Genomic DNA, 72,089 nt, shown 5'->3' on the forward strand with positions numbered 1-72,089 from the left:
CTACAATTTTTGTTGACTCATATTCAGTTTTTACAACTCAATAAAAACAAAGAAAATTCGGAACTATTACCACTAATGTAAATTTCAGATTAAAATCTTACTTAAAGCGCTTTGCTTGGCAAGTGTCTTTCTTCAGAGAGTTTGAATAATCTCTATAAAGACTGCCTTTTTTTTTAGGTAATTTGAAGTGTTATAATTGGTAACTAAGGTTGACAGAACAGAAAGAGAATAATGATGTGTCCCTTGGCAATAATTCCAATCTTAATATTAAAGGTCAAAGTGACATAGGATTTAATGATATTAATATATGTAATTTACATAGGGTTTAATGATATTAATATATGTAATTTACATTTATTATCATATTAATTAAGAGAGAGAGAAAATATCATATCCAGTTTCATTCTTATCTTGAAGATCAATATTAATCTATTTTTACATTCTTCCTTTCTTCTCAAAAAATCAAATGCTAATTTAGAAATGAAATGAAATGAATGGATTTTTATGTCCTACTTTTCTGCACCATGTGGTCTAATGAAGACGGGCAACGCCATGCAGGGTGCAATGAGGCAAATTTTTGCCAGGACAGCGGCATTAGCCTTTAACGTGCACAGTCTGTAGCACACAGGGCCTCGGTTTATTGTCCCATCAGAATGACTAGACGCTTTTCCGAAGGTATTATCTCGACCTATGCCGGGATTAAACCCTAGACCTTCAGGTTAGCGAGCAAGCGTCTAACTCACTGAGCCACAGCGGCTACCAAATGCTAAGTTAGAGGTATGGCAACTAACACAAGCCAATATATGATTATTTCCTTGCAAACTTTACACATATTGACCATAAGTACAGTAAGTTCACATCTCAAGCACCTTATATTTGACAGTTGAGCAATACCCTCATATGATTTCATTAATATTTCATTTCACCAACAGAAACTGTAAGATCTAATCTATTAAAATATTCATCAATATGTTATCTCTTTTAACTTTCTTTGTGAGGTTGATTACTTAAAATAAATCTTAATTCAAACCGGGATAGACTGAGGTTTTACATCTTTAGAGGCAAGACATATACGTTCAGATATAGAATTTATTATAGTTTTGGGAAGTAGTAATCTTTGTGCATGACTATTTTCCCTGGAGAGAATTTATGATGCAGAAGCCATTTCATAATGACATGTCTTATCACTTTTTACACATTGCTATCTACTGAAATCATTTCTTGCTTTAGGTATATTAGATAGTTGTAACATAATGTAATGATCCCTTTATTGCAAATCAAACGCCATACATGGTAATATTGAAATGTACAATATAAATAACACTTAAACAAACACTATACAAAATCTAACCATTCATTATGAACAGCAAAATTTGGTAAAATGAATTATATTAATTAATTAATCAGTTTATATTTTTTGAGATGTATTATACTAAGACAACCCATATTTTTTTAGTATTTTACCATCACTTTTAATCATCATATATCTGAATTCTTTCATATCATTGACTTAATGAAATGTGGACGTATATATTTAAGGTTATTTCATCAAGTAACTGTTGCCTCTCATTGTAAGATAGTTTAATGCAATAGATGATGAACCTCATGGTCTCATACATTGATCTTGTAACACAATCTGCCTTTTGAGGGAATTTTGGCATGTAACAGATCTTGTACTAACACCATAATCTCAAATTCTCCCAACAAAACGAGATCAATTTTGGATCAGGATATTGATATCAATATAAGCCAATAAAAATGTGACAATAACTGTTTGAACTTTGGGCGTAATTCAATAAATATTGACTTAAACTTGGACAACAAGTATCATTAACTCAGAAAATGTGTACTGTCAATGTATCTGATTTTCAACATTATTTTATCTATCAATATCCTTACAGCAAGTCTAAAATGTTTGTTTGATCCGATTAAATCGACCTTATATCCAAAAGATAATTATAATGTCACAATTTCCCCTGGCAATCTATGTACTTAAAGTGATTAATCAAACCATATGACTGCTGTATTATTACTTTTTACCTGCAATCTTTGACTTGAATAGTGTTATAAGACTTAAACAACATTAAGAAGTGAGGAATAGTGTTGTTTTATATCATGATGCAAAATAAATTTGATAACAAGCATTTGATAATGCAGTCTGTGCTGCCATTGAAACAACCATGTTTTTGTTGCACCTGATTGAAAGGAAAGCTAAATTACACTGTTTTTTTCCTGTTTGTTATAATTATGCTTATTGATACATGTGCTACTAAATACCATTCTAAGAGTATCTAACATAAGTCTTTAACAGATTTTTGTTATTGATAACTCCTTGCTCCTTAAAACACACTATGAAAAATTATCTTGCTAACACTAGTTCATCAAATTGACCTCACTTATAAGAATCAATGTATCTTGTAACAGAGCTTCAACAAAATTATAGATATATCAAAGAAAAGCTTTATCAAGATATGATTACATGTTTCTCTTCCAATCCAACCAGTATATAAAGAACATCCTGTCATTGACATTTATCTTCTTGCAAGCTGACCTTGACTTTCATGCATAGGAATTTTTATGTAAGTTTCTAGATTGTTTATGCACAGGTTATAAGCCACAAAGTTAAACCTTAAGCTAGCAAACAATCAAAGATAGCTTGCCAGACAAGGTAATATACACCCACAATAACAGTGACAATTACTAGTATGAAATATTCAACCTATAGTCATACACTTCTTCTGAACTTTTAGAGGCGATACTGAATGATATAACCAAGTTTCGTCAAAATCTGTTAAGAATTCGACCTTCTACAATGTTAACAGCCTAAAACTTGACCACGTTCTCAAGAACAGGGCAGTAACTCCTACTAAATATTTATTCAATTCTTCTAATTTTCGATAGGGTTCATCTCTGGTTGTTAACGATCACTCACACCAAGTTTCGTCAAAAATTCGTCAAGGATTGTGCCGTCGAGATAATTTACAAGCTAAAAATTGAACGCATTTTCAAGAACTCATACCAAATATTTTTCCAATCTTCTGATTTTCGATAGGGTTCATACTTTGTTGATAAAATAGACTCAGACCAAGTTTCATCAAAATCTCTTAAGAATTGTTCCTTTTAGAGTGTTAACCAGCTAAAAATTGAATGCGCTTTCAAGAACAAGGCAAATAACTCATATTAAATTTCTTTTTTTTTAATTTTTCTGATTTTCGATAAGGATCATCCTTGGGGATAACAACCACCAAGTTTCATCAAAATCTGTCAATAATTGAACCTTCTAGAGTGTTTACAAACTAAAATTGAACTTGTTTTCAAGAATAAGGTCAATAACTCATACTAAATATTTTTCTGATTTTCAATAGGGTTCATCCTTGGATGATAACAAACACTCACACCAAGTTTCATCAAAATCCGTCAAGAATTGCTCCTTCTAGAATGTCTACGAGCATTTCAAGAACAAGGGCAATGATTCATACAAAATATTTTTTGATTTTTCAGATTTTCAATAGGGTTCATTCTGGGTGATAACAAACAATAATACCAAGTTTCAAGAAAATCAGTCATGAGCAATTGTGGACGGACTGAAAGAAATTGTTGACGGCAAGTAAGAACACCATGCAAAGAAATAAACAATTTTTTTTTCTTCAAAATATCCATAATTGTAGTCTTTTTATCAGTTTGAGAAAAATTATGGCAAATTAAGGGAAATCATATATCTTTTATTGCCAGTCACAGTATATGGTATAGCAATGGACGAATTGAATTTTGTAATATATAGATCCTTTTTATTAAAATATGTTGGGGCTTTTGTCCGTAGGGGCTTTTGTATGTCTACCAATAAAACAATGTAGTTCAAAATCATGCCAATAAATATCTACGTGAGGGAATCAGGGCAGAGTCCTATTTAAAAATAGATTTAAATATTACCAACATCACATCACATTAAGACAGCTAATTAACTCTTTTTAGAGGGACTATGTATAATATAACAATAATTTTCATCTAAAATTGATCATATTCTTATTGGTGGAGCATATTAGTCATTCCAGGTAGATTGAATTAATATAGAATACAGCTATATATAGATTTATATTGTGATATACACTGTTATCAGGTAGAAAGTGTACAGTAGGATGTGATGGTACTAGCTATTGTTAGATCTGTCACCACCATCACTATAGTCAACATGTGTCACCAGAATCTTACTCTAATCAAAACACAATATTAATCTATTACACAGTTTATATAAATTATAGACTAAACCAACCTGGATTCTATTATCTTAACCAAGTCATTGAATAGAAATGGAATTCTGATACAGGTGATTTTTAATGTTCATTGGAGGGATTCTCATTATTCTGTATTCTTCACTAATAGGTAGGATAATTATTTCATTATAATTTATATATGTATTTATCATATATTATTTATCTATGTCTTACAACTTTAAACAGATGAAAGCATCTTTAAGAGCAACAATGAACCTTCAATTTGAATATGACAACGTGCAGTTATTGAAATAGTAACTGCTCATTGCTTACAAAGTGGTGACATTGTGGAAGAATGTATTGGAAGTGTTAACTATTCTAGGTAACTTAAATCCACTGGCATCTTTGTTTAAATTTGGGACATTTTGCCACCAGCCATAGCAAAATATATCAATTTTTATGTCATTATAATTTCTTAAGACTTCAATTTAAATTTCTGAGTTCTTTTATAAACATATCTACAAATGGTTTTCTCAGATTTAAACAATGTATGTCATAAATTGTGTATTTATGTATCCGCTACGTGGATTAGCAGTTTATACATAAGTGTACACAGGTTTTTTCTGTTTATACATCGATAAACTGAAAAATGTTCAGGTCATTCCTTATAATTAAATCAACTCGAATACATGTTTAAATATTTATTTAATATAACAACAACTTAAGGCACTAAATTGGCGCATAAATACATAACATTTTAACATAACGTTAATGAACTGATACTTACAATAGAGACAACCTAGAGAACAGCCAATCAAAAATAAGTAGGTCACCTCTTTATAGTCTACAGTCCACTTCATGAAAGTTGACAGAAAGTTCAATTATTGAAAGACGAGTTCTAATAAGTCGAGAATTCATGATATTGATGGAATTAGGCATGCGCATATTTGAGTGAATTTAAAAAATACCTTTATCATTCAGTGAGGTATCTATTTCGGCTCTGTTGACGTTCGAAGGAACGATATCGTCACCGTGTAGTGGTCACGTCAATCAAACTCAATGATAAAAGTAATCCGTTAAGGGGCAGAGCAGAGTGATTTAATTATTCCTGAATGTTTATTTACAATTGTGGAACGACTGACATTGAAGACCATAAAATCTGCTTCACATTTTAGATTGATATATCAAAAAGTGATTTTTTTTAATTACCCTAATTAATGACATCATTAACTTGCCTCTGTGTTAAATAAATGATCTCAATTAACACAACATATATAATTAATTACAATCTAGGCATGAAATGATGGTTGTTACAGTTAATTATTATCATCATGTGATAAGAAATTCCACAATACTTTTAAGATACTTACAACATGAAAGAAATTTACATTTTAATATTTATTAACAGTGAAAAGGACATCGAAAGCAAAGATATTTACAAATTTCAAAATTATCTCAAACTAGGAATTTTTAACATTCAAACACGAATACTTTTCTACACACATAGATTTGAATGCTAAAATTTTGATTGTGAGCTGTGAACACTATTATTGATTATGCTTAGTTTAGCTAAAAAATTCTCATCTCTGAGACTAAGGTATGATTGGTCAAACCAATGGGGAACCTGTCATTTCAGTGTAGTTTACATGTAAGAAACGGCATTTTAACTATAAAATATTCTATCTCAAGCAAAGTGTCATAACAGAGCCTTCTAAAATGTTAACAAATTCCATATTTTCAATTTTTAGCTTTCCAATAAGATTCTTGGTTAATTTTAACAGAAATCCAGAATTTATTCTAAATTGTTTATATATTACAGTATTTACAAGTTAACACTTGAGAGCATTTTGAAAACGAGTAACTTGGTTAATTACAAAAAAAATCAACCTTATTTGATGCCTACTGGAATGTTGACAAGTTAAAAGATAGCTTGCCAGGCAAGGTAATATACGCCCACTGGCAGCAGCTTTGATTTTAAATAAAAATATTTAGCAGTACAGTAACAATCACTAGTATGAAATATTCAACCTTCAGACATACACTTCTTTTTAACTTTTTGAGGTGATATTTAATAATATTACAATGTTGTCAAAATGTTTGTTTACAAGGTAAAAAGTGAATGAAATTTCAAGATTGAGTTCAATGATTCATATAAACTAGTTCTCAATTTTGTTATTTTTAAAAGGTTTATCCATTTCATGTGGACGTATAAAAATTAAGCCTGTTTCGAAAATCAAGGGCAATAACTTAATATTTACAAATATTACAAACATCAACAGTTTAATCTTGGTTAATAATTAAACAATTCCAGTTTTTGTCCAAATCCACATTATCATGTGGGCTTACAAATTGCATTTATGTGAACAATAAATATTGACTGTGAGACAGACACTATTTATAATCACAAGGTGTAGTAATTCTACTGACCGATTAAATAATGTATTACATTAACCTCTTACTGTAATCTCTTTTTATTATGTAATTCTGTTTCTGCAGGTGAATATTGTAATAACTTTCCCACATATTACTTCCTACATATTACATGTACATTTATTACCATACCGTCTGTCAATTGATTGGGCACTTTGGTCTAGCAAATTATTAGATTTCAAATAGGCTTGTTAATTGCTGCCATTAGCTCTCTCTCTTCTTGTCTTCTGGAGATTTATAAGCAAGCTAAAGTTTGAACACATTTCAAGAACAAGGGCAAGAACTCATCTTTAATATTTTTTAGGTTATTATTTTAATATATATAGGGTACTTCATTGGGAAATCTTTAACAATTTCACCACATTTTGTATAAAATTGTCAAGAATTGTGACTTCTAGACTTTTGACAAGTTTAAAATTGAACGAGTTTTCAAGAATAACTTATATCAAATATTTTTCAATTCGTCTGATTATAAATAGGGTTTGATAACAAACACTGACACCAAATTGTATCAAAACATCGAATATGATATCAAATATTTTGTCAATTTTTCTTATCTTTAATAGGAGACATCCTTAGGTGATAACAAGCATTGACACAAAATTTCATCAAAAAACCAGCTCTCTATTGTCACAACAATTAAAAATTGAACACGTTTTCAAGAACAAGGGCAATAACTCATAGTAAATATTTTCCGATTTGTCTGATTTCCAATAGGGCCCATCTTTAGGTGGTAACAAGCACTGACACCCAATTTTGTCAAAATCCATCAAGAAACCAGCTCTTTATCGTGTCTACAATAATTGAAGACGTTTTCAAAAACAAGATAGACAGTCCAAAAGACAGATAGGGAGATGGCTATATTCACGCACATTAATATGTTTCATTAAATTTAGAAGTTGATGATGAGATATTACTTTGTTTATATTTAAAGGGGCATTTTGGTTTTTGTTTGTAAAACATTCTTATTATCAAAAACATTGTAAATTATACCTGAAAATATTTCTAAAGTATGCTATTTATACCTATGTATCTACTTGATCAAACTGAATTTGTTTTAAAAGGTTTCATTAAAAACTGAGAGTACTAATTGTTAATTAACCAGTTTGACCAAGTTTTGGTGATGTGCTAAAAATGGCTTGTTATATTTAGTTCAAATTCCTACAGTATGCAAAAACCATAAAGAACTGTAAAAGCTTAAGTAAAGTTTTGGCATTAAAAAAACAACGGCTAGATTTATTAGTTAAAACTTTCAGATACGTTATGGGATATATTTCTATAGATTTTGGTTTATAGTTTTCACAAATTTGAATAAAAAAATTTTTCGAACTACAAAAAAAGTGGAAGGTCCCTTTAAGTTTATACATTTTGACCATAAATTACATATTAACGTATATTGACCTGTCGAAGTATCACATTGTTTTTATAATACCGTCGCTGGACGATTTTAAAAAATAAGGATCAAATGCTTGAAACTTTTTTTAAAACTATTTCAGTACCCTAAAGAAAATAATTAATTTGGCTTTCTAAATCTTGAAAACAGCGCTTTGCTCAAGAATTATGACGTTATTTGCTGATGACGTCATAAGCTGTTCATGACAACCATTCATGGTTGATAATTTTTTTATTATTTACGATAAGACACAAACAAACAAGAGATCATAGCCGACATGGAATGAAATATCGGCCTACAAAACACAAATAACTCCAAATAAATAATTGCCCCATTAGCTGACAAAAGGTTACTGAAAAATCGAATTGAAAAATCGGCACTAAGGTTAGTCCATGCGCGCATGAACTAACCCCCATTAGAAAATATCATGTAGTCTTAGGCATAAAATAAATTGCCTGGCAAGCTATCTTTGTAATACATGTATGTAGTTAAGATTTTGATTACATCTATAAAATTTCGAGTTAAATAGGGTAAAACCTATATTTGAGTGATTGAGTTCAGAGAGGCTTAATAAACATTTTTAATTGCTTCCATTATGTTCCATAAATATTTCTTTCTTTCAGGATGTAGCCTCTTAGAAAACAACAGAATATTTACAACAATCAAAATATTGTATGAAGAAAAGAAAAAGAACAAAAGAAATTTTCAAACATTAGGATTGCTTTAAAGAGAAAAAAGGCGACACTTCAATGTTGTGTGTTTTGAAACAATGTCATAAACATAGTATTTTCCTTCTACAAAGATCTGACTTGTGCCAAAGAAGCCTGAAAATAAATATAAAAACTTGTGAACAGGAATAACATGAAGTGAATGTCCTGTATATCAAGGAAATTGCAGAGTGATAACAAACAGCAAAGAACAATATCGTATTATATATTGTCAAGTTTTGATTTTGTCTAATGAAGCAAAAACATGATAAATTACTGTCAAATATAAAAAAAATCGTGTCAAGTTTTGGATTTTGTCTAGTGAAACACGAACATGATAAAATACTGTCAAATATAAAATAATTTGAGTTAAGTTATGATTTTGTCTAGTGAAACAAAAACATGATAAAATACTGCCAAATATAAAATAATTTGTGTCAAGTTTTGATTATCTAGCGAAAAAAGAACATGATTAAATACTGCCAAATATAAAAAGATTTGTCAAAATTAAATTTTTTCTAGTGTGAAAGGAAACTAAAAGAAAACATGATAAAATACTGTCAGATATAAAGTAATTTGAGTGTCTGTTTCTACAGTATATTGAACTTAAAAACATAATTTGAGTCACAAATAGAAAATTTAATGTTAACATAATCATTTGAGGCATCACTAATTTTCACTAAACTTGAGAACAAATAATAATTGGGAGTAAATAAAATAATAGTCATGTAGAGGCAGTCACAACTTGAAATCTATTCAAATAAATATATTAGGTTTTACCTATTACCTATTTGGAGTAATATGAGGTCAGGAATCATGAATGATAAATGTACATCTGGTATAATCAATAAATCATTTTTAAAAACAACATATTTGATAAATTAATTCGGTAGCCATTGGTTGCTATTAATTATCATTTAATTGTACTAGAGTCATATCACAACAAGGCTACAAAATTTTCCTTACTAATGAACGTTAAGAGTTTTTAAGTTGATGAGTTGGACTTTTAGCTTAAATGCCTGGATTAGCAGTTTATGAAATTAATCAAATAGTCAAGTTGAATTTACTTAGTGGACATTATACCAAGGTATTAATATGATTCTAAAGGGAGTGTATCATTATATTGAAATTATATATAATGAATGAGTGTAAAGATTTCAAAGTGTTTCCTGTCCTGTGACCAAAAATGTGGAGATGGTTCCAAATTTATGAGCTGCCCTAGATGAAATTTAGTGCAAGAAGATAAATTTGTCTTTCTGGAATTGATCAAATAAAACAGTAACAAAATGTGATTAATAATTTATATCTATGCTTACAATTTTGACTGGACAACACGAAAAAAAGGAAAAGAAATACATAGGAGAATTGCTGTATATATGTATATAAAGGGTAGGAATGATTTATAAGAAATGACATGTAAAAACAATGTATCATGTAACTTATCACTGAATGTCTTTGATACCAGCACACCGAATACATCATCATCTATATCCATTCATCATCATCTATCTACCATTGAAATAGGTATCATACTAACTCTGGCAACAGGTACCACTATACTAAATCTTATAGTACTATTGGCATCTAAGTTTGCGAGTGGTGGTGAAAGTCCCACGCTAGTGTTTGTGAGGAGTTTGTGTGTGGCTGATGTTTTGTTAGGAGTGTACGGAGGATTTAAAATGATTATGTTTTTCAATGTTGATATCTTGATGATGAATTTCTTCCTACCTGAGAGTTTATTTTTCACAGCTCTACTGGCCTCTGGATTATCCTTGTTATCTCTCAATATAGACTGCAGTATCAAACTATCTCAGCCCTTTAAATATCTTATGCACATGGATAAAAAGAACATCATAACTTTTATGGTTTTATTGTGGAATTTTTCATTCATAATTGGATTTCTGCCACAAATTGGTTGGAATAACATAGATCATGTGAAGTCATTTTTTACATTTTTCTCTTGGACGTTCTTTTTATTCCATGGGATTCTTGTGTTTATATCCATTGTGCTCAATGTGATTATGATTGTGTTTTTACGTACAAAAACTAAACAAATCAACACCAATCAGAACTTTATGCGAGCATCAACTCATGAGTTTCAAAAATATCATAGATTAGTGGTGACGACTATTATCGATACAATATTATGGTTGTCATGTACTATACCGTTTTATACTTATCTTGGATTATTTTGTTCCGAGTGCCCATTAGCTGACTCCATTAACTCTGATAAAAACATAGTGTATTTCATACCAGTGTTTTTAGTGAAATCTTTTATAAGTGGCCTTGTTCATGGTTATAGAACTGCTCAAATCAAATCAGTGATTCAAAACTTATCACGCGGAGTATCACGTTTGATGAAAACCTCACACAGAGTTCGAACAAACGGCATTCCTACTGTGTATACTAATAATAGTCCTATCAATTCTGATCAATCTGATGATGCAATGACTTACGATGGTCCAATTAGTCGTATTGGTAGTACGAATAGTAATGATAATTTGATAAGTGATTCTAGAGCTACTTTAAATACTGTTGTGTCTTCAGGTATTCAGTCACATCAAGTTGAAATAACTGTATTATAAAGATCAGCATTTTTCTAAGAAAAATGTTATCTAATAAAGCACTTCTATTTTTGATAATGCTTTGTTGTTTGTAAACATCTAATTTGTCTGTATCTGTATCTATTTCTTTTTAATGAGACAAGAGGAAGTAATTCAAAACACATCTCAAAGAAAGGGCTTGTGCAATCCACATTTGTTATGTATAAAACACCATTCACTGTTTGATTATATACAGGGTCAAATGAATATAAATATAAAACTCTTAATAATTATTATTCACCAAACAAAACTGACAAATTTAGGCTATATCTACTAGAGTGAACACATTTCTATTTCAGCTATCAATATAACAGACGTGAACTGGAATTTGTCAATACAATGTATCCATTAGTATGATCCAATCATTACTTACATATCACTTGCTGGTCGAATTCCAAAAACAAAAAGCTTAATCTAAAATCTGGATAAAAAATATGTCATTAGTTGACACATGAATGGGACAGATTTGCCATCTGTTTGACCAATCTTACCTTAGTCTCAGAAACAAGTTAATCAGTAATAGTGTTCACAGCTCAGCATCGAAATTTGAGGCTTGAAATCCATGTGTGTACAGAATTATCTGCATTAAAAGTTAATAAAATGACTAGTCTTTTCTTGAAAATAATTTTCGATAAATAGCAATCACCCTTCATCGTAAAATCCAATTCAAACTTCACTAAATTCTCATCAATATAAATGAACATACCAAATTTCATTAAAATCAGATGAAATCTATTGTGCTCAATTTTTTTGACTTGTTTATACATGTCAACAGCAATAACTCAAACACTGTTGATCGAAAAATCGTAACATTTGAACTAGTCCAAGTGCTCATCGATACAAATGATCATACCAAATTTCATTCAAATCGGATGAAAATTGTAGACTCTATTGTGCTCACCAGCAAATTTGACACATTTTTATCAAGTCAAGGGCAATAATTAAAAAAACTGTTAATCAAAAAAACAGCAAATTTGAACTTATAACTTATAAATGATTACACCAAATTTCATTCATATCAGATGCAAAATTTTATGACTTGTTTTTCAAGTCAAGGGCAATAATTCCAAAATCATTAATCCAAAAATCATCACATTCGAACTTGACCAAGATGTCTTAAATATAAATAATCACACCAAATTCCATTCAAATTGGATAAAAACTGTAGTCTCTATTGCACTTATGAGCAAATTTTGAGGCACTTTCACTAAGTCAAGAGTAATAACTCAAAAACCGTAATTTGAAAAATCATCAAATTCCAACTCCACCAAGATCTTATGAATATAAATCATACCAAATTCCATTAAAATCAGATAAAAACTGTAGTCTCTAGAAGAAATGTGGACAAACCTACAGGGGCAACGGCAATATATCTCCACATTTCCATGTGGGCGTATAAAAAGACATATTTAAATAAAGAAACTAAAATGTCTGGTTTGAGGTATTTTTGAAGGAATTATGCAATTTTACGTATATTTCTACTTCTGAATACTTTTTACAAATCATCCCCTGAAATAAGTAGGACACGGCCATCATGAACATACCCAGAACAAGGTAAGACTAGGTAACTAGAACTTTGAACTTAGTAATTATTTTGCTATGGCAAATATTTTCATCTATTAGAGTTCCTGGGTATTCAGAATATTGCAGAAATCACATTTAAAATCATATTGCTTGATTATGTCCACGAACAGAAAGAATGTAAAATGTTATTTTGAGGAAAAACACATTTTCTGTCAAAAGATATTTTTTTCTTTGATATTTGCATTAATTATTGTTTCAGGTTGCTTTTGCAATGGATTATATTTCTAAAGCTTTTTACATATTGAACTTTTTGAAAGTAAAATAATCCCTGAATACAACACCTTTTCTAAAAATTAATATGTAAATGATCTGTTCTGGACCTGAAACATGAGATTATCACAGCCTGGTGGAAAAGAGCGCTAAATTCTATCATCATAGACAATAGTTACCAATCAATTGCAAGGTATTTTGATATACCAACCCATTATGTAATTTGACACCTAATATGTCCCATAAAAAACATCCCAAAGTTAGACGGGTAGTATCTTAGCTGTTGGTAAACTGATCTCTTTAAAAATTCTCACAGATATACTTCAAGATGTCTAACCAAATATTCTATAACATTCTTTTAAACTAACAAGCATTGCTCTATCACTAGAGGTTACGCCTACATGCCTGTGCCTTTGCTTTCGTAACATTGCTTAACCCCAATGTTACAACCTAAAATTCCTAAAAATATGAAACTCATTGAATAAACATTGTACAAGTACTGCCCAAAACAAAACAGCATGTCAAAAAATGTAATATCAAGGCAACTTACCATTTCAACCTGTGTTCATTGTGCCCTCCATATTCTTCCACCACCAATCGCAACCGTTGTTTCCATCCCAAGATGCCCCATCGCATACTAGCAAAGTATCCCAAACATATATGGATGAGGCTAGACCTGAATTTATTCACAAGAATGGCTGGCCGTCCCAATCCCAATGCTGTAATCCAATGGATAATGCCATTTGGGATTCTCTTAAGGAAAAGGTTAAGAAGATGGAGGGCACATTGAACATAGGTTGAAATAGTTGCCTTGAAATTGCATTTTTTGACATGATATTTTGTTCAGGGCAGTACTTGTACAATTCTTATTCGATGACTTTCATATTTTCAGGGTTGGATAACAACATCTTGAAAGACATCAGTTTACCAATGCACCAATACATTCCGTCGAACTATGGAACATTTTTTGACACCTGATATAAACAAGGTGGTGAACACAATAACAAGGTTGATAAGTATCTTCCGTTTCAACTCTAATCTATCATGAAAACTTAATTTATAGTCTCTATATCAATACAATCAATACAGAAATTATCAACTTCATTAGTTGTTTGTTGGTGTTGGACGTTTTCATCTCATAAATTCATGTCTATTCTGAAAAATAATATTTTGAAATAATGTGGTATAATAAACTAATTATCATGACAATAAATTAACGATTTTTAATAGCTGATTATGTTTTATTAATATTTTTACATAGCACAAACCCTTAAACAACAGTGAATGTTCAAGATTTAAGTAAACCACCAAGTGAATAAACAAAAACATGTCAAAATCCTCCAGGACACACTGGTAATAAAAATGTCTTCTAATATATTATTCAGTAATATTTTGACAATCTGAAATCTAAAAATAGTCCCTACACCTGGTAGTAGTTGACAGCTCAATACCTAATTACACTGTTACAGTAGGTTAATAAGGCTATTTACAGTATAAAACCTGAAAATATTCTTTTTTTTCAACATTTCACCACACATATATATTAGTAATAATTGCCGGTAGATAATCATGAGCAAATGCTTAATAATTAAAAGGGTAATTAGTGCATTGCTCTAGTGACAGTCTTTTGATAACTGTCATATGAAAAAAGATTCTATAATACCACATTATTGTTCAACTACCATCTAATAAGGATTACATAATTCCTAATTTTATCATAATGTCAATGTTACTTTCAGATAAATAACTCTTCTAATACTTCTAATTTTCTAATTAATATTATTTAAAATTATACAGAATTTAATCACACAGAAATTTGTAGTTGGCATTGGTTGTCATGATATTTCTGGTAGTATATCTCATCTGGTTGGTTCTTCCGGAAATACATATTTAAATGGTTTTTTGTAGTAATACCAGCAAAAAACATACAAGAATCAATATTGACTGACAAATTCATGGTAACAAAAGTCACCAAATTTATCTTTATCTCCAGACCTTTCCTGGTATATGGTAATGGCAATCTAATTTTATATGGAAATGGTTACAATATTATAAACTATTGTTGTTATGTAGGTGTATAAATGTCATTCCTTGTACCACTAGAAAATATCTCATTTACCTAATTCCATGTAAACAAAAATGTGAATTACAGTATATTAGAGAAGCAAAGAACGCATTGCAAACTCGTTTTAACGGCCATCATTATGATATAGTAGATGGCAAAAATAGACCAATTTCCAATCACTTTAACCAACCCGACCAATATCCTAGTCCATGGTAGACTTAACCCTCATTAGTCTTAAAATATCTGACTTCTTTCATTTGTATTTCCTACAATGATTATGCATATTAATGCTTATTTTCTTACAGGTACATGAAAAGATTTTGTTAAAGGCTATCAGAAGAAGGTTGATTCTTATATTTTTGGCTATTTCAGTTGAAAAAATGATAGTACCACAGATAGTATTACAGATACATCCATAGTTAACCTATCTATTTATCTTAACCTTTTTGTACCTTGTTTTATCATAAATCTTTGCTTTGTGACCTAGACCATTGGTTTCATGAGACTATGTTCATCTAACTATCTAACACTAGAAATATCGGACAGTTGTTGTTGTTTTTGTAGAAAATATCGGACTATTGTTGTTGTTGTAAAGTGTAATTTCATTAGAAAATATCGGAGTGTTGTTGTTATACAAGCGTATAAATGTCATTCTTTCTACCACTAGAAAATATCAGACTGTTGTTGTTGTTATACAGGTGTAAAAATGTTTTTTGTTCTTCCATTAGAAAATATCGGAGTGTTGTTGTTTTTGTTATACAAGTGTATAAATGTCATTCGTTCCTCCATTAGAAAATATCGGAGTGTTGTTGTTATACAAGCGTATAAATGTCATTCTTTCTACCACTAGAAAATATCAGACTGTTGTTTTTGTTATACAGGTGTATAAATGTCATTCGTTCCTCCATTAGAAAATATCGGAGTGTTGTTGTTATACAAGCGTATAAATGTCATTCTTTCTACCACTAGAAAATATCAGACTGTTGTTTTTGTTATACAGGTGTATAAATGTCATTCGTTCCTCCATTAGAAAATATCGGAGTGTTGTTGTTATACAAGCGTATAAATGTCATTCTTTCTACCACTAGAAAATATCAGACTGTTGTTGTTGTTATACAGGTGTAAAAATGTTTTTTGTTCTTCCATTAGAAAATATCGGAGTGTTGTTGTTTTTGTTATACAAGTGTATAAATGTCATTCGTTCCTCCATTAGAAAATATCGGAGTGTTGTTGTTATACAAGCGTATAAATGTCATTCTTTCTACCACTAGAAAATATCAGACTGTTGTTGTTGTTATACAGGTGTAAAAATGTTTTTCGTTCTTCCATTAGAAAATATTGGAGTGTTGTTGTTGTTGTTGTTGTTATACAAGTGTATAAATGTCATTCGTTCCTCCATTAGAAAATATCGGACTGTTGTTGTTTATGTGACTATGTTTCCAAAAAGAAAATGCTATTCAACTAACTAGTTGGGAAGTATGTAAGTGGCAACAAGTTTTTGGTGAAAAAGCAATGAAATCAAATCAGATCAAAACTGAATCTTATTTTTATCTTTATATCTTTTAAGTACAAAAGCGATACTAATGTCATTGCCTGACAATAAGCTATATTCATGCATTTACATCATCCATTTGTGAATATGAGGACAAATACAAAGTGAAAGAGAACATTTATATTGATGTCTAAAAACTTGGCAGATGACATGAAATCAATTAGCGTCTGACAAAATTACAGTCTAAATATTAGAATTATATATGAAATTGATAATTGTTTACATTTCATAATAAATATTGATAAATCAATAGAGAATTTTGATAAAATACTCTTATTACACAATACATATAATGTAATCCTGTAATAACTTAGTCATATTCCTATACAGGTTGATATAATTACATAATTGTATTCATTGTTAAATTGTTATTGATAATCGCCTGACAGATTGGGGGTGGTCTTTATGTAAAGACATTTCATGTGCATCAAAGTAAATAAGCCTTTATTATATATTGGTTCATAGTCTGGAAAATTTATGTTCTGATCTCAGATATTTTGACAGTCTAGGCCAATCCTAGCTAGCCTGTTACAGAAGTCAGTGTCCAAATAATACCTTTCTCAATCATTTTTTTGTACATTTATTCCATTAGTGGATGATACTGTTTGTCTATTGGTACTGAAAATTCTATGTAGAGGATTCTACACAGCTTCACACTCTCATTTATAGAGAAGAAGATTTAATCAACCTTGATTGTAACTATTTATAGTCAAAAAATCCTGTTTATCAGTACAACAAAAGCATTACCAAAAGTTTCAATAAATGGATGTCCTTATGAAATAATAGTATTGTATAACCAAGTTGAATGTATTTCTTACTATACATCTAATGTATATCTAGTTTATTTTTACATTTCCTTTCTTCTGGCACCAAGTTCAAATTTGATATCTTACTGTAAAATATATTTATACATGTTTTATTTCTATCTTAATTTTAGTTTGAATTAATTAACACAACTGTTTTTATTGATAATTTTGTACTTCATAATCTTATTTTGACATCACTCCACTGTGAAAGATTTTCTTAATAAACTTTTATAGAAAAAAAATACAGAAAAGGGTCTGTAAACATACATACACATTGAAAAAGAGCCAAGAAACAAAAGAATACGTCTATTTTGTTTCTGAACATGTCAAATTGAAAAGATAACAATTCAAACCAAGCATATACTGTATGCATTACTATTCAAGTTACCTAAATATAAAGGTAGAAATATTGTAGTGTATTTTCATTTGGTCTTTGTATTATGTGCACAACTTTGCTTTGACAATCACATTTTCACCTGACCTGATTTTACACAGTCTTATTGATTAAGATGTAAGAGAATATGATAAAAAGATGAAATAAAGTATATTAAAGAAGTAATTGATATGTTAATATATCTATCTATATATATACAAGAAGTGTAAAATAGATACTATACAATGTTCTAAAGGAAATAATTAGGTTATTACATGTTATATATATCAAATCAATAGCTATCAATATCATAAAACCCATCCCTTATATACATCAATTGATCTTCTAACTGAACAAGAGAGATATTGAAATAGGGATTCTTGCTGAAACAAATAATGGAGAAAGGTGAGAAGAATTGGTTGTCACGATTTAACAACTAATTATAGAAAATATATAGGATGGAAATCTGATTATGTTTCAGAATTAGATAAATCGCTCAATAAAATCTCTTGGTGATATCAACCAAATTGATTTGAACCAAATCACCTTTCAATGATCACAATAAATATCACAATATTACAACTAGAGACAATAACTTTTTAACATCATCAAGAACTAATATATGATTTTTATAGATTAAACAGTATCTTGTAATAATGAGAAAAATGACACCCACTTGTAGGTTTGTTTCTTTTCCCTTCCACATACTGGTACTAATATGAAACATTTGCCTAATCTTATACAGGGTGTAGGAAAAAAACCATTTAGTGTAAGAAAATCGCTTTAAAAATATTTCAAACTAGGAATTTTACTCACTTTTCCTAAATATGTCTTTTCTTTTCACAGAGTATCTTAAATTGACGAGTTATCATTTTTACATTCAATCGTGGATAATTCTGGAGACACATGTATTTGAAGGCCCAAATTTCACCGGTGAGATTTGAACACTTTAACTGATTACCTTAGCTAAAAGATTCCTGTTTCTGAGAATAAAGTATGATTGGTCAAAAAAATGGAGCACCTGTCCCCTTAAACCTACTTAATCAAATCTAATCTATAATTTCTGTGACATATTCAACTATATTTGTTACAATGGTCAGTACTGCATTTAGCTAACTAGAGATACTCCTAGATGCTGCCAGTTCCATGTAGTTGTTGACTGCCAGTTAGTATTCCGGAGCACAAACGTTTCCCATTATCATACCAAGTTTTATCAAATTTGGTTTAAAAAACTGAGTCTGTGAGCATATTTAAAAATACAAGAAAGTTCTTAATGATTTCTTATATATTTGAACACCTCTGTACTAATGAGAGAAAGTCTGACATGAAATATTAGAATATAAAATCAATCAAGATAGATGTAAAATATTGATTTAAAGATAATCTATATTAATATTAAATAAAAAAGAAGTGGTTGCCATGGTAACATATAGCCATGAGCTGAATTTCAGCATTTAAATTAATTCTTCAAAAATATTCTGAAATATTTAATTAAATATTGGCCAGGACTTATACATTATTAAAACAAATAAGTTTCAATTTAACAATTGAAGACTGTATATCAATGTATTTAGATTTTTATTTTGTTGATAAAGCGTTCAATAGTGCTTTTGTTAAATGTAGAAATTTGAAGTGTATAAACTTATTTTGTTGACTCTTCATTCCAAAACACAATTGAGCCTAGTCAATAGAAGCAAATGGGCATTAAAGACTTCACAGTGCGGTAGATGTTAGCACATTATTTAACAAAGTTTATGAATGAATTGAATGGAATTGAATGTAATTGAATGGCATTGGAAAGGAATGAATGAATGGCATTGGAAATGAATGAATGAATGAATGAATGAATGAATGAATGAATGAATGAATGAATCAATAAATGAATGAATGAATGAATGAATGAATGCCCTACAAAAACACTAATTCGTTTGACACATCAATATTATCGTTTTATATGTACGTTTTAACTTTCAAAAAATCAATTCAATAAGTAGAAATTAATCCTGTTAAAGGCAACAAGTCAATCTGAACATGGTCTGCAACTCACCATTATATTGTTATATTTGTATATGATATTCTAAATAATTGGTGACACAGCAGGATATAACAATTGATATGATATACATATATATTTTAATGATATAAATCCATTATCTCAGTTTATTGTAAATCAATTCTGGTCAATATATAGATAACCTGAAGCTATTATAACCAAGCACTCATTACGTATATCTATTATTTATGATTTAAATCATTGTATTTACTTTTATACTTCAGACCACTAGTAATTTCTCTATGTAAAAGTTTAGATACACAGTTTATCACTCTTTTGAAAGAGACATCATATATTTATGGTCTGTTTCCCAAAAATCATATATTACACTTGTTATAATCCTGTAATATTTCACCACAAATTATATTCAGTTAATTGGCTAAAGAAAGAATTCAACAAATGATAAAATAAAGATAACTTACTATAACCTATAGAAGCCACACTAGGATCATCTATATTGATCTTGTAACTATTTCTTATAGAACGAAAATCTTCTGCCATGGGATTCCAATTACCAGGAACAACTTCATCTGAAATATATAATGACATTTTTCAAAATTTTTCTCACCTTCGACCATGTTTGTATAATCTCCGATACATTGGGAAAACCTCTGAAATTCAAATCCATCTCTATTGAACTTCGTATAAATAGTAATGTCTACACATATTTCAGCTCAATCATTATTAAATGTCAAGAGTATTTTAACAACTGATACAAATTCAGACTCTCAAAATGAGAAAATTAAAGAAAAAAAAACAACAAACCTTTATGAGATGATGGTGATGTAGTAGGTTTAGTATTAAGTTGAGCACAATCTAGTCTGATTAATTCTAGATTAAAGCATATTTCTTCTTTATGATTTATGTCTACAAGATAGACTGGTAGTGGTATTGTCTGTTCACTGCAAAATATGAAAGACAAACAGTGCTTGCTTGTGCTTGTCGAAACCTGCCAGGATCCAAAATGAAGTTTTATTCCAAATGACTTTCCAAAACATTATTGGTAAATATCGCGTCTTCCCATAACTCTCCTTCCAAATTAGCCTCTTCCCAATTCACCCATTCCTGTTTGCCCCTTCTCCATTTCACCCCTTCCCACTTTGCTTCTTTTTACATATAAGGTTGCATAAGAAATTGCTGAGATTGCAAAAAGATAGCTTGCCAGGCAAGGTAACATACAGCCACTAGCAGCTGTCAGAAATGATAAAACAGTCTTCAGTGACTAAAGTCTGAATTTTCTCATATTATAGAAATTTTATCAGTTTGAATTCAATGATATATATATTTACTGACAGTTATTTATGCTGAGTAATTCCACAAAATCATCAAGTTCAAACTTGTCCAAGATCTCATCAATATAAATGATCACACCAAATTTCATTAAGATAGCTTGCAAGGCAATGTAATATACGCCCACTGGCAGCTTTGATTTTAAATAAAAATATTTGGCAGTTACAAGTACCAGTAAGAAATATTAAACATTCAGACATACACTTCTTTTGAACCTTTTGAGACGATACTGAATACTATTACAAAGTTTCATCAAAATTTGTCAAGAATTGCACATTTAGAGTGTTTACGAGCTTTTTAAAAACAAGGGCAATAACTCATAAGAAATATATTTCGATTTTTTTGATTTTCAATAGGGTTCATCCTTGGGTGATTCAAAACAACCATACAAAGTTTCATAGAAATCAATCAAGAATTGTACGGACAGACGGACAGCCCGACAGACAGGGTGACAGCAATATACCCCCCCCCCCCCCCAATTCTTGTGTTAAAAACTCCCTATTGTTGTCACAAACAAATTTTGAAGCATCAAGGGCAATAACCCCAAAACTGTTTATCAAAAACTCGTCAAATTTGAATTTGACCAAGATCTCATCAATATACATTATTACATCATGTTTCATTCAAATCAGATAAAAACTGTAGTCTCTATTGTGTTCACATAAAATGTTGAGGGACCAAGAGACCAACAGACCAACGAACAGGGGCGACAGCAATATACGTCCACATTTCCATATGAGCATATAAAAAGACAATCAGATGAGACCATTATAAGCCCTTATTAATTTAAATTAATTAAATTTGTCATTAAAACTCACCTTCCTGTTGGTGGGATGTTTTCGCTAGCCACAGTAACAGACAACATCTTATCAGAATTACCATTGTCAATACATAGTTCTTTTAACACAACAGTTGATACAGTAGGCCAAGCAACCTGATCTTTTTGAGGTTTAATATCTGATAAACAACACCATAGAGCAAGTGGAGGTAGTATGGTAAACTCTTTAGGTAGAGGGTAAACTTGACTTAAAGGAACTGTTTCTTTATCACCAAAATCAATGTAGAATACCACTACATCATGTTTCTTCTGTTTAGATTTAATGTCTGATTTGTTGATCAACTCCACTACTTTTCCCCTATAATAGTTGCCATCTTTAAATTTTGCACAACAGTAATCATTGACTCTGGGTAAAAAATCACGACTTAATTGTTCCAAACGTTTCTTTGTATAAGCGAAGAATTTCTGATTAATGTCCTTCATCAGTTTGTCCATATTTTTACCATTTTCTATGGAAACTTTATGAACATAAAAATCTCCTGGAGTATTGATATGAGCCATGAGAACATTAAAACGAACATTCGGATCATTCTCTTTTTGTCCAACGTAAGTTGATGAAACAATGTCTGTATTCTGTAATTCAGTTTGATTTGTAGCAGTGTTAACATTAGTATTTTTCATATCTGTCATAATTGAACTAGTTGGTTGAGATCTACATTCAATCTTGCTGTTTGTGGACTTCTTTTGTTGATCTAAATAGTTATCACATTTTTCTAGAGGATTGTGGTTCAAATTATCTACTTTTTGAGTGACATCCTGAGATTTGATGTTAGATTTATCAGAAGTTGATGTCACAGTTTTGGACAAATCCTTGATTGAGGATTCAGATATGGCTTCCTTCTCCACTGGAGTCAAATTCTGACATGAAACATTGAAAATGGGAGATGCAGAAGATGCAAACCCACTTTCAGTTGACTGTTTTTCATCTAAACTCTCACTCCTCTGATTAACTAATGTTTTCTCATGATCAGTTTCATCAGATGGTAGTAGATAGTCTTTAAACATGATTCTCAGTGAGCTTAATTGTTCAGAGATGGGAACAAAACGGCCCATTCTCTGTTTTATCATAACTGCACTGAGGTTGATATTACCAAAAGGGGCATTCCACGGTGTATTTGGTGTATTGGGGTACATCAATAATGATACATCTACTAAATTAGGAAAATGAGATGATTTACTACAATATACTGGTTTACACAGTAACATTTGATTCTGAACATTCAGTGTCATGGAATTGATCTCATCTTCTGTCCATGATGTTCTACCAGGATCAACTGGTGCCAACTGAAAAGAAATTGATTTAAAGATTGTTACTGATCTTAAAACATAATATCATCCAATCCAGGAATTCTATATTACTGAATACTAATTATGCCAAATGTTATAAAAATAGCTTGAAAACTGTTCAAATACAGTCTGCATGACAAAAAAACCTACAGTTTTAAGTCACTAATTTGTCGAAACAGAAGTAGGACATTGCAATATCTTTCTGTTCAAAGTCAACTTTTCCAAGAATATCTTTATAAAACAATATCCACAGAATTCTTTATGCATCATATAAGACTCAAAACTTTAATAATCAGTCAAAGGGAATCAACTCTATTTCTTCACCCAATAAAAGCATCAATACTGCCTATGGCCAGGATGGATATTAATGCACTTCCTGGCTAGAAAAGTAATGTTTATATCACTTGTTGGATTATAACATATATGATTTCTACCCATAACGCATGGTTAGTAAACTCCAATGACTTCCAGAGAAACTGCTTTATTGAAATTTTCATATACATACATTTATATACAAAGAGTTTATATATACATATTTCAGTGCAAGAGTGTAAGAAAACAATTTATGTCCCAGCTGTGTAAAAATATCTTTGATCAGCTATAGCACTTCAAACATATTAGACAGATCAATAATTGTATACAATAAAATTTACACCAATGATTGACCAATATATTGAAATGACCACTGAACACAATATTCATTTCTAAAAGTAGACAATATATATTATAACTTACCCCTGATAAAGCACATAGAACAGCTTGAGCAGGTAATTTAGCTAAATCTTCTGTCAAAGGTTGTAGGTCAGAGATCATGACCTCTTCCTTATTTCCATAATCAATAAATTGTACAGAAATCTTATTTTCTAAAATTAATGATTAAAATCTTAGGTTCAATAAGATATGGGAATTAAAGAGTTGTACTGTAACTCTAAGAAAAATTATGTAAAAAATACCATGGTAAGATATCAAAAATATTTATCATTTACACTTAAAAATATATCTTTATCAATATGAAAATGAAGGTACCGTTAGTTGTCAATTTTAAAGGTTTACATCTAATTAAACCTGCTTTCAAACATTGGTTTACTGTTGTTACTGAATATAAAAAAAAGAATGAAAATGTAACTTTAATTAAACTTGCCTTTAAAATCTCTGATTCTAGCTCTATAATAGTTACAATCAACTCTAAATTTAGCTAAACATATCATATTTTTTATAACAATAAGTTTCTTCTCACTTTTATATCTTGATATATATTCCCTGAAGTGTAAACACATCTGTATGTTGACTATGAAACATCTTGTTAACAAGTTGTCATAATTTTGCTCATTCTCACTCAGTGTGTAAAATCCATTTATGATAATACTAGACCCAAACATCTACCTCTTTTACAGCCTCTTATGGCTACTTTAAATTTGTGGGCTGGTGTAGACAGAAAAAATAGGTCCTGTTTCGTGGTGATTTGTTGAATAAAGGCAGATGTTTCAGGATAGATAGTCACAGGCTAGCATAATATCAAGTATTTCTTTAAAAGATTATCAATAACTATATAAATGTTCTGAATTAGACTGTTAGAAAAAATAGAATCACATTAACTTACTGAATTTGAGTCTTGAGCCCATCAAGTGCTTTACTATATGGATGAATGTAAAATGACCATGGGGAATTCAATTCACAAACCATAACATGACATGTTTTGTTTTCTATTAGCTGGAAATATTGTATCTCAGGTCCAAGTAAATACTCTGTATCCATAGCACTAATTGAAGTATCAAGCTGGACCTTGGTGGTACTTGCTTTAACATCACAATCACTGGCAGCACTTGAATATATTAACCCATCAGATAGTTCTTCAGTGATTAACTTTTCTAATGATGTGTTCAACTGCTCACTACCAGTTGTGGTTGTTCTTGGGTCTGTTTTAACTGAATCTTGATCTGAATCTAGCCCAATACCTTTTCTTACATCAATGCCTAATTTCTGACGAGAATTTTCAAGACAAGCATTTATTTTAGATGCTAATTTGGCTCTTGCAGACTTCTTACTGCCAGGAGTATTTCTTTTGGGTCTTGTTCCAGGCTTTGAAAATCTTTTGGTAGTTGAACTAAGTTGAGTGGTACTAGATTTGGATTCATTTGTTTCTGAGGATGTCTCAAGTTGAGGAGACACATTTTTTTCATCATTAGATTTAGCAGATTTCCTCTCTGAATCTGTCACATCTGAAAACTGTGATGAACCAGTCTGTAAAATACTGCTAGATTCTGGTGAATGTTCCTTCATAACAGTAGTATTCTGGTCATTACTTAATTTCTGATCAACAGACAGACACCCACCTTCTACACTAGATGTATAAGGGGTAGATATGTATGCAGCAGGAAGATAGGGAATTGGAGGCATCATTCCAGGATTCATGTAAAGATATCCATAATTCATTGGATTGTCTTCTCCATCACCAGTCATGTGACTTGATACAGAACCTATATCTGAATGACTGTCTCTATTAGAGATGTGTGGTATGAATGGATTAGTATTACTCAAGTTTTGATTTGGTAAAATTGCTGAATTTAATTGCATACTTTGACTTTCAGTGGTAATGTTCTGATATGTTGAAGTGGTTATAGTATTATTTTGTTCAACGTCTGTCTGATTTGATGATGGAATGTCTGCTAAATCAGGGTTGGATAAATAGAGCTCTTCACCCTCTGCAGACTGTGTTAAAAATGGTGGATGAGTTATGTCACGATGAATTTCTTCAAATACTGTAGGTGAAAGATTTGAGTCCTGAGGTTTGATTGGTTGCAATAAAGGCACTGTACGGATCTCTGGTGGAACAATCTTAGAATTCTGAGGTTCTGTTGATGAGGTTGTTATGGTAGATTTACTTTGCGTATCACGTAATTTAATTGGACTTGAACAAGGAACATTATCAAAATCTAAAGCATCTTCACCACAAGATAGAACTGTATAAGTATCTCCATAGCGTTCATTTATTGAATTCAGATCTAATTTCACTTTGTCCTTACACACTGATGGTTCAGCATCAACCCACAGAATTTGTTTCTCTTCCAGAATAGTTGAAAATGTCTGAACACGCTTTTGAATAGGATCACAAAGAGACTGGTTTTTTGAAGAGTAATTGTCAGATAAAATGCTATCATTTGTTGGAACCTTAACATTCCTAATCAGAGATAAAACATTCTGACATGGAATTGTCTCTATTTGAGATGAAGTATCACAGTTTAATGATTTATCTAACTGATTGACATGAGAAATGTTGTCATGTACCATGGATTGATTAGAGAATGGTAATTGTTCTCTACTTGAGGGCAATTCTTCTGGTTTTTCTGTAGGTTTTGTTAACTCAGTAACTCTAATCATCCCAACATGTACAGTCGAAATGGTTTGTCTATCTAGTATAGATTTATCCATATCACTTTCATCACAGGTAGTAACATCAGCAACAGAAGGCAATGGTGAATTTTCAGCTGAACTGTCAGAGTTTTCTACAATGACATTTTTACAAAATTTTCTGTTAAATGGAGACACACCATCTATATGATCAAATTAGGCCTGTCACATGACACCACAGGACAGTTTGTACAGAATCATAATTTGTATGCTGTTTAGTGAGAGAGGCATGATAAACTTTCAAAAGCACTTACTGTGGCATCATTCATTGACCTATACCACTACAAAAAAACACATTTTCCATTCCAGATTTGAACCCTTTTAGGTCAAAGAGATATGATATAAGAAATAGCATGAATAAGTGAATGATTTCATTCATTTTGGTGAGGTAAAAATGATTGACCTACCATTAAATTCTTCTATGGTAGCTGTTAATAAGGTACAGTTATAATAATGCTGATCTAATAAATGCATAGTTTTTTGATAGTTTTTCTTGATTTTTCTGATTTCATCTGACTGAGTAAGTTCTTCTGCTGTTTTACATGCCTGAAGGGAAATATATTAAGTTTACATATTGATCTCTTTATACAAAACTTTAAGAGATGAAACAAAGATTGTGATAGTATTTGAAGTGAAATGATGTAAACAAATTTTGCAGTAAGCTTACTCATAATCCCCAAAACACATCAAGTCAATCAAAGATACTTTTTTCAACCAGTAGTTTTAGTTTTATCTTTTAACTCTGAATTCAGATTATAACACAAGCAAGCCACAATAAGGCAGTTACAACGACATTACATTCAATAGAGAGAATCTAATATACTAATGTACGATTTTGCGACTTAACTTTAACTTTGACTTTTTCCTTAGACACGATTTGACTGAAACATCTGTCTCTATACCAGCAATTGATAGCTATTCGGCTGGTGTAGAGACAGAAATAATAGGCCATGTTAAATGAGGAAGTTTCGCAGGTGCAAGGTTTATACCTATTTAGATACCTCAGATCTGAAAAACCAAGATATATTCAACAGTGTTTTGTGTTTTTGACTCTACTCCAGCTGACAACTGTCAAAATATCCATCAGAGGATGGAATAAAGGCAGATGTTTCGGACTAGGACAGGATATGAATTTAAAGCGACAGATTTTTTCCTGAAATACAGTAGGGTAAGTAGAGAGGGTGTTCATTATATTCGCAATTACACAATACCTGTTGGACATCAGATAAATAATGATCAACAACTCCGGTTAATTGTTTTAATTCTTTCACTTTATCTTGTAGATTCTGTTTAAACACCAACAGGTGTTTTTGTTTTAATTTGGTAGACATCTTTATTTGTGATGATTCATCTGTCACTAAACCTAAAAAATATTCAATAGTTTAAACACTGGGGCTAGACTAGTTGACCAATAATAAGGTTTGGTGATTTGTCAGTTTTACAGCAATACTCTAGTATGGTATAAAAACATTCGGAACTGTAAGTTACTTCGTGTAATTCCCACAATTTACAATTTATTTCTTCTTTGAATAGTTTGGGGTCATTTCCATTAGCCTTCGATACATCCCCTTGACAACCGATAAACCAAATAATGGGATTGTTTCTTAAAGGCATAAAACTGATTTTAATCATTTTAGGTAGGTCAAAATATTCCTACATTCCTTTTACTATTCTGGTTTCTAAACCTAAACAAACATTATTTCATCAACAACTATGTTAAAGTAGGAAGTCCTCATCACATGACATATTTGGACTCCTTTAGTCAGGCTGTAGTCTTTATTTTTTAACTTTATGACTGCAACTCGGAATTAAGACAAAATCCAGCTTTGATCAAGGTAGATAATTGATAACTTATTGTTAAACAAAATATGATAATTAGCTGTGCTATAAAACTCTCAAGTGCATGCTCAGTCTAAGACTTTCATCAATGACATTTTGCTGCTGACATAACAGCAAAATTGATATTGTCTTTGTAAAAAAAAATTTGAATTTTTTCTATTATTTTTATGAGAATTAGAATGTCAGCCTCAAAATAGTACTGTTAGTCTTAAAATGTCTTTGTATTGATAAAAATATAAACAGAACCACACATAATGTCTTCAAAATTTGTTTTTACAGAGGCACATTTTCAGCCCAAGTTTTTGACTTTTCATCGAAAAATCTTCAAATAAGAACTTGTTCAAGATCTCATCAATATATATAATTACATTCAATTCCATTTAAATCGAATGAAAACTTTAGTCTCTATTGTGTTCACAAATAAATTTTGATGTGGTTTGACTAAGTGTGCAGGAAAATAACTTAGAAACCTTTCATCGAAAAAATTTCAAATTTGAACTTGTCCAAGATCTCATCAATGTTTATGATCACCCCAAATTTCATAAAAATCAGAAGAAAACTGTTGTCTCTATTGTGTTCACAAACAAACTTTGACACATATTTTTAAGTCAAGGGAAATAACTTAAAAACCTTTCATCAAAAAATCATGATATATAAACTTGTCCATGATCTCATCAATATTATGATCACACCAAATATCATTTAATTCAGATAAAAACTATAGTCTCCATTGTGCTCGCAAAAAATGTTGACAGACAGACAGGGGTGATTGCATTTCCATGTGGGCATATAAATACATCACCTAATTTCGTGGAAACCTATTATTCGTGGAATTCCGGAAAGGATTAATAATTTACATGAGCGACCTTACGCGACCTCTGCATTAGTTTGTTTTGATAAACATGGGTTTTCTGTACAATATCAGCTAGTAGAATGAATCCAGTAGTTTCAAGCAAGGTAAAATGTATTAATGTATACTTTGACAAATACAAAATGGCGGATTTCAGTTTTTAGCAAACGTCACCATTTTTTATCAGCCGAATTTCCTTATAATCCCAAGCGGTAATCGGAATTCCAAGTGTCGTCTGCTAGAATGTACCGGTAGTCCAACGACTGAAGTCATGTGATCAACTAGCGGATTCCGTGTCAGCACAAAATTTCTATGGAACACAAAGTGGATCATATTCTTTTGTTGTTTCAGTGACTTTTAGCAATAAATCACGCTACGTATCTTATTTTGTCAGTCACTATTTTTTTTTTTAAATCGTGGTTCTTTGAAGGAATTGTCACTAGTTATAATGAATTGATATTAAAGATAAATACTAAGAGAAGTTAATTATACCACCTGGTATCCATACAACGTGTTTTTCTAGACTTATTTATAGATCAAACATTGTACACGAAAATAGGTGACGCATTCTGCCGCCGTTGCCGAGTTGGTTGCTCATGAAATATGGGTCAAAGTGAAGGATTCATAAAGAAAATCGAAATAAACCAATTTTAATTATTTTGTAGAATATCTGAGGAAACATCTAAGACACAAAATTTTTTTTTTGTTTTTTTAACTTTGACGAAATTCGGTGTTCAATCCTTATATCCACAAAAATAGGTTACAACACTGTATTATATTATATCAACGCAAAGACATTCTAAGACTAACAATATAACACCATTTTGAGGTTGCTATTCCAATTCTATGGAAAGAAATAATGGAAAAAATTCAAAAAACTTTTTACTTTGCTCAGACAATATTTCAGATTGTACTTCAAGTGAAAGCAAGAGTCTGCATGACAGTTGAGCGAGAAGGTTCATGGATAAACGTACGAAATTCGTCCTTTATAGGGTGACATTGTGAAGATTTCTTATTTCTTGAGTTCTTGGAGATCTTTCATTTCAACTTCAAACAAAAGATAATAAAATGTTTGCCAAATTTCTATTCCGTACCCAGAGTGGTTGGATAGTACTTTTACCCTATCTTTATAGAAAATGCTGTCAACAAGGGATATTAAAGGGTTGTTACTTTCTTGTTCGGTTATCATTTAAAGTGAATAAAGGCATGCCTACTCTCTCACCCGCGGAATGCCACTAAAGAGACTGGACGATCGGCATCAATTGGAGTTGTTTCCCTTTGGCAGTCTAACTTGTTTAATAATTCGATAATAGTATAAATATCGGCAGGGATTCTGATGTGTTACAGTAATAGATACCTGTTCAACAAAGGCTACAGTATTTCAAATTGCAATTTCCTGTTCCTTACGAATTATCAAATAAGATGAATAGCTCTTAGTGTTACAACTACAAGGCAAAGTTTAGAAAATGTGCATATAGTACCAAATTAATTTATCCACTTCCGGAAAAATCTCGTCTGTGTTTGTTAAGCATATGCAACTTCCGGAAAAACAATTCATGGTTGTTTGTTATGATACGGAGCGATCAGTAAAAAAGGTGGCTACTATAAACAAATGGTAAGCTCTCAAAAACGAATCAAAATTCGAGCTCTGCAATCTAGCACACCCTTACTTCCGACTTACTTGTTTCCGACTGTTTCGCCCTCCTCCAATTTCCGTAGAGCTATGGAGGTGAAACATGTCAGAGATGTACAGTGGTGTAACCTATTTTCGTGGATATAAGGTATTTTTAACTTCTCTACTTATTTATCTTTAATATCAATTCATAATAACTAGTGACAATTTATTCAAAGAACCACAATTTAAAAAAAAAATAGTGACTGACAAAATAAGATACGTAGCGTGATTTATTGCTAAAAGTCACTGAAACAACATAAGAATATGGTCCACTTTGTGTTCCATAGAAATTTTCTGCTGACACGGAATCCGCTAGTTGATCACGTGACTTCATTCGTTGGACTACATTCTAGCAGACGACACTCGGAATTCCGATTATGGCTAGGGATTATAAGGAAATTCGGCCAATAAAAAATGGTGATGTTTGGTAATAACTGAAATTCGCCATTTTGTATTTGTCAAAGTATACATTAATACATTTTACCTTGTTTGCAACTACTGGATTCATTCTACTAGCTGATATTGTAGAGAAAATCCATGTTTATTAAAACAAACTAATGCGGAGGTCGTGCAAGGTCGCTCATGTAAATTATTAATCCTTTCCGGAAATCCACGAATAATAGGTTTCCACGAAATTAGGTTACTCGACTGTACAGTAATCTCCTATATCCATGCATATACAGTCAAGTAACCTAATTTCGTGCTAACCTATTTTTCGTGCATTTCCGGAAAGGATTAATAATTTGCATGTGCGACCTCGTGTGACCTCCGCATTTGCTTGTTTTGATAAACATAGGTTTTCTGTACAATGTCAGCTAGTAGAATGAATCCAGTCGTTTCAAGCAAGGTAAAATTATTAATATATACTTTGACAAATACAAAATGGCGGATTTCAGTTTTTAGCAAACGTCACCATTTTTTATCAGCCGAATTTCCTTATAATCCCAAGCGGTAATCGAAATTCCAAGATTCGTCTGCTAGAATGTAGTCCAAAGACTGAAGTCACGTGATCAATTAGCGGATTCCGTGTCAGCAGAAAATTTCTATGGAACACAAAGTGGACCATATTCTTATGTTGTTTCAGTGACTTTTAGCAATAAATCACGCTACGTATCTTATTTTGTCAGTCACTATTTTTTTTAAAATCGTAGTTCTTTGAAGGAATTGTAACTAGTTAAAGATAAATACTAAGAGAAGTTAATTATACCATTGGGTAACCATACAACGTGTTTTTCTCGACTTATTTATAGATCAAACATTGTACACAAAAATAGGTGACGCATTCTGCCGCCGTTGCCGAGTTGGTTGCTCATGAAATATGGGTCAAAGTGAAGAATCAAAGAAATCGAAACAAACCAATTTTAATTATTTTGTAGAATATCTGAGGAAACATCTAAGACATAAAAAACTTTGACGAAATTCGGTGTTGAATCCTTAAATCCACGAAAATAGGTTACACCACTGTATTATAAGGATTCAACTGTCAAAATTGAAAAACGTAATTTTTTTTTTTATGTCTTAGATGTTTCTTCAGATATTCTATATAATAATTAAAATTATTTCGTTTTGATTTTCTTTATGGATCCCTCACCTTGACAGATATTTCATGAGTAACCAACTCGACAACGGCTGAAAAACATGTTGACAATTTTCAATTTCATGTACAATATATGATCTATAATTAAGTCTAGATAAACACGTTGTATGGATGCCCATTGCCATAATTATCATTTCTCAGTATCTTTATCTTTACTATCAAGTCATTATAACTAATGACAATTCCTTCAAAGAACATTGATTTAAAAAATATATAGTGACTGACAAAATAAGATAAGTGAAAATTAAGAGTAATTTATTGCTAAAATTCATTGAAACAACATAAGGTGCTTTAGGTACAAAATTTGATTGTCCTACACAAATGGCAATTTTCTATAACAAATGTTTTGAATTTTAGCTTACAAATTAAGAATTAAGTAGCAAATAACAATGAAGAATAAAAAAAACCATTCCACCTTCCATAAAACATAGTAGAGGGTCTGACTGACAGTTGCTGTACCAGTATGCACATCACTTGTGAATATTTGAGTACATTTAACCGCTTTGTATGTAACTGATCGTTAAAGTTGACTGCCTCATACAAAACTTGATCCATGGTTGATGGTTCTATCCATTTATTGAAAAAGGATTTGGTTTGGCAATGGTAATGTTAAGTTGTAAGTTTATTTGTAATTGCTGTGAAAAAACTATTTTTTTTCATTTCAGACAGAATTTATTTTTAAAAACATGATAATCATGCAGTTGAATAAGAAAGTAGCTGTAGTTGGTGGTGTTTTGTTTGTATTGATATTGATAGTGTTATTTAAAAAATCTTCCATTTTTTCATTTCACCATGAAAGTGAATTAAAATGGATGTCTTTATCAGCAACAAATGAATATACTCAGGTTTGTATACCACTATGATATAAACACTATGATTTCAACATTACTAAAAACAATCTTGCACCTGACCAATTTTTTTTCAGGCACATTATCATTGAACTAACAAGGTATAATGATAAAAATGATTATCAAATTTGAGTTTGAAGTTGATTTTTTTGGTTACATTCTAGTTTTACAATGGACTTAAGGTCAGTAATAATTTCTTTAAGGATTGGACCCAACAAAGATGTTTAAAAGACAGGGTAGAGTTTAGAATTAAGAATTTAGCTGTGATACAAGATCAATGGAAGCTATCTACAGATTCTTCTTGTGTGTAAGTTAGACAATACAGTTCCAACAATTGTTCTTGACAAGAGAAAGATAAGATTTAGCATACTGGCACCATCACTCAAGCTCATCTTAAATACATTTCAAAAACTAATATTTTAAAGCATTAAACAAGAAGCAAGATGTAAGCTTTGACCCTTGATATCTCTGTATATTTAAAAAAAACGAATTGATCAAATATTCAAAACACCATGTCCTTTGTTCTATCTGAGAGACAGGATCCTTATAACTTCTTATGTTATCTTTGTGAAATGTTTTCTGTAAAGTGTTTCTCTATATATTATTTTTACAGGCAATTGTACCAGAAGTTCTCTACAATATATTTTATTGAAAAAACACCAGCACCACTTGTCCTACCAGAATCATTTCAAGTTAAAGTTCGAAAGTGGCTGAAAAATAATGAAGAATTATTTAAAGAGGTTTACAAACAGGAAGTAACTCAAGTAGTTAATGAATGGACTAAAGAAAATACAATATTTAATCCATTACGAGAAAAAAGACCCATATCAAAACCCACAGAACCTGAGAAAACATAGTATGTTACAGTTAATTATCAATTTGATATATGTGATAATCAAAAACATTAGGAGACCATTAACAAGTGTTCAACAAATCTATACGAGCTTCATGCTATCAACAATGCATCACAAAATTTTAAGTGTATTATTTATGTATTTACTAAAGTGATGGAACAAAATGTAGATCATTACTTATCAACATTCAACATCCAACAAAAAGAATTTTTTGATGAACATTATAACCAATGCATGTCATTGCCCAATCAGAAAAGTAGGATGTGAAACTCCATTAATTTTATTTTCCAGTGTAAAAAGGTTAGTAGAAGAAACAGCTAAAAATTGTGATTTCTGTAACTATAAAGAGTAAGTGTGTTTTTTACATTTCACTTAAAAATTGCATTCAGTTGTCTCAACTATAAACCAAGAGATATTGTTAATGGGTTACACTTATTTGAATAAACTCATAAAATGTGATCTGATGGCATCATAGACAATGATGATGTAAGTTACCAAAACAAGACAAATTTTACTGAATTACCATGATCTGTATCAATAGAAATGAATTTGTGGTCATATTGTTTTTTGATATATTTATTTTCCTAAATTGAAATCTCACTATTCTATTTTTTACAGATTTACTGCAGCTGATGTATTTGGTAGACTAGAGTCCAAATATTCTTTTTCTGCTTCTAATGCCTTTAAACTAGGAAAATATCATGAATTGTTTGCTCTTAAAACTCATGATCCTCATAATTGGAATTTGACACAGTTTATGGATATGATGAATTTAACTTTAAAATGGTGAGCTTACTGTATGAAAACCAAATTTTATGATTAGAGTAATCAATAACATACTTACATAGTTCTTTAAATGATAATTTTACATATTATTTTACAATATTGTGTTATTATTATGAATATATCTTTTAAATCGTTTTCACAAAGTTAGGGAACATTTACTTCCATCACTGAGGCTTGTGTAATTACAATGTATTGATATATCTTTCAGGTTTGATGCAGCTCATAGAGATGATTCAAGTTTTAATTGTCCAGAGGTTATCTGGGATATTTTACCACGAGCTGGAGCTAGTCAAGTTCATCCACATATGCATGGTTTACTTGGTAAAACCAGATATCATGGTATGTACATTACTAAAATAACCTTTGTTAGTACCTTTGACTAAACTCTATCTATTACTCTATGGTTATAAAACTTGAAATGACAGTTACATTTGATGCAATCTGTTGCTGAGAATTCATCTGATTTCAATATAAGTTGTTTGATTTGACTTTGTTTTGATAATTTGGTAGCCTGTGTATTGATAAAATAGGTATGTGTTTGATCAAATTCAGCAAGTGTATCGATCAGATTTTGATAGTATTTTTGTTTTGCTAACTTAATCTGTTTTCAATTGTGTTTAGATTAGATATCAATCAGTTTTCATTTTTTTTATGTCATGTACTTCAATTTGTAGGTGAAACAGATAAATTAAAACAAGCAGCAATAGAATATGAACGTAAAACAGGATCTGATTATTTTACTGATTTAATCAATGTACATTCAGCTTTGGGATTGGTTGTTCATCATAAAGATGCTGTTGCCTTAGCTAACCTTGTGAGTCTCTCAAACTTAGACAGGACATATTGATATTGAGAATGGCCTATTATACAAAATGCTATTCCTCTTAAATCTGACGTAGTTGTACCATATCAGTAGTACAATACCTTTATTGCCTTTAAATTGATGCAGTAAAAGAAAACAATTATCTTATACTCTATTGTCGTTTTTCTGTTTTGACTGTAATGTATCTAAATTGATAAGTAAAACATTTTCCCACTGTTTTCAGACTCCTAAGAAAGATCATGAAGTTATTATTATAGCCAGAAAACCTACTCTAGCTTTTTATAAGATGATATATTTTGTAATGAGAGGTAAGTATTGTATTCTAAGATTGGTTGTAATTTAACAAATATTCATGATAACCTTACCAAAGCTTATCATATGTTATAAAATGTTCACAGGCTTGGTGACTTGACTTACTTCTAAAATGACTATGTCAAATCAAATTGTATCAATAAAATATAATAGCAAATTTGAATTTAAATCTAGACTAGTTGATTTTCAGACTAATACAGGGCATATATGATATCATTTACTACTTACTTTACTACAAACATTATAGACTGTCTGTTTTTGAAAATTATAAGCCTTGTTTTGGGGATGAATACTTGTAATGACCTGAAATATACAATGTTATTCTAACAGTAAAATAACAACACTAATAGTAATATGTCTAATATATTATAGCTTATATTGATGATTTAGAAAAATTAGCAACCTCTATGGGAATTGGTCTACCACCCCTGGTAAATAATACTTTTTTTTTGCTTTTCTTTAGAAACATGCTACAGTTTCATTCACTAAACTATTCTAAAGGAATTTATGTAATATCATATCATCTTTTGACTTCAAATTTTTAACAATTTAACCTTGTTTCTATAGGATGGTTCATCATCCCTCCCAGCATTTGCTCGTATTGTAACAAGAGGTGCTGTTGCTGAAATTAGAAGTGATATAAGTTCTTTAGAATTATTTTCTGTGAGTATTTACAGTATTATATCTAACTTTGTGCACATGTAACAAATGCTGTGAAATGAGTATATATCTTTTTGTCTCTATATTAGTATTGTAAGCCTTCTCTACATATTACAAATACATGACTGATTAACTATAATTAATTACAAGGTTAACTATAATTGTTCCTATCTTATACTAAACTTTGTAATAAAGTTGTTTGATATTTTTTTCAGGCTGTAAATGTAAATATAGACCCCTTCAAAGTTATACAAGTTGTTAAACAATCAATAGAAAAACGATCGTAATGAAGGAGCAAGGACAAACTAATTATTACTTTTTTGTGTTTGTTAAAAAAATTTGAAAACCTGGCACTTATCTCTCTATGTGGTTGTCTATTTTAGGCTCCTAATTTTATCATCCTAAAAGTATCGTTCCTTTTTAATTTTAAAAAATTTTATTGAACTGGTTGTATCTCATGATTTTGACCTACATAGAAGTGGCAGGTGTCGTGCTGACTCTTTTCGAAACACCTGATAGTAATTCTCATTCATACTATACAATTATTGCTCCCAATTTTGCCTTACTTCGGTCAAGATTTGGTAAATAGAATGTTTTGCTCGTACCCCTAAATCTTACTAATTTGGCTTTAAAGGGAAAAGTGTATTTTCTTACAGCTTTACTTATTTATTTTTGAATTTTTTTTATTTATTGGATATTTGTTTTTTGAAGGATTTCTCTGTAACTCTCTCATTATTATATCACCATACAATAAATATGTTCTTTATCAGTATCATCTCAGGTTTTTATATACTATTATTATAATATGGTTGTATAGTGGCTATGTAGCAGGTAGCTGTAGTGACTGTATGCTTGTAACTAGATAGAAGTAACAGTTTGTAGATGATATATATGTTTACACCAGTGCATGTTTCCATATATTGTCCTTTAAAGTTTGGATGATCAGAGCTTATTTTCAGCTGTGTATAAAACTCCTGATTCTTCAGACTAAAATGTAAATTATCCTGAATGCGTGACTGACTTTAATTGAACTGAAATTATTTGGGATAAAACACACTTCTTTGATATGTGGGAATATAACGTTTCATGTGACACGTGTAACTCGTGTTGAAACATTATGTACCCATGTATTAAAGAAGTGTGTTTTATCCCATAATTATTGTCTTGTATTATACATGTGCTCCTCGCTTCTAAATGTCATCCAAATCTTCTAATGAAATTAAATGATGTATGCTTGTGAATATTAGAGATTGCCAGGAGAATGTATTTTTTTTATTAAATTATCATGCAGTGTCTGAATATCTTTAATGTTGATGAAACTACCGTAAGTGTGCTTTGTATATTATAAAAATTGTATATACCGGTATGAAGTTGACTTTTATGTTTTGTAAAGTTTATTTTAAGCTCTTTCATTTTCTTGATCAGCTAAAGCTGGAATGTTTATTGTGTTTAAAATAATTTATTTGTTTTTGGCCAATTGCTAAATAAGGTGAATTTTGTTAAATTAAGTTAATTACTTAATTCTATGTATTGAATTGTTAGACTTGGTTCTCATATGTTTAGTCATGTATCATATATGTATGATTTTGTTCTGTTTTGGATTCATTAATATGAATTGTTGATTTCATTTGTGGTTCAATTTTCTTTATACTTCAATTTTAAATAAAATACTTAAATTTCTTTAGTTTGACTGAAAATTGTAAATGGCTGTCCAGAAGCATCTGTCAAACTAAATGTTAAAGATAAAATTCATGGAAATTTTCATTTATTGTAATTATTAAATGTTTTTTTAAAACAAGCACCTGATGAAAAATGCTAACAAGATCAGAATTCATATACATGAGTATAAGAAGAGTAATCTGTACAAGGGGTTTAAAATGAGGTTAAATACAAATTTATTATTTATGACTTTATATTTTGTTAATGTGTGTTACCACCTACTACCATTTACCATTCCACCTTGTTTGTTTTAATTTATACTCAAACTTATGAATTGTCATTGATTTATTTTGTTTAATATTCATCTGATGGATGTTTTTGTTACATTAAACAATATAAGTATTTATGAGATTGTTTTTGATATTATTTATAACTTTAATAGGTCCACATATCTCTATTGGTTGGTTTACACTGCACTGATATTTAGCCGTGCCATACTTGGCCCGGTCCTACTTGAAACTAGCACGGCGCCCTCTGAATTTGTTTACACTGCCGCTTCGTACTCGGTCCGGACCGGGTGCGGACTCGGACCAGATAATTTGTGGCTGTATGAGTATTGTCCGTCTATTAAACCTCCTTGTTCTGTACCATTGTCCATCTGTTCAACAAATGTTATGTATGGTAAACTCCGCAGAAGACAGCATTAGTTCACTTTCCAACTATCCATCCCAGTAGTAATATTTAAGGTGAACATGCTGTAGCTCTTTTAATTTTCAACTGATTTTGATGAAACTGATAGAGAGCTGGTTTCTAGAAGGATGTTAACGAAACTTGGCGTGAAAGTGTTGTTCGTAATCACCCAAGCATGTACCCTATTCAAAATCTGACAAATCGAAAAATATTTAATATGAGTTATTGCCCTTGTTCTTGAAAACGTTCAAAAGTCTTTGATTAATGCTTGTGCAGTTTGAGAATGTTACCCTCGAAATATTTCATTTATTGATAGCTCTTGTCAACCGCCCGGATGACTTCGCTGCCATTACAATGGCGGGCGTTTTAAATCAAAAAATGAATGTACACATACTTGATTTAAATTAAAAAAAAATTTTGTAAAAACATTTTTGTGTTTTACAATATAATGTGAACGAATATATTTGGCACCCTGTCCAACACACGTGCTTGCCAATGTGTTAGATACCACGGGTCCGTGTAATCACAGTTCCTAGATTGAGTGTAACGCTGAGACTCTGTGAAAAATTGCAAAATCATCACGAAAATCGATAGGTATCATCTTCAAATTGGTACAATTATCTGAAAGTAAGGCTAAACATATGCCACTTCTTCAGCGAAAGTTTCCAACTGTTTGAAACAACGAGCTACATAGCCTGGGCTACTTGAGATCTGGAAGTTTTCTGCGTTTGACTTTTCCAGTACCGGTATTGCGACCTATCTACGTCTTTGAAAGAAAAGATGCCTTTTACTATTTGAAACTAACAAAATTGCATGATATATTCACCGTATTAAAAACCGATAATAACAACCGCTTTTGAGATAATATAATTATTGTACATTATTATAGTTCTCTGTAACATATCACTCAGAAATTGAATAATATGAAGCGAATATTCAGTATGAATTCTCTTACTGCCATCTCAACTCTAGACTTGCAGGAATATTGATCTCAGACTACACGTGACGTTTATTTATACCATAGAGAATACGACTAATGTTTAATAAGCGAGACGATCACGCTATGGTAATAGTCCTTAACTCTTGTTTCATTACAGAGGAGGGAAAGTTAAAATAAAAATTTGGAATAAAATGTTTGGAATATGTCCAGCTGGTTTTATTTTATTGTTATTATGCTTGCAGGACATCAATTGTGACCAGAATATAGGTAGGTGATACTGTCATATATTTATCATTCAATTGTATTGTTATTTACCATCGGAATTTCAATAGGTTAACCTAAGCCTAAAAGTTCTGTTGGGAGCTCCATAATATGACTATTATATAACTATTACGAACCCAACCATATACCTAGTAGAAATTGCGCAGAATCTTATAATTGCTGATATTATGGGCCATCTTATATATCCCGTAGCTCCCCGATAAATACAATCTTGCCCCCACAGACTTCCCCCCCCCCCCCTCTTTAAAAGAAATGTCAATTGTTATTTTTTAAATACATTAATTCGTTTTACTGATTCAAAGGGAGTCTTTGTTAGAAGACAAATAATCTTGAACATTAATTTCGTCGGCAAATGTCAGGAAATCGCGTTTCCGGCGTCTAATTCTCAAAATTGTCTAAGCGACATACCACAGAACCAATACAAATAATCTTGAACCTTAAATTCGCTGGGAAATATCAATAATTTGCATCTCCAGGCGTCTAATTCTCAAAATTGTATTGTGGTGGTTCCACAAATACAAATAATTCTTAAATTTGCCAGAAATGTCCGAAAATCGCGTTTCAGGGCGTCAAATTTTATAAAATTTTCTACAGGAGGTACCCAGAAATTCGCATTTCCAGGCTTCAATCGTGCAAAAAAAATTAATAAGTCTACTTTTTATTCCTTTTGAACCAGGTTTCTATGTTAATCTTGTTTTAAAAAAAAGAGTTTTCAATATCTAAATGGCAAATTCTATCAAACAATTAAATTCATTGTTCTTTAAAAAAAAAAAGTAAACGGAATTAGCTGACTGGAGCTGATTGTTCTGTATGATGATGACATTTAACAATGAATCCAACAAAGAAAACTAACAGGTTTGAAGGTGAACATAACACGTTTAATACTAGAAACAATCCATACTGGAAGGACAAGTTTTTTCTGTTTGGAATCAAATATTCATAGATGTATCAACTTATTTTTATATCATGCAAATGACAACCATCATGTAGGAGAGAGATGTCCATTTAATCTGTGGCCCCATGTCGGCCTAAAATTCAATAGCTCTGGAGTTCAATTGGGATCAGAAAAGTATGTCATAATATGGTCTTATCGATTACTTTATTCTGTTTTAAGATTGAAATTGGCAAAGATATGCCTCAACACAACAATTTACATGCAATAATTTTGCAATATACTAACCCTTTACCTTCCACTTCTATACATTGGAATGTTGTGTTTTTCTCTGAAACCAGATATAACTATCAGAGTTGCATGCAACTGGATACGGAATAGCAGACTACAAATTATAATGTAAACAAATCAAATTAATGTAAATAAATGTTATCAAACATTTTATGTTTATATTTAATAATGATAATTGAATTCACATTTTTTTATCTTTCAGTGTCAGAAATCAAACACTTATTCGATCAGATTGTCACTTCAATTATCAATTGAATTTTCTATTCCAATTTTAAACAAGAACATATAGGCCTAATAAAATGTTCAATCGATCAAATACCATGCGACTGACAGAATGTAGGAAAAACTGGATTTTGAACTCAACTAGGGTAATCTGAGGAATCGCTCGATTTCGTCGACCTGGACTCGCCGATGACTGAAGAATTCAAATAAACACGAGTTGTTCGCATTTACATTCCTGTCGTCGACTTTGCGACCATGCTGTTTATGCAGTTGCTTGTAGACAATTCCTCTAAAAGAGATTATCATTCATGTCGACTGTGAAATAGATTGTAAGTCGACCTGAAAATTTAGCCACAGCGTCTGTCCTTAATAGTCCAATAGAATTCGACTTCCATTTTGCGAAAGGTTATTAAGCTGATCCGATAATTGGTAGCAGTCAACAAACATGAACAACGATGACGTGCAACAGCACTGAAAAATTGAAAAATTGAAAGAATTACAGAACACATCTAACAGATCTACTTGGACCCAAAGGTGGTTTGTTTATGTTAGCATAATATGCATTTAGTAGTGGTGAATAATTATTTTACAAATCCTTCTTCTGTACAAACAATAAGTATTATATTATCTACAACCACAAGAGGGTTATATTGTATATTATACTAATATTCCACTGATTCTAATCATACACAGAGGATATCGTGTCATTGTTCCATGTTAAACTTGATAACCATTATATATTCTTTATCAATCCTCTATGATTCATATTGGTCTTATTATAATCCACCATCCATAGAGGTTATAAAAAGACCAGGCCTGGTATTCTCGAAACGAACTTAGGGCTATGATGTCCTAGAATCAATGTTAGAAGATAAGATCTTAGGACATCCTAGCACTAGGATCGTTTTGAGAATACATGGCCAGGGCTGCATTAAGTTAATGATGAAAATGTCTTATTATGGTTGTACTTTATAGATTAGTGGCAACTATGTTATATTGTCACACGGAAATATACAAAGGTATCTAAGTACTGTCAAAACATTTCAGAGGAAACCACGACCGACTATTAAATTTTATGATCTATCTCAGCATCCAGAAACAAACCAGGATAGGTCATAGTATTCTTGATATTTCAAAATTTATCACCAAAGTTATTGCCATGTCCTTTATGACAGCATTTTGGAACTTCAACTTTGTCCTTGAAACTTTTATGTCAATAAGAAAGTAGGTACTGTAACATCAACAGCTCGGTCGTCACAAATAGCTTAATGCTAAAGCAAACAAGACAATTAGAGAGGTCGTCTAACGTTGATGTTTTAGAATTTAAGCGATTCCTCTGTCTAGAATAAAACTTAAAATATCGATACGTCTTCCGGCTGTTAATCTTATATTTATCAAGTTTACTTGGTAAAATTTACATTAACCCCGAAAGCTTTGGTTTTGTTGAAAGCGTTCATGATTCTGTTAACCCATTAGCTTTAGCTATGATCAGTTTAGATATATCGCTATCCAAAAATTTACTCCCAAAACAAGAGAAGATATTGTGCATGAAGATGATTGGATGCGTATTTTTTTCGAATTTAAATTTTTGATCGGTCGAAGACCTTGTACTTAAAAGAACTGTTTCGAGAATTTAAGATCACTGACAATATTCTGCCCAATTCACACGTCCATTTCTTGTTGTAAGTTGTTTTATCGAATGTAGCTTTCCGATAGTTTTAATCTTTTGACTACGAATAGCGAAGGTTTATTTGGCTTTCTTTTCATTCAAAACAAACTTAATAAGTTTGAACACCAAATTCTCAAAATAACAATTAGAGAAGAGTAATTTCTGTGCAAATCGATCATTTTTGTTCACTTTACTTATATACTCCTTACAGTGGTTGACTACAAGTCTACTTTATTTTCTATTTCCTCTTCTTAACACTTGTCAAACAGAAAGGCACTATGTTATTATTGACTCCTAATAAACTTCACTTCCACTGTATTGATGACTTTATTAGTGATAATTGTTTAAGCTGTCATTGACCTTTGATCTGCTGGAAGTAGAAAAGTAATCAGCATTGGGAAACATGACTATGGTTTTAAGCATAAGAAAGCTTATGTTACATCGTTAGAGCTGATTGAACGGTTGAATGGCATCTGTATTAGAAAGAATATGTACCGAGTAAAATAAAATATAATAGACCAACCAACGTTCTTAAAACCAAATCTGTAAAAATGTTCAGGTTTAAATATCGCTGTCGATGTCGGGTATGAATGAAAATAGATAAACGGAAGCTGTCTTGTGTTATGTTTCCTCATCCTTATGACCGTAACTACGTAACTAATATTTTATAGAATTGATGCATGACATCTTTGATGTTTAAAATACCTAGATAAATCAATTCTAAGTAATTCTGTTGGCATCCAATGTCTTCAAAAACAAATCGATCTGATATATACTGTAACTTTCTCTTAACCTCTACAGAGCAATGTGAAAAAAATAACAAAGATTCTATCTTAGTCACGTTTCTTATTTCGGTTTCTAGAAGCCATATTTTGTTTCAAAGGTAGAAATGACAATTGACTACAAGGAATCCTGTAGCATTAATTATCACTGATTTAAACTCTAGGATTGATACTATTTAAGAAAATGATAAATTGCAAGTTGCTTGCCTCCAATTTTTCGGGCCAGGAATTCCCATTGTTTCATATCCGTCGCATTTCTTACGGGATTTTGTAGCAAAGTTTTGATAGTCCTTTTGGTCGAGGCCCCCTTCAGTTCACCATAGAAAAGCTGCTTTGGTAGCCTGCTGTCTTGTATACGCATGAGTGTTCAGACCATCTCAGCTGCGGCTGTGTTACCAATGCATATATACTGGGCTTGCAGGAACATTTTCACGTAAGAGACTCTGTGATACCATATTTTGTTGTTTAAGATACGACATATGCAGCGCTGGTGGTCGAGCAACGTGATACGCCTGCCTGCGATAAACACACCATGAATCGTATCCGTACAGCAATGCAGTCAAGACTACTGTATACCACACACTTCATACTCGCTCCATACCTGTTTGTGTAGTTTGCCATATAAATCACTTGCCTTAGAGGGTGCACGATTATTTTGTCATGGGAAATATGGTCACAGTAATACGGGCACAAGGTATTATGGTCACAGTAATACGGGCACAAGGTATTATGGTCACAGTAATACGGGCACAAGGTATTATGGCCACAGTAATACGGACACAATGTATTTTGGTCACCTTTGAGGTGCGGTTGGATATCTCCTTGTCAAGACTGTTAGCAAGATTGGTGAAGGAGTCGACATTGTTAAAAACCCGTTGATATTTGTTTCAGGCATTGTTGGTGTTTAGGCCTTGTTTAGCCCTTTGCAGGTTGAAATAGCGCTTTAGTCTTATCGATACTTATTGTGCTTGGTTGTCCCGGACAGAGTCTCTAACAAGAGATATAGTTACTCTCTTCGTTGCCTTCGGCGTTGAGTATTTGAAGGTACCCTGTACACTGTATGTGATCTGAATGCATGGGTCTTTAAAAACAGAGAGAAGCATCATGCTAAAAGGAAGAGGAAGATTCTTAGAACTGCATGACTCCGTTAGTGATGGGGAACTCTTCATTTTCACGTTGCAGCATCTTATTAACTTATCATAATGGGTGGGATTACAATACGGGGAAGTATTTTCCACAGACGAGACACCATTTTGAAGATACCAACCGAGAAAATATTGAATTCAACAGATTATTTCTGTATGGTTTATGTTTTAACACAGATTTGAATGCCACATTTTCGACAAATCATTGACCACAAAAGCTCTGCATAACAAGATAATTTCTTTATTATTTTAGATGAAAGAATATCATGGAGAGAATGGTGGTCATATGAAGGACCTTCAGGTACGTCTAAATGTATCTATCTAATTATCGATAATTAGTGAATTACCACAAAAGTTTTGGAGCCCCTGTAAGAAATCTTGAATTAAATTATACACATGAATTAATTGTAATATTTACAGTTGAGCTCCTATTGGTAAAATTATCAGAAAAAAACCCCTTTAAGCTAAGTAATATACAGTATTGATTTGTATGATTAAATTGTAAAATATTCCATTGTGTTCCGTGGTCTAAGATAATGTTCTGTGGCACTTGCTAAAACATGATAACACCTAGCTGTTAAAACCTTCTAGCTGTTATCATTCCTGACTCCATATAAAGATAGGGTATCGTCTTTACTATCTCAGACCTCATCTAATTCAATTAAATTTAATTCAATGTCAGAATCGTAACAAGCTATTGTATTGAGTATATTAACTCTTTCTCGGCTTAATTAACACAAAGAAGGGGCATGTTATTTCATCAAATGTGGTGGTTTTTATAATAACTGAAACAATATAGGCATTAAGACATCAATCATTGGTAAAAGTTGTATGCTACTTCAGGCGATGTCGAAGCGTTGCATGGATCTTTAACTAGTGGTTGTTGTGTCATATAGTTGTGTCTGTCATCCAAAGACTTTAATTATATATCATAGTGAGACTTGGTTAGAGTCTTTAAATAGAGTAGTCCTATACGTATCTATACTTTCCTAAAATTAAGGAGTCGAAAGTAGTATTTAGAACAGAGAACAGAGCACACAGTAGTCGATAAAATACCATTGTGAATTTGAGACTGAGGATATTACCGATCTAATAAACTATTGTTGGCTTCAAACTACCTTTTACTTGGTTTGCAAGGCAATTCATGTCAAAATATTACTACAGTATATGTTTGCTTCCCATTGTGGTTTCGAGGTTCTTGTACAGTCATAAATCTCTATAATCTCTATATACACTATAACCCTGAAAAGAAAATAATACAAGATTGCAGTGATAAGATCTTGACATTTTGAGATGAACTATGAATTATGTTTTACGTCCATTAAAAGAAAATCTAATCCTCTCTCCTAAAAAAATATCGTCACATTATAAATCCATTAGACCTCTTTATGTTTTTTATTCCCAAGCTCTTCAGAAATGGTGAACTCTCGGCTTATCTCGGTGCAGCGTCATCAAGTTGAATTGATATCAGAATGAATTGATGTTAATGTGTTTCCTTTTTAGTATTCCAAGATAATTTCTTAATATCCTTTGAAATTGAATAAGATTCAAATAACGAATGAAGTTAATATTGAAGTGTTAATCCACATGAACATAAGAGTAACCATAGACCAGTTACCGACGAGAAGTTGTTTAGTTGATGCCTGAAAATGAATGACTATTGGTACCAATGAAGCATCGCTGAATATTCTTCTCCTTTGATGCATTAGGTACCAAGTAGGAAACATTTTAAGTTAGCTTAAGTTTAACTGACTACACAATTTAAGGATGTATATTGTATGTTGCATAACCAAACCTTTCTGATATTTTATCTTAACAAAAACGCAATCATTTTCTGTCTTTATTACCAATACAGCATGTACATTCTTAGCTGTCTGAAAATGAGTGACTATTAGTTCCAATGAAGTATATGGCTAAAACTAATTGTAAATTGAAACACGAACAGTGTATGAAGCAGGAATTTTGCAGGAACATTCTAGGATTCGTAACACAATTTACTGGTATTACCAAGTACCAGATGCTGAAATCAATACTGCACTATTATTAGTTTATTAAATAAATCTGCTCATGACAATCATAAACACAATAATATTATTATATTATATTATATTATAACTAATGTCAGTTTTTATTAAACATCACATTGACTATTTTCTGTTTTAATAATTGGCTATATTTTAATTTACACATTTCGCCCTCCATCCTAGTCAACATTTCTCATGTGATGGCTTTTAGCGTCGATACGTTTCAGACAATAATCCGACTTAAGTAAGAGATGGTTACTCTTAGTGTAAGTTAGGAAGGAGGTTGGTCTGATATATTTCAAGTTTATTTCATTTCGAATAGGGTTGTAATAGAAATCTTAGTTTATTTACTGGCTGGTGATTTTAAGACGTTATTAAGATGTCGTTTGTTCTAGTTGTAAACCCACGACACATTAACACCACAGACTTGTGTTTTCAACTTCTCTTTACTATCAGAGTCGTTTCTGAATAAAGACAGTTTCATGAACATTTCGTTTCGCTTGTCTGACAAATTATTGACTCAGGAAATTAACTCACTTCTTGATGAAAATATCAGTTAAAACATTGAACGATTTTGAGAATTGATTGAATTAAGTCCCTTGAATGCTCCTCCATTCAGAAATATAATATCCCTTAGGCCATTCACGTAAACTGAACTTCCGGTCTGTGGCATTCAATTCGAATGGAAAATAACATCCGCTCAACATTTTATATATTGATTTTTGTTTTGCAAAGGTCTTGATTTTTTTTTATGAAACAAGTTAAACAAAAATAACCATTTGGAAAACAAACAATAATGCTAATAAGTATTGAAGAATACCAATGACATTAATTATCAACGAAAGATGGAAACTAGACACTAGTTTTCAGGAATACAAACAAATTGAAATTGAAGAAAAACGTGAAGTGAGGTTTGAGGTCTATATGTTTAAAATGGATACATTGCCCTGGTTTTCTTCTTCCAAGAATCTTCTTTCTCTTGATATTAAATTGCTTCGTTACGATTTGACATCAAAGTCATCATTGGCATGTTAATCCTGACCACACGAGGCCACGCTGCGACTAGGTTTGTCAAGTTGGCTTCCACATAGCTGATATTGTTATTTGATATATTAATTTCATCAATTTGTATATTCATTCAACTGATCATCTCGTATTGTGCTGCCCTTTATAAACATAACGTATGACGAACTTTAATAAATGATAACTGTAGTAGAAATCTAATGCATTTCTAAATGTATATTATAGGACCTATAAGATGGGGAAGTTTAGATACGAGCTGGTATCTATGTACAAAAGGGATGTACCAATCACCAATTAATATTTTACCCCCGAAATTATTATTTGATCCCAATTTAATGCGACTTAATTTAGATATTCGACAAAAGGTAAGACATTATTCCTTTCGTTTGCATATTTTTATGTTTTTGATAAAGAAAATTTAATTTGATTACTATGTATATTTTAGAATGGATGGGGTTTCTGTTTTTGGGGTAATTTGTAACCAATAATTTTCAAATGAAGATTCCAGAAATTCATTTCAATATTCATACAAAGTCCATTGAATGTGGATGTTTGGTGGCTTTTACGACAATTAACAGTTTCAACAAGTACGATGAGTGAGAGCGCCTTAGAATTGTCTAGAGCAGGTTGAGCAGATTCTGAAATTGAGTCATATGTATGTTTCTAGTTGACATTGTTCACCTACTTGTCCCCAGCATTAATCTAATTTCTGTCAGGAAGATTGATATCCATAATCTAATTTGTCGACTACAAAATGATACAAGACAATTGGCTTAGCTTTTCCCAGTTGCTTGCCTCAAGAATTAATCTCTTCAAACCCAACCTGTAGTGAACTTTCAGGAAAATAACCAAATTCTATATTATCTCCCTGTATTGTCTCTAGTACTTGTTTTTTTTTGTAAATTAGTATTTTACAATATATTAGATATATATTATCATGATATTTTATGTTATAGATACCAGGTAATCTGGTCAACACTGGTCATGATCTGACGTTTCTGTTTGATGATGTCATGATTGGTATGTTTAATATTAGTGATGGACCATTGATGTATAACTATAAAGTTAATGAAATTAAAGTACATTATGGTAGAAATGACGATCAAGGCTCAGAACATATGGTGGATGGTGCTACGTTTGCTGCAGAGGTAACTTTGCATGCTGTTTTAACATTTTATTTCAGATTATTCCAGATTCTTGCAAACTCGAGAGAAGTTTGTTTGTTTTAATTCTATAGACGGGATATATTTTGACATAAATCGTGTTGTATCTTAGATAACTTACTTAAATAATCATGTTTCATTTTAGATTCAGTTTATAGGTTATAATCTAGATATTTATAAAACAATAAATGAAGCTAGGAAACAACCGTTTGGGACAGCAATAATAGCAGTTTTAGCAGAAGTATGTTTATGATTTTTGTTTAAATCTCGTAAAAAATATGTGTGGTTTGTCTCCCCATTCCACGCATTTATTCAGACTACCAAGAGCAAGAGTATAGTCCTTTATAAGTGTACGAAACTGCCGGAACTAGGAGTACCTGGTATTTAATAATTTTAAGGTGAAGAAACCTGTTAACGTATTTCAAGGTCAATTGGTTGAAACATCGACTCTAAATGACAACCATAAAATGGCTATTTATGTAAAGGTTTCCTCAAACCATAGCGATTACCAGTTGTGTGTGGTTGCGAATAACAACACAGTGTTGCATGAAAGTTGCGTTCGAAACTTATAACTGTTAGGCTTAATCGCAACCATACGCAGCTGGTGATCGCTATGGTGTGAGGGCCACTTAAGGTACATGTTTAAATCTTGATTTTAATCTGACGACAAGAATGTCAACAAAAAGACAGCACCGAGACAGATTTTCAAGTTCAAATGAAATGGAAATTTAAACCGATGACCATATGAAAACAGCAACACAATATTTGTGTTTAGAGGTTATTGTGAAACACTTCATCTCAGATGAAGGCTGGAAAGATAAGAGATTTCTTCCTTTGACAACGAATTATATTGTTTGGTTTGACATACCTGTTTCCATATTTCAGATAGGTGACCCAGATAGCAGCGCCTTTCAAACATTAGCTAGTTATGGATCAAGAATAAAATATAAAGGTATGTAGCTCCTACTCTCTGAAAAATGACGATCTGTTTCAGAACCTTAAAATTATTTGGCATACTGATGCTTTGTCGGAATGTACAATATTTATTGTAGAATACCATTGTGATCAGAGAAGCGAAACTTAATACCTTTATTTGAATCTTAGAACCTGTCATATCGTGCGACTCTGGCAAAGCTGTTGAATATATTTCTATAGGACGTTCATAGAAACTTAATAGACAAATCGTAAAAAAAAACACAAACTACGGGCGATATTCCCAACAGGAAGCTCTGCCAGTATAAGCCCTATAAGTAATGTACATCATTAGTATCCGACATTCGTAAATGTATAATTCTCTCAGACGTCTAGACAAGCTGAAATTTCTTTCAGAAAATCATAACTCCTCGATACTAAGACGTGGAATGAAGAAAACGTAATGTATTTTAGTCACGCTATTGGATTGTATATTTATTCTGTTGTTTAGAGTTCTAATATTATTCTTATGGTCACGAGATACAACCATTACAATACTTCTAGAAATAAAACCCCAGAAATATTTTAACTATATACTGATTAAAGGTTTGGTACAAAGGACAAGTCCTTTCATACTACTTTTTGAGATGATAAATTCTCAAGAGGCTTAGTTGGATTTCTGTTTGAATTTTGCTTCTTATTGATTTCTTGGTTGTGATTGTTATCATACATATTAGGAATAAAATGATAGAATACCAGTAATTCTTGAAGTTTACATCTACACTCTAACTTGGATCTTGTTGCAGCTTCACAAACAACGCGACTTCTGGGTGTCAAATATGTTACAAATATATATATGGACTAGTTTGAATGTAGATGTTATAGTTGATAAACGGATTTAACTTTGAATTAATTCTAATTCCATGGACACGCAATCCGACTGTTTTTCAATCTACCTATAGCTTTCTTTTGAATTTGATCGTAAGATTTTATGTATTAATAATTAAAGAAGAGCTCAAAAGTTAATTAATCACGCTATATGACAATTTATCATCATTTTAAGTTCTGGCACCTACACTCACCTAAGATGAATTCTCTAAACATCAACTTATTTTATAACACCAGAACATATCTTATCTAAACATCAACTTATTTTATAACACCAGAACATATCTTACCTAAACATCAACTTACTTTATAACACCAGAACATATCTTACCTAAACATCAACTTATTTTATAACACCAGAACATATCTTACCTAAACATCAACTTACTTTATAACACCAGAACATATCTTACCTAAACATCAACTTACTTTATAACACCAGAACATATCTTACCTAAACATCAACTTACTTTATAACACCAGAACATATCTTACCTAAACATCAACTTATTTTATAACACCAGAACATATCTTATCTAAACATCAACTTACTTTATAACACCAGAACATATCTTACCTAAACATCAACTTACTTTATAACACCAGAACATATCTTACCTAAACATCAACTTATTTTATAACACCAGAACATATCTTATCTAAACATCAACTTACTTTATAACACCAGAACAGAACATATCTTACCTAAACATCAACTTACTTTATAACACCAGAACATATCTTACCTAAACATCAACTTACTTTATAACACCAGAACATATCTTACCTAAACAACAACTTATTTTATAACACCAGAACATATCTTACCTAAACATCAACTTATTTTATAACACCAGAACATATCTTACCTAAACATCAACTTATTTTATAACACCAGAACATATTTTACCTAAACATCAACTTACTTTATAACACCAGAAAACCCAAAGCGTACTAAATAACGCCAGAACCTAACAGAACTTCAAATTACTTACTAATATCAGAACTTATGTTATCTGAACTTCAACTTATTTAATAACACCAGAACTTAAATAAACTAAACTTACTTAATAACACTAGAACTTATCTAATTTAAACTTAAACTTACTTAATAACACCAAAACTTATCTTATTTAAACTTAACTTAAAGTGTATTAAATAACACCAGAACTTAGATTAAATGATCTTCAAATGGATTTGGAATTGCGTTGGCAGCCAGCATACTTCGGCAGAAGATAGTTCGTCGTTTACGTGCACTTATGACTTTTCGTTCAGCTATTTCTTTCTACGTACCAAATCTGGACGCATTCATTTTTTCCATTGAATTGAGGAGGCGTTTATTAACAAATATATCCTGAAACCAGCTATAAATCCTGTCGTGAAATTGACGGAGTAATGAAATCCGTTCTACTATTATTATCTTACTCCCTAGGTAAACATTTCAATTTGAAAGAAAGAAACCGATTCTTTATACAAGAATAAAAAACGAGAAAATTCTAAAGAAAACAGACCAAGTTTATTGGAATTGGAGAAAATCAACTCGCTTTGTTGATTTTTCATTTTTGATTCTGGTTAAAAATAGGTGAAATGGGAATAGTGAAGCGTGAACAATAAACCTTTATCATCCTTTTATAATACAGACAATTTATCACTCAACCTTCGTCTCAAAAATTATTTTCCATAAATTTCATATTTTTCAATTCATAAATTCTTCTTGACAAAAACCAGACTAAGTTGGAAGAGTTCTCTCGGGAGCATAGTTCAAATAAGAATATTAATTTCCAATCTACAATAAATCCTTTTCATATTCCACTCTAATCCCTAGTGATTTATGCTCTATCAATATTAAAGAGAAAATAGCACTTATTTTTATTCTTGTCTGATCTGTACATTATTATCATTTTCATTGCCAATGGGTTATTGGGTATATTGTGAGTCAATAACTATTGATTTGAAATCTAATGAGGGACGGTGAAAGCACGTTTCCAGGATAAGATTAGGATGTATAAATAGACATAAACCGAGCTGACAGAATTAGAGTTGCATGTTGCATATATTTCACTCACATTGATGAATAATTAAATCTTGACTTAAATTAATCTGCACGCACGTCCAGAGGGTCGTTTAAAGGAATTATAAAAACCAGCAGCCAGTTAAATTAAAAACAGAACATTGACTAATTAACCAGAACATGGTACTTAATCAGAAATTTATTCATTTTGTTTAAAGATGATGATTTCGGTAATTCAACACCCTGAAATAGGCATATCTGATTGAATATTAAGTAGAGTCGAATTGCGTTTCGTTCAGATTATTTTTTGGATACTGATACTGGTATCTAGATTCTGTCAGTGGCTCAACTCGATGAGTGTGGGATGTGGAATTAATTGTGTTGGGGCCCCTCCACTGGGAATTGTTTTAAACGCATGCTCTCCTGCACGAGGCTCCTCTGTAAATTTTATACTTTTTTTCTGTAGTGGTGTCCCGTGAATATGGTTCAACCAGTCGCTGTAGTAGTTTATTTAGCTTCTTTAAGATCCTATTTAAAGCGATCTATATAGTTTTAGTTAAATTAACAAAAAAATATGTTTGTTTGGTTTATATTCAGCGATAAACTGTACATTTTGTATTTTATGAAGATGTCTGTTGGTGATATATTTCAGGTGAATCTATAAGACTAGATGGTTTCAATATGAGAGATTTATTACCGAAGACTAATTATTATGTTACTTATGAAGGTAGTTTCACACAGCCGGGTTGTCAAGAAACAGTCACATGGATCATTTTAAATAAACCAATTTATATCACAAAATCAAATGTAAGTTATTTTGGTTGAAGAACGTTTTTGATCATTTTGTTCATACATAATTTATATCCTTTGCTCATTTTTCTGCAGTTACGACACATTTCGAATCTGATGGATTGTTTTATAACATCACATCGGATTGCTTCCAAGACCCAGAGAGTCTTTTTAGGAAGTCTTTGTCTGCTTAATGCTTTCTCTACAGAATCAGTACAATTCTCTCGAATTTCAACGTCACATTTCATATGATCCATTTGCCATTCACCATTGTCGATAGCTACGGTTTCACCGAACATTATACCATTTAATCAAAATCGTATATGAAAATTTCATTACAATTCTCATGACTAATTCATTCATTGGTATTCTTTTCTCCCGTGTTCATGATTTCCAAATACGGGGTATAAATCTAATGTTGTTGTGTTATTTCTAGTTACGATCGTTAAGAAGATTATATAGTGGGACATCAAATCATGAAGCTTTAAGATTAGATAATAGTAGAAGACCAGTGATGCCTTTAAATAATAGAGTAGTCAAAACTAATATTAATTATCCTTCAAGGGTATGTACAGTCAACAAATTTTCTTTCAATGGAATTGATACTAGTTGCTCTTGAAGTTTAATTGGAAAATTTTTTATTAATCTTTCTTTCAAGGGTAAGTATAGCCTACACAGTAAATGTATATTAATCACTCTTCAAGAGTTAGTAAAATATTTATCAATTATCTTCATAGGGTCAGTACAGAAAAAATACTGAAGAACTGAAAATAATTATACCACAATAATAAGTATAGAGTATATAAATTAATGGTATTAGTAGTAAGTACACAGAAAACTGATGTTAATCTTCCTTCAATATTAACTTATATTTATTATTCTTTAAGAGTTAGAACAATGAATAATGATATTGATTATCCTGCAGCAATTACAATGAAAACTAATGTTAATCATCTGTCAAGAGTAAGTACACATAAAACAAATGTTAATTATCCATCAATATTAATTGCATGGAAAACTGATATTAATTATTCTTTAAAAGTTAGAACAATGAATATGATATTGATTACCCTTCAGTAAGTACAGTGAAAACTGATATTAATTATCTGTCAAGGGTAAGTACACATAAAACTAATGTTAATTATCTATCAATATCAAGTGCATGTAAAAACTGATATTAATTATCTTTCAAGACTAAGTACAATGAAAATTGATATTAATTATATTAAGAGTAAGTACACGGAAAACTGATGTTAATTTTCCGTCAATATTAAGTACCTGGAAAAATTGATATACACTTTTTTTGAAGGGTAAGTACAATGAAAACTGATATTAATTATTCTTGAAAAGTAAGTACAATGAAAACTGATATTAATTATTCTTGAAGAGTAAATACAATGAAAACTGATAGTAATTATTCTTGAAGAGTAAGTACAATGAAAAGTGATATTAATTATCTTTCAAGAGTAAGTACAATGAAAAGTGATATTGATTAACTTTCAAGAGTAAGCATAATGAACACTGACATTATTTATTCTTCAAGAGCAAGTACAATGAAGACTGATAGTTATTATTCTTGAAGAGTAAGTACAGTAAGTACAATGAACACTGATATTAATTATTCTTTAAGAGTAAGTACAATGAAACCTGATACCTATTATTCTTGAAGAGTAAGTACAATAAAAACTGTTATTCATTATTCTTCAAGAGCAAGTAGAATGAAAACTGATATTAATTATTCTTTTAGAGTTAGTACAATGAAAACTGATAGTAATTATTCTCCAAGAGTAAGTACAAAGAAAACTGATAGTAATTATTCTTCAAGAGTAAGTACAATGAAAACTGATAGTAATTATTCTTGGAGAATTAGTACAATGAAAACTGACATTAATTATCTTTCAAGAGTAAGTATAATGAAAACTGATAGTAATTATTCTTCAAGAGTTAATACAATGAAAATTGATATTAATTAGCATTATTCTAAGTAAGAAAATAATATTGATGAAGCTTGCAGATATCTATTTTTCTGGAAATGGAATGTAGACAAGCATATTTTGGCATTTTCTTGAGTATGCTATGGAAATTTTAGCGACGCAGTCTTGTAAGAATGTAACGAAGGTTGAAGTGGTTGTTCACTGACAATTTGGCACCACGAGAATCAGATGTGCCCCGAAAACACTAAACGAATAAAATTGTTGTCTCCCTTCAATTCCGTGTTAGTCAAATTGCAAAAGAAACTAGTGTTAATTATTAATTATTGTATATTTTGTTGTTATAGGTGAATTTGTAGCTGTTATTGCATAATTATTAGTAATTATGGTCATTCTTTTTCAGAGTAGTCTATGCAGTATGAATAGAGATACATTTTATCAAAGTAGGTATAAGACTCCTTGCCAACTTTTCATACGTCCACATTAAAATATGGTCGTATATTGTCGTATATTGTCGTATATTGATAATTTATAGTGATGAGATCTTAGACAAGTTGGAATTCGACGAACGGTTTTTGAGTTACTGCCCTTGTCTCATCAAAATTTGTTTGTGAACACAACAGAGACTACAGTTTTCATCCGATTTAAACGAAATTTGGTATGATCATTTATAATGATAAGATCTTAGTCAAGAATTTGATTTTTCGATCAATGGAATTTGAGTTATTGCCCTTCACTTACTAAAAATGCATCAAAATTTGTTGTCTTGTTAACGCGATAGAGGTGACATTTTCTGTCAGAATTGTATTAAATTTTGTGTGGTTGATTAAACCAACTATACTCTTCAAAAAAAGAAACTCATACTTGAATTTTGTGGCTGATAATAAAACCAACAACAAGGATAGAAAATAAGATATTTTATATAAGTAAGGTATTTTACTGTCAAAACAGATTTTAAATTTCAGTTTTTCATAGTTCAGCGCACACTTGGAAGTTCAAGGTCACTTAAAGTCAATATCGCGTATGTCCACCATTAGAATCAATTACTGCTTGACAGCGTCTCCCCATCGATAATGTCAGATTCTGGATGGATTGCTGTGAAATGTTTGCCCGCTCCGCCTGTAACGCATCCACAAGTTGCTGCAGGGATTGCGGTGCAGATTGTCTTTGACGAACGCGCCTGTCCAATTCATCCCAAAGATGTTCTATGGGGTTCAAATCTGGCGATTTGGAGGGCCATGGAAGCATATCAAAGTTGCTTCTCTGTTGTTATTCGAGCTGTATGCGGTTTGGCGTTGTCCTGTTGGAAGATTCTGTCATTATTCTGCAAAATTGGACGAACGTGTGGTTGCAGAATTTCATCACAATAACGCTGCCATTGATGTGAACCAAGTTGGTCTTTCCAGTATGTGATATGGCTGCCCACATCATAACGCCTCCACCACCGAATCTGTCGACTTCCTGGATGCAGTTAGCAGCAAAACGTAAATTTCGTCTTCTGTAGACCCTTGCTCTGCCATCTGCCCGTTGTAAAAGAAACCTGGATTCATCGCTGCACCAAACTCTTCTCCATCGCTGCTGTTTCCCCCTGTCAGTGATGCAGGTACGAGGGGCTGACATGGAAAAAGCGTCTAGTCGTTCGGATGGGACAATAAACCGAGGCCCCGTGTGCTACAGGCTGTGCACGTTAAAGATCCCTCGACAGTTGGAAATCGAAAAAGAGCAGGCTAATGCAAAAATTCCTGGCAAAATTTCCCTCATTGCACCCTGCATGGCGTCGCCCGTCTTCATTAGCCCATATGGTGCAGAGAAAAGTAGGACGTAAAACTCCATTCATTTCATTTCATTTAGACGTGGCATAACTCATCCGTTTGCGTCATAAGGTGATACTGATTTCAAAACCGAGAACCCCTGCCTTTTACAGGTTGTTAGTCTAGGTTTCATGAAAAAAGCATGCGGTATTGATTTATTCACGTGGATCGAGCCAAACAAGCAAATTCAAATTCGGCCGACATCTAGGACAGTCCCCGTAAATGACCTTTAATTAAAAACCAGTTTGTTTTAAAACCCACCTGATACTGTACTTAATCGCTCGCATAACAATTACAATTAACTTTGATTTTTATTTATTAGAAAAATTATAAAATATATACTATGCGTTTCTTTTTTTTGAAGAGTATATATCCTGCACAAATTAGATTTTTAATTTGATTTGACACAGATTGATGACCGCCCGTGATGTACTGGAAATCTGTCAAGAAAGTGGGCGTATCTTGCTAGGCAACCACTTGTTTGATTAATTGCTTTGACACTTTACATTGACCATCAGAGATACTCGAAATGCAACAAGTGGCCAAATGAATTGCTCTTGCCAATAAATGGATCATTAACATCTGATTCCTAATTCAGAAGAGTATATTACCAGTTGCTTGACCCCCCTCCCTTTATTTAGTCACCGTAAATTATTTATGTATATATATATGACACGATTGCAGTATGAATTTTTTTTTCAGTGAATCCATCATTAGATTTGTAGTCAGAGTGAAGGACATATTACCCTGCTTCCATACACTGTTTTTTATGTGTTTCATCCGTATGTTTATAACGTGGCAGGTTCATTACGATCCCTGCTAGGTTTGCCATCAGGCAGTTTCCATGAAAATTCCATCTTTTCGATTACTTGGTATTGTTTGTGGTATGTAATGTTATGTTCCGGACTACAGTGACCGTTTACCAGATAGCAATCTGTATAAGTAAATCCTGTGAATTCGTTTGTGAGATAGAATTTGATAGTATCATGTCATTTGTCGCTACAGACATTTTGTGGTACTATCTCACTAACCACTTCATAATAGAGGTTTGTGGGAGGATATGTATATGACTTTTGGGTACCATCTCATTAAGCAGATTTGATTGAGAATTTGATTTGGTTCATCTCCTTAACATCTTATAATAACTTGTTATATTTTTTATGGTTTATTTGTTATCAAGTATATAAAAATATTCTACAAATAAAAATGAAGTACAATATAATACACCACGTAGAGTAAGTATATCATTACTGTTATCACTATATAATTCTATGATCAGATCACCTTATCCCAACTTCAACAGATATACTACTCTATATCAAGCAAAAAACTGTTCTTTTTATCATATCTATTAGTGTCGTAATCGTGATATTCTGTCCGATACATTCAAAGTTCTTTGAGGTGAGATGGAAAGCGCCACAGAAAAGAGATGTTGTATAACAAAGGAGTGACGATCTTAACTTTGTGAGCAACAAAATTCTTTGAAAATTATACAATAAAATAGTAGATATATAACCTGAAACATGTTGTTACTCAGAGTTTAACCAGAACCTGAACCTGAAGCATGTTTGGTTTTGTTTTAAAATTTCTAGTTGAACACATACAGTTTATGAAGTTTAAAACAACATAGATTGTGTTGATATACCAGGGTTTCGTGATCATTTATTAAAGTGACGCAATTAAATAGTTTGTGAAAAAATTGAAAGTGACGACTTCAGATCTGCCTCTTTATAACAAGGAACACACCTTAATGGTAAATTGACGGTTTTGATATAAAAAATTAAAAAAAACTACAAAAATTGCAGATCTAGGGTGTCCCTGAAATATTTACATAAAATTTAAAGCTGGTGTGCCATGTGCGCTGTTCATTTGAGTGTTTGTCATACTTAAAAAATACTTGTTTAAAGTTGGTTCGACTATTGACTGGACAATCCTGCATCTAATTCGTCGAAGTCAGGATCTAAACATTTAATCCTTGCTCCTGTAAGATGGATATGTCACAGGAACATGCTAAAACGAATGCAAATGACAAAGCTATTTAGAAGACAAAAAATTGAGACTAACAAAATGTCCTCATTGACCAAATTACTATTTAGCTTATTTTATGCCATTAATTAAAGGGTCAAGTGTGTCCAGAATTATTCGCACTTGAAAGTTAAAATGTCGACTCGTCTTTCCTTGCCATACATAGAAAAACTGTACGGAAATATAAAGTGAAATTCCTAGCCTGAGGTATTTTGAAGGAATTATGCGATTTTCATACATTTCTAGTCTTAAAACTATTTACATATTTTCAAAATTCAAATAAAAAACCCGAAAATGGCCCTTTCTCATATTGCATATTAAAGATGGCCTTTCTGATGGAATCTGTTTATTGTACATTGCCGAGCTTTTAAAGCTGAGTGTATTCCAGCGAAGTTGAAGATTACAATCAAGCTAAACTATTTGTCATGCTATGTTGTCAATATATAAATATTGTGGTATCCTATTGGTGATATTTCGAGTCTGAGGTTACACCAGCTGATATACTGATAAAAATAATTATAAAATAACGACAACAAACAAAAACAACAAAAAAAGAGGTTAATGTGGTTAAACATAAGTTAAAATTTAAATTTCTGTCTTTGGTCTTTGCTCCAGATATTTTTGTAACGACTGATGTGATTGTACGAGATTTCTGTGTTCCCTGAGTTTTTGGTACTTGTCCAATGTCGTCTCACATTGATCCAATGGAAACTCCATGACATCAAAGAGTGCCAAATCACCAAGAGATATCTGAAATAAGGAAAATAAAGTCTAATACTAATTTGATTTTAGTTGGGTCCCAAAAGAAGGGTTAAACAAGTACAGACTGACTAGCGAAGTATTCGTGTGCAAAATCCTGGCATAACTATCCGAATTTAGTTAAGTTGATCTCGAGTAGGCCTAACGAGAATTTTTCTCTCTCAAAAGCTAGATATTCATTACTTATCATGTATGACCAATCAATACTTTACCTTGTTGCCAACCAAATAACCCGATGAATTTCCAGACAATATTTTAGAAAATATTCCTAAAAACTTTGGTTTATCTTCCTTTTCAAACTTTTCCTTCAGTTTGGTCTGAAAATAATAGAATCAGGGCTTCAGTCATAAAGGATATTTCAATATTGTCTGAATATATAATAATTTCGTTACCTCCCTTTACACAAACAAAACACATTTCTGCGATATGACTGTAAAACGTAGGGAGACTTTTGTCAACAGGCATGTTTATTGATATAAGTGACTTTACCTTTTTACTCGGGTCTGCTTCTCTGTAATAATTTACGAAACCCTTCCTAAAATCTTCAACCAGCTCGACTACTTCATCAATTCTCAGTCGTTCATAATTACTATCACCAAATAAATCTATTGGAATATAAAGTACTATGTTCAACCTATTGGAGCTGGCAATACTTACAACAGAAAACGAATCGTCCGCTAGCGCTCTGCAATAGACTCACTTTTACAGAAAGTGCCGAGAATTGCCGAATGTTGAAAATGTGCAAATAGGCCTGTACCAAACATCTTACTTCCGCTATAGAAACATCTTGTCTAATTTGAAATTTTGCAGATAACTATTATCTTTTTAAAATAAAATTCCGAGTAACTTTGATGGATATCACTGCGGTTCAAGAAGGAGATAAAGAGGGAGGACCGTCGAATTTGAAATTTTGAAAAATATATACAAATTACTTCCCCTGACTCTTGTCGCCTTAGGGGACTACGTCGTATAAGGGGTATATAGTCAGCCATCCTGACAAAAACCGGCGACGCTACAATTCGAACTGTTTTCACTTTCTAGGCGTTCTCGTAGGCAGTTATCATAAATGACCTCATAACATTGACAATAACTGCATGTGACAAGACTAATTACTCCATAAGAGTGACGGTATTCTAATTGGATCAATACATGAAGTGAATTGTATTAAAAACTGTCCGACTTATTTATCTGGTAAACTTATTCTCGTACTTGTCAGTTATATAGCCTAATTCAATTTTAGATGAGGGATTCGATTACATTACATATTATGTAACTTATATACTTACTGAATTCGTTTGCAAGGAAACGAGATATCGCCATACTTTGTGTAATTCTTCTACCATCCAATTCTAAATAAGGTAGTTCTCCGTAAGGTGTTGCTGAAAAAGAAAGTGGTTAAACATAAGCCTAAAAAAATTTCATATACAAAGAATTATATTAAAAATCCGTACAAGCAAGACAATTCCGTCAATCAAAAATCTCGACCAAAGAATAGTGAAATTGGGAGTAAAGGTAGTATAGTAATTGACTCCTCCACAGAGAAGTACCATCAGGTGTTTCGGAAAAAAAAATGTTCTGCTTCGCACGTGACACCCGCCACTACAACAATGGTCAAAATCATGAGATACAACCAGATATATTCATGCCTGATCAAACAAATCAGCCAAAATGCAAGAAGCAGATTTGTCGTATTTGTCAATGAGTTCAACCATACAATTTCCTACATAACAATAACATTTGAAGTTTGTGTGTCAAGTAACCCTAATAAAGCAATTTCAAAGTTAATACTCGACCTCTAGCTAGGAATTCCTCATAAAGAGAACAAGCCCTAGCATAGCAGATGAGTTGTGAAATGTATTGTGCTATGTTACATTGCATGAATGGAAAATTTACTAAAGGGAAAATCAAAGTCGTCACGTTTGTCTATCATAAAGATCGTGGTTGTTGACATTTTCGAGAAACAACTGAGTAGTAAGCTTTAGAAGTTAGAATCAGTGGTGTTTTATTATATATTATACCTATCCTGTTAAGAGAATATTTTGATCGCATGAGATAATACCTTGTAAAGTTTTAGAATTTGCGAACCAATAAGAATTTACAATGAAAGTTTCTTTTATGTTCACTAGAATAGAGCTAAAGAGGTTATCACCCTTTATGTGTTGAAACGTGAAATAGAAACGCGTGTACGAGTCTGATTTAATTAGCGGATATTGTTGATCTAATCATATAATAATATATGTACCAACTATAGAGATAAGTATCTATAATTATAATGACAGGAAAAAAGATTACTATTGACCTTTTATAATCTATAATTATATATGGTTGCTATGTTGAATCTGCAATAATTTCACTGTCAATGTCAATCAAAGCCATGATGAACCGAGACAATTTGTGTCGAAAATAAAACACGTTTGGTCAGATGTTGCAGCCATAAAGATGGACCCAATCCGACCAGGATACGACAGAACCACGCTAATATAGAATAACTGAAGTGATTGACATTCTTTCTATTTGTTTGTGAGCAATATAAATTGGAAAGAAGGATATGGATGGAGTCGCTATAAAATCTATAGAGGAAAACCCCAATAAACCGTCACCCCTTTATAATCATCATCAGGTCTATAATCTAAGTTTTGATTTAGCTGTATTCTGAAGCTATATACAACCTGTTGCTCGTGACATGCTTATTTCACATTTGTTGTACATCAACAAAGACTTTTTCCTTCAATTAAATTATTTATAAAACCCTAAACCATTACTATTTTTGGCTTGGAAAACGATAAAAAAGTTAATAACAATAAAAATTGACATAGGGTGTAATTTCCAGGATAATTGTATTTACGTGTCACATGAAGAAATTAATTTTATTTTAGAATTAAATTTATATTATTCTTTTCAGTCGGAAATTGAAGTAATAAGAAATGGAAATTGACCACTTAACTAGAAAAATAAACACAATGCCATTTGGTAGACATATGTTAAATATACAGAGCTGATCTTAATGTGATCTTCGGTACGACATCTGTTGAAGTTTAAACAGTGCCCAGTTTGTACCTACTGGGCTACACAGACTCATACATTTTATCACAACTCAATTTGTCAGATGAATTCAAACTTTGTTAATTTCCAAAGATTCAAAGGGGATTCTTGCCACTATGTGTCTACCCGTATACCTCGTGGCAATGACAGAATAGAGACGACCGTGATGCCTGTAATTCTAGAAAACCTTGGCCAGATAATACAACAATTACCAGTTCCAGTTCGAATGCTAATTGAACCAGAAACGCCTACAAAGAACACCATTTTTGAACTTCTTTTAGCTAAATGAGCATTTGCTCACTGAGGTTACGACAGACCTCACCTTGCTCTTAGATCATATGGTACATAACAACCGAATGTTGGTACCAAAACATTGCACATTACAATTCCTATCAAGAGAACGGTAGTTAATGTTAATGTGATCTAATTTGACCGTTACTGATTTGAAATATTTGCCACTGTGACTTTTTGTAAAATTGGTAGATAACCCTACTTTACTTTAGCTGGAATGTTTCGATAGCATACTGCAGTAAAGGTGATCTCTTTTGTGTTTCTGGATCTATTCAATTTGTTCTGACAGTGTGGTTGAAGCATCACAGAGCTGTTTTAATCTCGAACAGAAAGTTAAATGAATCCAGAAGTAATAAAAGATGAGTAAGGAATGTGCTATTTTCACCTGTTAGTCGTATTTACGTATGATAAAAGGTTAAAAACAACATACACTTATAATATATCGTATCTTCCACTCTACTTATATACATAAATAAATAGAGAAAAACTAGACTAAACCACAAACTGGATAACATCGACTACAGGTCAGTGAGGACACGATCGTTAGGTACAAAACGCCTTAGGAGTTGGGAGAGTACAGTTGAGTGCCTCACAATATAATTTTCATCGGTCTAATACAATATGACGATGTCAATGTATTGTTTGAGAAACCGTGGGTAATGAAAACTTATCTTCTTTTATCAATGAATATCTTATATCAGATGGAGACGGGGGTCCAACATCAAATTGTTAGCTTAAGAAATGAATTTAGGATTTAAGAGAAATTTATAGGCCATCAAACCTACTATCATACTTGTTAAAGCAATCGTTTTATTGCTTCATCGCGGTTAACTTGACAGATTTGGGTACATATGACAGAAAAATGTCAATAAAGGAATAAATTGCCATTCAAACTGAGAAAGATGGTGTTATAAGTGCAAATCATATCATTTTGGTATATATTAATAAATATTACAAGCATAACGATGATTTAGTAATAATTTGCCCCTGAAAGTGATTATATAAATTTTGATTTCATAATGGGATATCATATTCTTTTTAATAGAAGGTAAATAAGTCTAACTTGGTTCACGTGATAATTGAATGGTTGAAATGTTTAAAATTTAATGTTTAGATGTTTATATCATGATCATGATGGGGTAGTGTTGATATAATGTTAAGATGATAACATAGTGTTGATATCATGTTAAGATGATAACATTGTGTTGGTATCATGTTTAGATGATAACGTAGTGTTGATATCATGTTTAGATGATGAGGTAGTGTTGATATCATATTTAAATGATGTGGTAGTGTTGATATCATGTTTAGATGATGAGGTAGTGTTGGTATCAAGTTTAGATGATAACGTTGTGTTGATATCATGTTTAGATGATGAGGTAGTGTTGATACCATATTTAAATGATGTGGTAGTGTTGATATCATGTTTAGATGATGAGGTAGTGTTGGTATCAAGTTTAGATGATGAGGTAATGTTGATATCATATTTAAATGATGTGGTAGTGTTGATACCATGTTTAGATAATGAGGTAGTGTTGGTATTATGTTTTGATGATGTGGTAGTGGTGATATCATGTTTAGATGATGAGGTGGTCTTGATATCGTGTTTAGATGATAACATAGTGTTGATATCATATTTAAATGATGAGGTAGTGTTGATATCATGTTTAGATGATGAGGTAGTGTTGGTATCATGTTTAGATGATAACGTTGTGTTGATATCATGTTTAGATGATGAGAAAGTGTTGATATCATGTTTAGATGATGTGGTAGTGTTGATATCATGTTTAGATGATGAGTTATTGTTGGTATTAAGTTTAGATGATAACATAGTGTTGATATCATGTTTACATGATGGGGTAATGTTGATATCATGTTTGGATGATGTGGTAGTGTTGATATCATGTTTAGATGATAACGTAGTGTTGATATCATATTTAGATGATAAGGTAATGTTGATAGGGTGTTACGATGATGGGGTAGTGTTGATATCATGATAACATAATAACGTAGTGTTGATGTGAAGTTATTATAAGCAAGTAATGATACTAGTTTTGGATGGTGAAATAGTTTTGATCTTATAGTTAGATGTCCATTTAAGATCATAGTGGTGATGGTCACATTTTATTTTAGGTATCAATAATTGCATGGTCTATTTTTAATAATCTTGCGCTGATAACAACATAAATGATATTTTAGGAACGCCGAAGAACAAATTTAACTTACTTGGTTTGATTTCCAACCATTTCGTGACCGGGACTCTTACATCATCAAAAACAACTCCAGCAGCAGCAAAACACAAGCGGGATAATTCTGCTCTACCTCTCAAATCAAAATATACCAACTTATACTTGGGCATGGTAGAAACTATATTGTAAGTTACTGGTGGCGATTCTATATCTTATATTTACATTTATAACAGTCTGCTGGTTATCTGTAACAGAATATGTATATGTAATGTAACACTTTCGACTATTTAATCATTTAATTCAGATGTGAGTTGCTTATCAAATATTGATACGACAAATGATTTGAAGGAAAAATTGCCCTCTCATGCCCATGGAATATGTGTAACACCTAGCATTAGCTTGCAATGTACATCATTATAAGTATATTGCCGCCTTCCTTACAATGACATAGACTTTTAAACTTAAATCTTATATATGTGTTCATGTAATTTACACACTTTCCACTCATCCGACAAATATGTACTACCAAATCATAAACGGATGAAGAAATCTGGGTCATAATTTTCATTAAATTTCAAGTCATGGTTAAAAAGCATGGAAGTAAGTGGGTCGAACGTTGATAAGAATAGGTTTGAATCGTAAGCTTACTACACACTAAACTTATTGTTATTTGACTGTATTATTTGTTTAACACTCAATTGTTATTAAGTCATTTGGAAAATTAGAAAAATATCAATCAGACATCTCACACGTAGAACTATATTTAATTATTTTGCCCAACAGTTACTGAGCAATTTTAGTAAATTGAAATTTAAAACTCTTTGTGATTTTTTAATCATTAGGTCATTGCTCATTTCAGTATAATTGTTATAATTCACTAGCTCATCTCGAATTTCAGATTACCAGCAAAATCGTATCGGATAGAATGGTTTCTTTATAATTTTGTGCATAATTCTGTATTGTATTTGTTAAGATTTCGGTATATGTTATTTGGGATTAATGTCTAATGTAGCTTCCCCCAATTATACTCAATGTAACACGCGAGAAACACTGTTTTGTTCGAAGTTTTCATTATTGTAGAAATTCTATAATTATCCTGGAAATATCTCATTTTGTTTAGAAAACTGAAAACAAACTTGATTCCTTAATATCAATTGATAACTATGCTTGGCATTACCTATGATATTAACATCACCGTAGCACCGAACTATGGGCGTCTCTGAACAAACATTTCAAAAATGATATTTCTGTCTATGGGAAATCAGAACAACGACTCGAAACAACAATACAGAGATTTGATTTTCGTGTATCTGGCGTTTTCAACAGAGATTCAAGAAAGATTGGAATAAAGTAATAAATCAGCGAAATATATGTTAAAAGTATGTTTTGTGAGGTAAAAGAATCTGGTTTGATATTTAATACCTTCTACACCTGTTTCATTCTATTGATACAAATAATACTACAAAATACTACAGATAACATTTTCAGAATGTTTTTTTCTTAAAGTGGCACTAGATTCCTTTTCATTTTGCCCCTTTTACTCTTTTCTATAATATACACAATATTCTATCACAGCATGATATTGAAGTATAAAAATACCCAAATACTAACGATCTGAACTGCAACGTGAAACCCAAAACATATTTAGTAGTAGAGCCCTATATCAATCATTAATGAGAGGAAAGTTCTCATAAGGCACGGATGTAGGAAGAACTGAGCATTGCTGTCATTTAAAGTATACTTAGATTTCATTTAAAATCATAAGGGTTTCTATGAGTTATTTTATAAAATTATATCATGTTCAAGTGTTTCTTTGGTTTAAATTGCCTAGTCAAGAAGTCCATCCTACCTTTAGGAATTTTGCTGAAGTGGAGCGAAATCTTTGTAAATGTAAAACATCGAACTTTTTCTCTTTTTTTGGCGTTCGACAATACGCGACATTTCATTATGACTACCTTTTACATGCTGGCAGGTAATCAATATGTACTCTGTCATATAATATAGCTTTTGTTTAATATTCGGACTGAATGCATTGTCTAATTAATCGAGCAGATCAAGTCTTCAGTCGAGTGATAGTCAAACAAAGAATATAACAAAAAATCACCATCGCTTGTCATTCGCTAAGTCTGAGTTAATGTTTACAATAGATGACAATAATGCATTCTATTCCGAGCCAGGCAAAAGCCTTACCTAGGATTATAGTTTCAGTCATAAAAAGACAATGTTCAAAATTATTCTGATCTTTTGTTACCAACGATTTATTTATTTTCGAATATTTTTCAAAAGCTTAAACATAAGCTTTTTGAATAGCTACAATGTTCTACTGCGATCGTCTCCGCGCTTCTTAGTTTTGAAACAATTTTACCGTTTTAAATGACCAATGTGTCATTTTTGACTATTCAGAGCTGGTATGTTAAGAGTGTCAAATGCTAAAGATTGTTTGAGAGAATGTTTCACATGTAAATTGTTCAAGGAAGTATCTATATTAGTAACAAAGTCTTACTCTACTATAAAGTCAATATACAGTCTTACTATGTGAAACATGAAAAGAAGTAGATATTTGACTTGTCACTTCAAGCCGACAGTGTCAGTAGGTAACTGTAGTTTAATGATTTACGACAACTTGTTTTACCCATTTCATGCCTCTTACTACAAAGTGTGCAAGAGCAAAGACACGATTATCAAAATCTGCAATAGTAAGATTGTCTGTTTAATGCTAAGCTAAATTATAGCTAAAATCCAGGAAAGCAATCAAATCAATAAATCATAATCCAAAAAGTATGCTATCCAAAGAGAAATATACAGCCTTTACATCATCATACAAACTGTAAGTTTATAAAGAGAAATGCAAGTTAATAAACAGATATCCGTGTGTTTATAATAGATGATAATAATGACCTTACCTGCCTTTGTTTAATACGCTATCAGTACATATCACTGTATAAGTTCTAGTCACTACCTGGAATAATTTAAGTTGAAACCAGGAGAGTCTGTTCAAATACTGATATAGTCGATACAACAACCACTTTATATACTCTACAGATTCACTCCACACACAACACCTTTTTTATTATTAAAAATACTTGCTTAGGTTAAGTAGCAGAGTAGAATGATACACGTCACAGGCATTCGTAGTTTCATTCACTCTGTCGACGTCGTATAGTAAGCTACACTAGTAACTATGGTCGTGTGTGTATATAAATGCATATGAAGGCTTGCATTTGCATCTTTGGATATATATTCTGTGTCACATTTTGGTTATGGTTAATGATAAAGAGCCAGTCTTTGCAGACTTTATAAGTATATCAACCCTGTACGATGAAAGCTACGAAATTATATTCCAGATAATATGCTTATTACTTTATCGCTTATTTTGACCTATGCTGGTAAGCTACCTTCAAATGCACGTGGAGAGATTTAGTTTATCTGTATTTGCGAACAATTATGAAATTTTTAATTCCAAAAAGTTCAATTTCACCTTCAAGAAAACGTTACCAATAAAATGTTGAACTAATAAAATAAAATCTGGGCCAGCTACATGTAATTGTGATACAGACTATGTGAAGCGTGCCATTCACTACAAACGCCTGTGTTGAATTCGTCTATAACAATATACTATCTAGATCATATTTCTGGTAACACTTGACTACCTCTATTGAATCTAAGACAGAACTCACATGGACACCAACCATACAATATCGCATCACTCTAGGCTCTTTTCTCATGTTTCTTCGTTTTTACCTCCGTCGATTACTAGCGAATTTTTATCACTTGATAGCAGACTGAAAGCGTGAAAACCACAATACCTCAACTAATCTTCTAAATCTACATTTATACATTATAATGTTTGGGGTAAAAGTTCTTGTTATCATTTATAGCTTGAGGTAAATTAGGAAAGTGTGTAACAAGTTTCTTCAGCGATCAACATACGTCTTGATACAACAAGACCATATTCTTATCATTATCTGTGCTACTGGTTCCGCCGACATTAAAGAAATAGTTCAATTGACGATTCCTTATACAATTGATAATATGCAACCCCCATAAAACCTCTTACTTCAACTGTTTTGCAATCAGTTGAGTATGTGGTTCACATGAAGTTTCCATAAGAGTAGGACGAATCCTTATATCAGGCGTTCACACGAACCATCAGCTCGGTCAGAATTCATACGCGTACAGGTAAATTGAGGTAAGAATCAAACGGGTTTGGTAATTTAGTCACAATTTTAGTTTGCAAAAGCTGTCAGCTAAGTGAATTTCTTTATGGAAAAATGCACGAATGATTTTTGCTTGCGATGATGGCTCCTTCGTGCCCCCGACTAATTGTACTTCATTGATATTTGCAAATAAAAAAAAACATTAATTACATTCTTAGAACAAAGAAAAGAACGCTGCAAGTTGCAAGTTGGTTCCTTAACTTTGCAATGACTATTGAGTTTTGAAACTTGGTGGCTGCAATCATTTTGAATTATTCATTATAAGTACCTGTCTCACATGAGAATTTCCTTACATCTTCCGATCAACTGAAATCACCTTACTGTTTTGTTTAAGATGGCGATACGCTTATATTATGTAAACTTTATTTCGATTGTGCAGTTTATGGCAGTGTGGAATCATGAAAAGTTCAGTATCCAATCTGAACTCAGATAATCCATTTGCCATCTCTTCCCATGTTAAAACACCAAATTCAACCTTCTATAACTTTTTCCAGAAATCCACAAAACCACTATTTATAGAATTATCCTTCCGCCTATAAATCTCTCATCATCTCACAAAACCTGAAAGTAAATGCAATTTGAGACATCAAATTCCAAATTTAGGCAAAAAATAACTCAAAACATGGACATGTAAAAACCCCAAAAGAGAGGCAGAAAGTGGATTTCTAAAAATAGCACGGACACAATGATTAGCATAAAAAGTTTAAGTGGTCTGAGTCCATCTAATGCATGGACTCACTCCACTAATTCATTTGCCATCTATTCCCATGTTAAAAAACGAAATTCAACCTTCTACAACGTATTCCAGAAATCTCGTTGAAAGCTTTCCAATATGTCGAATGAAAGCCTGACCAACCCTTCATGTCCACTGAAAATCAATACATGTTGACCTTGAAAACTTTGAGCTACTGAAATTGAAAGTAGACTACTACCGGTTTGAGTTTGGCAGTTCACAAAACGACTCATCTCACCAAATGCAATTTCAGACATCAAATTCCAAATCTAGACCCGAAATCAAAAACAGGCATTCAAAAACCCCAAAAGGGAAAGAGAAAGAATATTTCGAAAAATAGCTTAGACTTGCATAAAATGTTGTGGAGTGAGTCCGCATCTGTCTTGAAATATTATCTCCCTTGAACGATAAAATTTTTTTTTCCGTTAAGGCCTAAGATTGTTCCCTAACATGTTGGCTTACAGAGATTGAGTTCGAAGATTTTACTGAATTATTTTTTTTTTCACTTTTTCCTCTTTTAATATATGATATGACCATGGACTTGAAATGCGGTCTGGGTTTATATTAAGAATATATTAAATAACGAACGTACGATCTGATATCATAATTGACGTAACGTGATCAAATATATCAATAATCGGACAGAACGGTTTTC

General features: G+C 31.7%; 5 protein-coding genes across 5 annotated transcripts; 3 read left to right on the plus strand and 2 right to left on the minus strand.

The window, feature by feature from the left end:
- Positions 1-10,150: 10,150 nt before the first annotated feature.
- On the plus strand, positions 10,151-11,326 carry LOTGIDRAFT_164572 (hypothetical protein; the record flags this gene model as incomplete). Its single annotated transcript, XM_009061106.1, has 1 exon — positions 10,151-11,326. The coding sequence occupies one exon, from the start codon at positions 10,151-10,153 to the stop codon at positions 11,324-11,326; it is 1,176 nt and encodes a 391-aa protein (XP_009059354.1).
- An 8,994-nt stretch (positions 11,327-20,320) lies between these two features.
- Positions 20,321-28,141, minus strand: LOTGIDRAFT_164573 (hypothetical protein; the record flags this gene model as incomplete). The annotated part of the gene is made up of 10 exons (XM_009061107.1): positions 20,321-20,328; positions 20,410-20,517; positions 20,556-20,645; positions 20,753-20,889; positions 22,096-23,399; positions 24,138-24,265; positions 24,786-24,906; positions 25,083-26,905; positions 27,218-27,356; positions 28,022-28,141. The coding sequence occupies 10 exons, from the start codon at positions 28,139-28,141 to the stop codon at positions 20,321-20,323; spliced, it is 3,978 nt and encodes a 1,325-aa protein (XP_009059355.1).
- Positions 28,142-31,235: 3,094 nt separating this feature from the next.
- Positions 31,236-37,795, plus strand: LOTGIDRAFT_234020 (hypothetical protein; the record flags this gene model as incomplete). The annotated part of the gene is made up of 12 exons (XM_009061108.1): positions 31,236-31,280; positions 33,437-33,616; positions 33,823-33,926; positions 34,233-34,475; positions 34,765-34,821; positions 35,092-35,259; positions 35,468-35,598; positions 35,934-36,073; positions 36,306-36,390; positions 36,767-36,825; positions 36,962-37,057; positions 37,270-37,795. 12 exons carry the CDS (start codon positions 31,236-31,238, stop codon positions 37,339-37,341), a joined length of 1,380 nt encoding a protein of 459 aa, XP_009059356.1. The 3' UTR covers positions 37,342-37,795.
- An 8,089-nt stretch (positions 37,796-45,884) lies between these two features.
- On the plus strand, positions 45,885-55,055 carry LOTGIDRAFT_124107 (hypothetical protein; the record flags this gene model as incomplete). Its single annotated transcript, XM_009061109.1, has 7 exons — positions 45,885-45,927; positions 48,899-49,038; positions 49,630-49,821; positions 49,982-50,077; positions 50,722-50,788; positions 54,300-54,454; positions 54,873-55,055. Coding segments are annotated over 7 exons (876 nt in total), but the record flags the coding sequence as incomplete, so codon positions are not given.
- Positions 55,056-60,788: 5,733 nt separating this feature from the next.
- LOTGIDRAFT_124433 (hypothetical protein) lies at positions 60,789-66,654 on the minus strand (the record flags this gene model as incomplete). The annotated part of the gene is made up of 5 exons (XM_009061110.1): positions 60,789-60,953; positions 61,175-61,237; positions 61,422-61,567; positions 62,249-62,341; positions 66,522-66,654. 5 exons carry the CDS (start codon positions 66,652-66,654, stop codon positions 60,789-60,791), a joined length of 600 nt encoding a protein of 199 aa, XP_009059358.1.
- Between the last annotated feature and the right edge of the window lie 5,435 nt (positions 66,655-72,089).

The sequence above is a fragment of the Lottia gigantea genome (genome assembly GCF_000327385.1).
Source record: "Lottia gigantea unplaced genomic scaffold LOTGIsca_46, whole genome shotgun sequence".
Taxonomy (NCBI): domain Eukaryota; kingdom Metazoa; phylum Mollusca; class Gastropoda; family Lottiidae; genus Lottia; species Lottia gigantea.